Consider the following 72,089-nt stretch of genomic DNA (forward strand, 5'->3'; position numbering starts at 1 on the left):
ACAATTTCCTTGACAGATACCAAATACCAAAATTAAATCAGGACCAACTAGACCATCTAAACAGTCCCATAATGCCTAAAGAAATAGAAGGAGTCATAGAAAGTCTTCCAACCAAAAAAAGCACGGGACCAGATGGCTTCAGTGCAGAATTCTACCAGACCTTCAAAGAAGAGTTAACACCAATACTCTTCAAACTATTCCACAAAATAGAAACAGAAGGAACACTTTTATTTTTTCAAAATTGTTTTTTGGTTTTTTCAAATTTTTTCAAAATTATTTTATGGTTGTGTACTTGATCTACATTTGATTGTAGTGGGTTGTATTGCATATTTGAAGAGGTCTGAACAGTAATCCAGAAGTAAAATCAAGTTGAGTTTGGATACAGTACAAGGACTACCACAGAGCCTGAGATTTTCAGTTGTAATTGTGCTGTTATGAGCTCAGGACAACATTAATGGATAGAAATTATGAAGGAAGACAATTTCTGGATGGTTACCTGTTAGCAAGGCTCTTTCAACATCATTCCAAGGGAACAAAATTGTCAAATCATGGAAGTTTTGATAATTTTAAATTATTTATAATAGGTAACAGCTGTTATAGTTATTGGGATATTTGTATATTTTCTAACCCCTGGTGTTTAAATGGTTTAAAATAAAACAATAATTTATGGTTTCCCGAGTCACAGTTTCTTTCTCTCTCTAATCTAAGATAATATTTATTACAATGACAAAAACATTATTTCATAGCATTTCATAGGAAACTTGTCTGTTTTCTCATACTCTTCAATTTTTCCACAAATATTTTTCTTTATTATCTCTGTATTTAGTCTGCTTCTCTTGAATCCAAAAACCTGAGATTTCTTCTAAAATAAAGCCACATTAGTTAGGCCACCATGCCCAACTTGAATGGTCTGGTGCTGTCCTTGAGCCCACACTAGCTTGGAAAATTACCTCTCTTTAGTATTTCTTGAATTTTACTTCTGGTTCCACTCTGTAAGCTTCTCTCCTGCTTCACAATACAGGAATGCTCATAATTCTCATTAGACCCATTCTGCAATCCAAGTACATTTTTTCCTAGTGACTTGGCTATTTATTTATTTTGTATATAATAATGAAGTCTAATAAGTTCACATATCCCTCGAGCTATTTACCTTTCCCACATGAGTATACAATAATTGATTTTCAAGAAACAAAAGAAAGCTTTGAATACTGTCAAAGGAAAATATATACACTTTGGAATTAATTTGACAATGATTTTTATGTCAACTGCCCTCTGTAATACTCAAAGAACTAAAAGGATCACCCCTATGAATGAAAAAAAAATCCACAGAATGTCAACAAAAGGGTCAAAATGTATAAGCACGTCAAGTTGAAACATTTTTTCAAAAAAATAGTTTTAAAATTATTTTACATTTTCAACAGTTGACTAAAACAGTTTGGAAGGTCCCCATGGATCCCACATATTTCACTTCCACAAATATTGAAAAAAAACAACAAATGAACACATATTGGTAGTACCACAACTTACAATAGCCAAGTGCTAATTGATCACCTGAGAATCACATGATAATACAGTCATATTACCAAATATTATTAAGTATTTTAAAATGACAAAGTGGGGACTTGAGAGATGGCTCAATGTTTAAGACCACTGATGGGTCTTCCAGAGGACATAGGTTTGATTCCCCAAACCCACATGTTGGCTCATGACAATCTATAATTCCAGTTTCATGGGATCCTATCTTCTGATTCTGGGTTTTATGGATGTCAGGAATGTTCAGAGTGTACAGAAATATACATTTATTTAATGTATATTAAATAATTTAAAAATAGCAGAATAATACATCCTGTAGCATGGGTTAAGATCGCCATTATTATTATGTATGAACAGAGTTCAAAGGTCACCTATATTATTGTAGAGTGAAACAATTGTAATAAATGAACCAAAAGAGACAAAAATGTAGGTAACTAGTTGTTAGAGCATAAGACATTAAGGCCACCCATGCAGGAAACTCTGTTCCTATCAAGGGTGAAAACAGAGCAGACAGAAGTTCTGTTTCTCAGAGACTCTGAATTGATCCATCCCTTTTCATGACTTATGTTCTGCTTTCCAGCTCTCTTCAATAAAACAATAATACAGTCCACTAGTATTTTTAGCATAATAATCTCATAGCTTTATCTTCCCCAGGGCTTAGCACCCTCCCAATGACTCTGTAGCTGTCTCTCATCTAATGAGAGTGTGTGCCCTGCTTAGCTCCTGCAGAAGCTCATATATGATTGGACATCCCAACAGCCACACAATGACTCCTGATCAATAAAAAGCAACACAGAAGACATAACCATTGACCTCTATAGCCAGTTATTACCTCGCATCTATTTCACTTTTCTGACCAACGTTTGTGGAGTGCCTGGCTCTTTCTGAAGATTTCTGACGATATCTCAAGGAGCATGGCCTCAGAACCTGCCTCTTGAAAGTCCTTTTATCCATTGCCTCTTAAATGCCCCTTCACATTCACTGTACACGTGACCTCTTCCCAGAACATCTTTATACCTCACATCCATTGTAACCTCTTGTGGTTCTGTCTTTAGATGGGGATTTTCATTTGCCCGCTGTCTCCCACCTTTTAACCATCCCTATTGTCCTTTTCATGATGCATGTTTTGCATCAACTGATTTCTCAGTTCATTCACTTATTTTCAATCTCCTTGAGATTTTAAAGATCTTAAGTATGGAAGGTTGTTTTGTTGTTGTTTTGGTTTGTTAGTTTGTTTTAAGTCATAGGTTTAAGGATCCTGTTCGGTTTCCCTTTACACTTTGTCCTCATTACAGACCACATGATATTTATTAATTATTTAATAAAAATTACAAATTAATAACCATGTGATATCTATACATTAAAATATCTAAAGACTATAGCTAGCTGTATGAGGAGTTCTGAATGAAATCCCAGTGATGGATGCCCATGTTTTGGCTATTAGTGTTTCTGAATTTCAAATTCTTTTTTTTAAATTTTTCTATATTCTTTGTTTACATTCCAAATGATTTCCCCTTTCCTGGTTTACCCCTCCCCATAAGTCCCATAAGTTCTCTTCCCTCTGCCCATTCCCCAATCAATCCCCTCCCACTTCCCTGTCCTGGTACTCCCCTACAACTCTGAGAAAATTCTTCAGGTCTTGCTGTGATTCGTTTCATTGATTTGCTTATTTTTAGGTATTATATTTACATGAAACATTTCTGCAACTTTAATACTGTTATATTCCCAGATTTGTCTTTAAGAGCGCGAGGAAAAATTTCATACAAACCATGCACGTGTGTGCACGCGTACACACACACATACACACACACACATGTACACATGCATTCATGCACACAAACATGCACATTCAAAATTACATGTATGATAAACTATAATCATATGTAATATATTTAAAACAGAAAAAGAAAATAAAACATGACAGACAAAAAGAAATATCAGTGTAATTCATTTCCCACAAGTCTTGATACATAATCGAATGCTCAGAATTTAGGTCCAGGTAGCATGCCAAGGGAGATGCTGAGTCAAATTCACAGTAGTTCATGTAGGGGAGAGAAATAATGAAGGAGGTTGTCAGGGCCACAAAAATCCTCTCATCCACCTGTTCTCCTGATCCTCCGAGACCCATTCCGTTCCCCAGCTCCTCAACACTGCAAAGAACAAAGAACTCATCCGAGGGTCTCACAGACAGAGAACCCTTTGTGGGGCTGTCTGCTAGTCCTTGTTTCATGCCAGGCCATGGTGAATGGAGCGGCTGGACTGTATAATAAAGCGCCTAGCTCTCTGTTAGAAACTTTCCTAAAGCAGAGAAGATGCCGATGAAAGCCATTGGGTTGTGCATGCCTGCTCCAGTGAGCAGTGGAGGTTTCCCAGAGTCTTCAGTGACTATGGGATGAAGGACAACAGGGGAGTGGGCCACAAACCCAAAGTCCCTTTGCTCCTTCCCTGAAAGTGGAAAAGCATCAAAGGAATGAAAGGGACTGAATATCTAACAGAAGACTATTGTATATTCTTCCTTTGGGTCACAGGCATGGTTTGCATTATAAAGCAAAAGACTTCTAATATAACTTTTATGAATGCCTTAGTCCTTGGCTATACATCCAGAAGTGGTTGGAAATGTGCACATATGTCGGATGGGATTATTTGCTAGGAATACGTTTGTAGTATCTTTTGTGATTAAGGATCAATGACCTAATCTTGATTGCTTTACATTCAATTTTTTTCTCCCACTTAATGTTTTAGGTCCCCCCCTTTGGAATTGTTTACAGTAAATATGTACCCACCCTGCCACTTGTATTGTAATAAACACTGCCCAGAAGATGTTTATTTGAAGAATGTAAGATCGCTATTTTAAGCCAGTTTCTCTGTTCTGTCGGAATTCATATTGAGTAAGCATTTTCCAAATAATGACCATTAATTAAATCACAGTAGTACTACTAGCTCTGTTGGGATTTTAACTTACTCTATTTTAAAAAGATTCTATGAGATATTTTCTTTCAAACCACTACACAGTCAGGTCTTTAGAAATTACTGGGATCGTGACAATAAAGCAAAGATGACTCTCCAGCTGTACAGCAAGGAAGAAAACAATCTTTAGAATTGTTTTGTAGCTTACTATACATGATACTGTACACTGCACATATGATACCTGTACACACTGCTCTATTATTTAAACACAGACGGACTCTGATTCTCATAGAAACTTAACTGCAGGAAACAACCCTCATGTCAATACTTCACATGTCAACTGTACTTTTAAAAAGCACACACACACACTCTCTCTCTCCCCTCCCCCCTCTCTCTCTGTCTCTCTCTCTGTCTCTCCCTCTCTCTCTCTCACCCTTCCGTGGTATATGTGTGTGTGTGTGTGTGTATGTGTGTTGTATGGGCATGTTCTTTGGTATTTGTATGAATATGGTCATACACTTGCTATGATATGTGCTTTGCTCTATTGCACATATGTGGAATCACAGGACAACCTCAGAGTTCGGTACTCACAAGTGACTTTAGTTGGGTTGTGAAGATCACTTGGCTGTCATTATTGCAAGGTAAACTCTTCTCCCACTCAGCCATCTCCCCAGCCCATACCTAAAATAATTCCCATATGTCTTCTAAGCATAGGCAGGTCAGATGTTTGGGGCTTCTCTTCCAAGTCCATGATTTGCTGATTTGCTTTTTTCTAGAGTGAGAGGATCTTTCCAGATAAGTTCTCCTGTGGCATCTGAGTGTTACAAAAAGAAAAAGTTTAATTTCTTGACTTTCACTAGTCAATGGTGAGGACATAGACTGTTGTAATTGATAAAAGTCAGTTCCATGCCTTTGTTTACATGTGTAAAGCTTTGAAGTTCTAATTAACAACACTTTAGTGTAGCTTCTCCCTTGGCACTGGCTTTTGCCAAAGTATCTAAAATGTATTTATATAGGATTTTGTAGCTAAGACAGTTCACCTAAAATATCCTACCACTTATGATAAAATTAAATTGGATAATCATTTCAGATTTTATTCAGATCATCCAGTAGACACAGAACAGAAGAATTCAGGAGTGGAAATGATGTCTCCATGCTGTTTGTGACTACCTAGTTGGAACTGGAATCATGTCGCCTAAAAACATCATCTTTCATGCCCTTCAAATTGCACCATGCACACAGATGTTTACCCCAGTTTTCCAGCTAAAGCATAGACCAGGAGGGGAGAGCAAATGAGCTTGCTTTGGTAATTGCGTTCTCTCCTGTGATCATTAAATGTGTTTTATCTTTAACATGCTAAAATGCTAAGATACCACAAGGGAGTACTAATTCTAGAATTAACCTGCTAAATCTGAGAAAGCCCACAGATTTGCACTTTAAGCCTTCCTGAAAGAGCTTTTTTTTTCACTGTTATTTTCCAAAGCGATGCTGTAAAGTTTTATCAGCAGAAATCCAGAGGCATCACTTAACCTTGCACAGAGGCCAGGAGCTAGCTTTCTCTACTTAGAAATGTTGACTGTCATTATCAAAAATATGGAAACAAGCTTTCCTCGTATCTAATTTTAAAATTCAAACTACTAATGAGGCATGGAGAACCTTGGAGATGTATAGGAAAAGAAAAACAGAGAGTTAATAAAATTGAGAATTGAAAATATGTCTCTTGATACATATTTCTGTGAGAAAAATTAAAGAATCTTCTGTTTCTAGAGAAGCAGGCCTGGATAATAACAAAGAGAATTAATTCAGTGATGGGTAATACAAGTCAGAGCTTAGGCAGAAAAGGATACTAACAATTTAAGGGATGAAGAAACTTAGCCTAGCTACTTATATCAACCAATAAAAATGCATATCTGTGTTCCCATTACCCTCTGTGTGTGTGTATGTGTGTGTGTGTGTGTGTGTGTATGTGTCTGTGTCTGTGTGTGTGTCTGTGTGTATGTGTGTATGTGTGGGGGGGTAAAGGCCAATTTTGTGTGTCTTCACTACGATGAGCTCAAATTCAAATTCTCATTTTTTGATGCAAAAAGCCCCTTAGTGACAATTGTGACCACAATATTATTAGTAGCTAAATAATGTTCATTGACTACAATCCACAAAGTAAACATTAAAATTGTCTACTTCTATGGCTTCCCAGATAGAAATTCTTCTCTGAAATGTATCTACTTACTTGGCTTACTCTGGAGGCAAAATGTGTTATAAATTCATTATTCTATAGACAATGAAATAACAACCTTTCTGCCTAGAGTTACAGCAAGCATTTGACTTCTTGGAATCCTAAAACCCATGTCTGGTTATTCACAGTCCTCCACTAGTAGTTTGAGATAATGAGGTGATAGAACAACTTTTGGTCAACTTTTGATACAGATGTGTCTGTCAGTCTTTTGGTCAGTCAGTGATTGGTCTCTTTCAGTGGGGTTAGACTTTGAGGGAATTGGTCTCATGGTAGATGGATCGATGAGTAAGCCTAGTGGACATAACCAAGCAAATGTCTACTTGATCAATGCCCACATTTGCAGATTAGATAAGCAAAACCAACTGAGTCATAAAGCTGTGTGTTGTCAACATTTTAAGAGGCTGTCAGAGTCATATGTGATGAAACCAAGGATTGTATGCAAGGAGAACTAGCTTTAAAACGTTTCTGTGATTAAGCATTTTTTTCTTATTACTACTGTTAGTTGGACCACTCAGATCACACTGTGAAGCGATGCTGCATTGGTTCTGAAGCTGGTTCCAAGTTATTCAGTGTCGGAAGTTGAGAATTTGCTAGGAAACCTAACATGCACTTGTAGATCCCAAAACTTGTCGTCTCCAGATGGGGCACTCTTAATACTCAGGATTTGTGGCACTGCACTATTTTGAAACAAATAGAGTGAAGTAGTAAAAAGTAACTTTGTCTGCCATATGGCTGTGTATTTCTGAGTGCAGAACCTCGCTGTGAGTTGCTCAGCTCGGCATGGTGGAACAGTTACAGATTCATAATGGTTCACCTGCTTTTATAGCAAGAAACATTTCCAATGACACTGAATTTGCTGTATCTTGATCTGAAGAATCCCCTATCATTTAGGAGAATATGAGTAGTAGTCTGATTAATAAGACATGGAAAATGAAATTCCCCATTAGAAGAGGTTACCCTTTAAATATATGCATTATTTAAATGTGTAGAAGAGCTAAGTTAGGTCAGTAAAAAAATGCAGTAGAAAGGAGTATGACCTGGGACAGAGAGCTCTGTGCCCCACCTCTACCCAGAGATAGAGGTAGCCCTGAGCAGGAAATGACATTTCTCTACCTAATCAAGTCTACCTTTATAATTGGAATTTAAATAATAGAATCACAGAGTTAGAGATTTTTTAAAAATTTTATCTAGGTTTGCCTCCAGGAGAGATACAATGAGGATGTCAATCAAGTTCTTTCTTCTGACACATAAAAAGTGAGTAAAACAAAGAAACTACACAAAACAAAAGCAAAAGCAACTGTTCTTCATCAGTAGAAAGTGGTTTTGAAGGCCAGAGGTAAAACTCTGGGGAGCATGTTTCTCCTGGAGCTGAAGAGTCAGGGAAAGAATGGTCTCTCCCATGCCTGTGTAGGACTTGGGAGTGCAGCTGCAGGTAGCCATGCTATTTTAATAGTGAATTTCATGTGCGTGTGTATCTATACACATTTTGGGGATACAGCTGATGAGATCTGTGGGAGACTTTCCACGCATGACTCAAGCTTGCCACCCATCCTTTGACACACACCACACTCCCTGCATAAACTGTGCAGCCTCTTTGCAAGCTTTCAATCTTGATGTCTCTCTCAACCTGTCAGTATTAAACAACCAATCAACAACAGTTACTTTTCTTAATTATATAAAATCTTGAGACATTGCAAAACCAAAACCATAAAGATCTGCGAAGTTAAGCACCAAGGATAAATCCAGTACTCTTTTTTTTTTTTTTTTTTTTTTTTTGTATAAGAAAAAAGCATGACCTCTCTTAGAAGTACTCATACTTTCAGCAGTAGGTTTGTCACCTCAGTAACATGCTTTGCCAGCACCACATTAATGTCGCCATCTCTTAATGGAATTTGTTCTTTCTCACCAGGTATATAGTACCTTACAGAATCATCTGCCCTTCTCCCCTCCTTCTCACCAGTTTTGATGAGAATGACAGACATCCTATGTTCACTCAACACAAATCTCTGTGTGATGTTGGTGAGATTACCAAGGCCATCCTATGGAAAGCTCTGTAGACAGGAAGCAGTGAAAAGCCAGGGTTGACTCTTTCATGGGTGATTCCAGACGTCAGAAGTCAATTTGTCTACACGGCAAGCTCTTTGTGACATACTCAGGATTATTTTGATCCTCTCCTGTCTTTTAGATTCAGGCATTACTCCAGATGGAATACAGGTGATACTCCAGGATGATATGGAAAGAGTGAATGTCAACTGTGTGAATTCCTCCATTTGACTGGCTTAAAGAAAATTCTGTGGGGCATTTTCTAGATTAATGGGAAGGCTCACCCCATTGTGGTGGTATGATCCCCAGGTAGATTATCCTGGGTTGCTTAAGACATAAAACTGACTAACCTATTGAAAACAAGCCAGGAAGTAGTGTCTTTATATGCCCTCTTCAGTTCCTATTCCAACTTATGGCTGTGAGTTCCAGCCCTGATTCCCTCATTGATGGACTACACTCTTTAAGTCAAATAAACCTATAGCTGTCCCACAGGCTTCCCATAATTCTCCTGCCTTTGCTTCCTGCTTAATGATAGGAAAGCTGTAATATCAGCACCCAGGAAGCAGATACAGGATGATCAAAAGTTGAGAGTTACCCTTGACTATACAGTAAGTTAAAGGAAGCTGAAGTTATACAAGACCACATCTCAAATCAATAACTGAATTTACACATACATACTGTAGATACATATTAAAATCTATGAAAAGCAGTTTTGTAAATATGTATAACACAAATATGCAGGAAGAATCAGAATGGAGAATGAGGTATTTATATTATAGTCTTAAAAATGAAATAAGAGCATTGTGAGGTTCGAGGATGTCTCAGCAGCCAAGAGCATGTATTACTCTTTCAGTTGACCTGAGTTAGGTTACCACCATCCACATCTGAGGACTTTCAATCATTTGTAACTCCATGCCCAGGTTATAGCACTCTCTTCCAGCATCTCCTAGCACCTGTTCCTCTTTTACACACGTGTACACGTACGTGTACACACACACACACACACACACACACACACACATACAAATAAATGTTAAAATAGATGGCTTACCACAAGGAAGGTCTTTTACATCTTCCTCTGTGTGCTTATACCTCTTACCAATAGGAATAAATAATGAACATCATTCTAGCATTGGTTATTGTCTTGAAGATTTAGAACATATGTCCATCGCCAATAGCAGTTTACTAGGGCAGTTGACAAAAATTCTTTGCAAGGATAAATTTGCATATATTTTAATCATGCAACATTTAAAATAGGGTTTGCTGCATTACTGAACCTGTACCAAACCTTAGAGGATGTAGAGAAAAATGAGTGTCTGTGCTCCACTCAAATGATTGACAAAGCAGGTTGCAGGCCAGGTTTGACCCTCCAAGCTGAACATCCTGTCATTTTGCTGTTTCTATTTTTTTGATTATTTAAACAAACCAAACCACAGCTTACTATCCCTCATGTTTTATGTCCCTCCCCCTTTACCTTGTGTTTGTAAAACCTGTGCTAAAACTCAGGTTTTTCATATTAGTTATTTAATATCCTATCTCATTCAGACTCCATTATTCATTTTCCATTCTAATGTTGATGGATGTCTGAGTTGTTCGGATTTCTGGTACAGTGCTGCTGGAACTCTTGCACATGACCCCAAACCTGAATGCAATGAGTTCTAGCATTGTATATACTTACGATGTAATTGCTGGGCCAGGGGGCATTCATAACTGCAAATGTACTTAATAATGCCAATCTATTTCCCAAAATGGATGGAAAAACATGACTGTCAGAAATGTGAGCCTCAGCTTTTATCAGGCGTGTTGATGTAGCTTTCATGTTTATTATTAAAACACAATTTAGTGATATGTTTGTTAGCTCCATATTTAGCCATCTGAAATATTTTATTCTCTGAGAATTTCAATGCATATAGTGTGCTTTGACATAATCCAGCCTCATCCCTCCCCTATACTCCACCACTTCTCCTTCAAAACTTCATTGTTATATTTAAAGACCATCCGAGTCCCTTGAACTGTCGATGTGTCCTTGTCTGCAGATCCATGTGCAGTGACACAGGTTCGCCATCAAGGACTACACACCAGGAGGAAGCTGAGTCTTGTCATGTTCATCCACCTTAGATTATATGTTTTCAATTTGTATGTGCAGACAGAAGTGAGTATGGCCATTTTTAGTATGACTGTGTTTGTCAAGAATATAGAACATTTAGTCCATTGATGCCTATCACAAACACTCCTAAAATTCCAAGCTTAAAAATGTTCTCTTAAGGAGTCTTTTTGCTCCTCTACTTTTCCATTCTTTCTCTTCTGTTTCAATAAGTTTTATTAATCACGTCCCACTTTTATCCACTCCCTGTTTGGGAAGGATTTATACCTTTTCTCCCTTGAGTGTCAGATGATTTTGTCCTATTCTCCCCCAGTAACACTTGACTGGTAGAAATTCCTTAATATCTGTGAAAACGATATTTCTTACTGGAGTGGATGATGAACATCTTAAACCAAATCTGTCAGTTTATCTGACATGTTCAAGTTGTGCTCTCACTATACACAAACCAATGTAACAATTTACTGATCTCACTGTTTTCAACTCTTTTACTTTATCTGCAGTGTTCAACTTCTAGATCAAAAAGGCTATAAAACTGGAAGAAAAATGAGGATATTCATTACTTATTCTGAATCCTTCTTTACCAGTTTCTTGTAAAGAGTTTCCTTGGATGATAGGCTTCATTTCAGTTTAAAATTTCCTATCACATAAGCAGACATGAGGTAAAGTCTGTCTCAGATATTGTCTTATCATCTGTGAATAGTTAGCACACTTTATTCAGTATTGCTTAGGGTAGTTCTCAGTACCACTCAGCAATGAACATTTTCTCTAGATTGTTTCTTTAGTTTTGCTATTTGTAGTTTTGACTTAATAATCCAGTCAAATAACAAGTGGAGGGGAAAGAAAGACATAAAATGGAGAGATGAGGCAGACAGTAAAGTGCCCAACTAAGTAAGAGGATGTGAGTTTGAATCCTAGAAATCATGTAAAAACCAGGTATTGTGTGGTCTTGCATCTGCAGTCTCGCACATGCAAGAGAGGATGGGCAGATACTGAAAGATGTTGGAGGCTTGCTGATCCATCAGTCAAGACAAAATGCCAAGCTGCTGCTTCGACGAAGAGAAGCTTTGCAAAAAGAACAAGAGTGGTAAGCAATAGAGGAAGACACCCAACACTGATGTCTGGACTCCACACATACATGCATAGATAACAATATACATTTGTACATGAATACTCACACATACACACATACACTAACACTAACACACACATGCATACACATATCCACACATGCAAGCATGCACGCATCCATACACTAACACACACACACACACACACACACACACACACAACATCTCCAAATAGTTGAATCTAAATCCTATCGATTTAGGGAAATAATGAAACAACTGAAATGAAAATCTCCTACACGCCAATGCAGATGCTGAAGGTAAGAGAACATAAGAGATTATGTATTTATCCTGTAAGAACAGAGCAAAGAGGCGTAACAGACTAAAGATCACACATTGGGAACATGTTTGTAAATTGAGAAATGATGTCTTTCTTTTAAAGGAAAAATAATCTCAAAGATAAGATCAACAGTGAGGTCCTAACCACATAAGTTAAGCAATGAGGTGCTAACCAAATGGGCTTATGGACCGTAGAGTCATATTTAGTCTGATTTTTTTTCAGAAATTATCTATGTTGGAATGAAAAATACTAAAACATAAACATGTTTTATAGAATGTAGAAATGTCTTTATACTTTGGCAAGTAGATGAAGTAAAATATAAAGGAAGGGACAGAGGAAAGAGATGTAGAGCCTTAGGACACAGCAAGGAAGGTTGTCAAGGACAACACTTACAATCTGAAAACATGAAACATGTTTGTCATGCATACATACCACCACCTTTGAAAAACAGATTTGTAACTCTATACAAGTCCAGCGTGATGGACAGAGGTACATACATAGGCTATGCTCACCACTCTATTTTAGTTGTGAAGTTTTAACTAAGAAAGAGCTTCGTACATATAGTACAGCTGATTTAACCAAATGGCACAGGCCCCTCAGCAGGGCCAAAAGCCAGCAGCATTGTGAGATTGTGGAGATGAAACTTTCTTAAGGTTCTGATGATTTTTTTTAAAGTATTAAACAAGTTTATTCGATATAATTTATTTACGTTTCAAATGATTTCCCCTTTTCTAGCCCCCCACTCCCTGAAAGTCCCGTAAGCCCCCTTCTCTTCCCCTGTCCTCCCACCCACCCCTTCCCACTTCCCCGTTCTGGTTTTGTCGATTACTGCTTCACTGAGTCTTTCCAGAACCAGGGGCCACTCCTCCTTTCTTCTTGTACCTCATTTGATGTGTGGATTATGTTTTGGGTATTCCAGTTTTCTAGGTTAATATCCACTTATTAGTGAGTGCATACCATGATTCACCTTTTGAGTCTGGGTTACCTCACTTAGTATGGATTTTTGTGGTAAAATCACACTTATGTCAGTTCTAATTCCACAGTGTATTCTTTGTTGTGTGTCATAATTTCCTCTGAAATTGTAAGAAAAAAATGACACAAAAGAAGTAAATAAAATATGGGAAAAGTAAGTTGTATTGAGTGACTAGTTTTCTATTAGGTCTCAGCTGTACATCTGATACTTCAAAGAAAAATAATAGATGTCTCAACTTATTAGTAATTGAAAAGTGACTATATCCTTGAAGAATCCAGTATTCATCAGCATGCATTTTGATAACTAGTCAAGTAATTAATATCCAGTAATGCTTAAAAGTGTATTTGGGAGCACAGCACGGTCCTTGATAAGGACTGACTGTCTTTGTCCATGCTCTTTCTTTGAGTGTGTGTTCTGTGGTGAAACTTTCTGCCATGAACACAAGTTTCTTGGGAGCCAGGAAGTACTAAAGAGAGGCTCATTCAGACTCCAGAAAGTTTTAAAGAAGTTTTTCAAATCTTGGTTAATAACAATTCCTTAAACCTAGAAAGTCTCTGGAACTGACCAGATGAACCCCATCCCTCCCTTTCTGATGTCACATAAGCAGTAAGGAAAGCTGGGGAGACTCAGACCAGCCAAAATGACTAAATAAGACTCCTCAACATTTCAGCTTCCTGTAATTCAGGGGAGAGCTCTTGGGTCCTGGTTTCATGAGTCTTCATCCATGACGAGATGGTCTCTCAGTACCAAGGCTGTGTCATGTGTCTTCCCTCTTCCTGTTTGTGACTCTGCTCCTTTGGTTTGTGGTCCTTCCCTATATGGAATGAGTACTTTTGTCCACATCTACCCAGGGACAGTGCCACATGAAGGTCCCTCACTAAGTCTGTGTGGAAACATGATGCTACTGAGGATAGTAATTGAGGTTGGGGACTGAGAAGATCATGGAGGCAGAACTTACCTGAAATGGCCTAATGTACCACAAAAAGGGACCTGTGGACCTTATTCATCCCTTCTACTTAATAAATTTAAAACAGAACAATCTGTGTATGAAAGTTGATTAGGATGTCCACAGAGAGCTAATCACTTAATGGACTGAACATGGATATTAGATGATCTATAACTATGAAATAATAAACTCCAGTGGCTTAAAAATCTAACATCTGCCATTTACTATAGCAACCCAATGAGCCAGGACATCCCAACATCAACTATTTTAGGAAGATTTTTAGTCTTTCAATACAGTGATATTTTATTTTCCCATGGTTTACATCAAGATCTACAAAGTAAGGAATAATCAAACTTACTTGAAATGAGAGAAATTAAACAAGAAAGAACTGCTCATGTAGGACAGAAAAATGCCCAAAGTAATTCTTAAGAAAAACATTTTAGCTGGAGAAGTCTGGTGTTTAACAGAATGTAAGAGTGTTTTGGACCAAAAGATAATGTTTACAAAAGGAAAAGACTACTGTAGGATGCAGAACCCTGGGACCCCAAGGCAACTTAACAGGTATGCTACACCAGGCAGGGGGTAAGAGTGGTACTCAAGGGCCTGCTCAAATACAAAGAATGCTGCAGAAAGAGTCCAAGTGACCAAAACAAATATGTTTAGTACTTTTGTGATTTTCCATATTTAACATCAAGCTGTGGTGTACAAATAAGAAACTAATAAAATTTGAATGTTACTTCATGTAGGAAGAAGTCTGCAGGACTGGAGGGTTTTGTTTGTTTTTCCTCTTTAATTATTTTTCTCTCTTATGTTTGCTAGATCCTGGCTGCAGTTTCCTCTCTTTCCCAGATCCCCAATATCTCCCCTGTACCCTCCCCGCAACGAACCTTTTCTACCTCACCTCAGAAAAGTACAGGCCGTCCAGGGACAACAACCAAAGATGGCATAATAAGCTCCAATGAGACCAGGTACATATTCTCACATTAAGGCTGGACAAGGCAACCCTGTAGGAGGAAAGGGGTCCCACAGGCAAAAGTTAGAGACAGCCCCACCCACACTGTTAGGAATGCAACAAGAGCACTCAGCTGCACAACTGTAGTGGCTGTTCTTGTTTGTCAACTTGAATACATCTGGAATGAACTGCAATAAATGTCCTAAAATAAAGAACATGCCTGTGATCCAGATCTTGAGGCTGGAAGATACAGGCTTCTGACCAGGATCTTGATGAGATTTTGATCCAGATCTTGAGGCATAGGGACCATGAAAAATTTAGGATCAAGCAAGGTAGTACATACTTTAATCCCGGGAGATTGAGGAAAGCAGATGTCTGAGTTCAAGACCAGCCTGGAACAGAGCAAGTTCCAAATCCAGAAGTGGTGGTACATATCTGTAATCTGGGACACACCTTCTGCTCGAGGCCTACTTAAGGACACTGGAAGAAGGAAGATTCATTTTTATTCTCCTGCTTGCACTTATTTGACAGTACATCTGTTGGAACCTACCTCTTGAGGATTCCAGCTTATACAGAAGACCAGCTAGTCTCGTGGGACTAAGCAACTACCAGCTTCTTGAACCTGGCATTCACAGCTGCCCATTGTTGGATTAGTAGGACTACAGACTGCAAGCCATTACAGTAAAGCCTCTCAAATATATAAAGTCATTCCATATGTTCTGTGACTATAGATAACTCTGACTAATACAGCAATCAAAATGTATATGCAGAGGGATTAGGTCAGACCCATACAGTCTCCCTGATCTCTGTGAAGCCACTGGAGTCCCATTTTCATGAAAAGCAGTAAAATGTTGGGACTGCTGTTACAGAGAATTAATGTCAATTATATTGGGTGAAACTGAAGGAATTTGTTTCTGCAGGAAGCAGATGATATCAAATTTAATTCACTCAAATATCAAAAAAGAATGTAGAGGTGGGAATAAAGTTAGGATATTGACCTCTGTGCTTAAAATCAGCTAGAGGATAAATGAAACTGTGTCTATCCTCAGCCAGGACAGCACTGACTCCTGAAGCAATCATGTGGGACTTCAGCCTGGGGCATCAATGAGCTCATTAGAATTCATTCCAGGTGTAGCAGTGAAGAGTTACTTATGGGAAAATTGATAACTCCAAAATATGGTCTTATGGGGTGCAAGGGTAATTAGGTGAAAGGTTGGCTGGAGTTGTGCTTTGCTTGTGCAGATTGTGAGCAGTTGTCACCCACGCTGATGCTGAGTATTTGGTGAGGGACATGTTTTAGGACAGTACATTTTCTCCCCCTTCATCTTTCGGCTCTTTCTGCAAGCCTCTGAATCTCGGGAGAGCTATTAGGAACAGACACAATTTTTAATTACCAAGAAGTCTCTGGATTCCAGAGAAAAGTGTCGTGTTTTGAAGAATGTTCAGCAGATCCAATGCAGCATGAAAAGATCTCATAGTTCCTATCAGTTGTTTCCTGACACGACCCCATTTATCCATGAGAAATACTGAGCTAGTGCCATGATCCCAGCCTCTCCTGTATCCATTAAACATAAGTCAGAAACAAATATAGAATATGCTACTAAATGTTTATCCCCTATTGTAAAGGCTCCATTATGTGACCTAGTTATTACAGGGCCGATGGCTGAGCCTAGATGCGTGTCCTGTCACCCATAGCAGGGGTGAATAAAACTGCCACCACAGCCTCAGCACAATTAAATTCCATACTTACACTCTCAGGTATTTCAATATATTCTACAGCCCACCGGCTACTGTCATGGTACCCTGTACTCCTGCCTGAACTACACTGATTGAGGAGGCACATCACCTCATAGGACTTATAGGAAGATAGCCATCTAAAATCTACATCAGTGAGTCCCCCTCCAGTTAACCTTCTGAAATAAGTTTAATAAGCTCAATTTACCGAGTAGGAAATTAAAAATTCCATTACCACCAAATGAAGAATAATTTCTTAAATTAAATCTTGATTGAAGATATCCATTTAGTCCTTAGTATTTTTCCCATTGTTCTCCTTTGAATAAAAAAAAAAGATGACCACTCAAATGTGACAAAAATTAGACATTTACAAGCATAGCACACTTGCATCCATCTTGGAGGTCAGCAGAATGAGGTACTGAGAATTTTTAATCAAGCTGGACATCAGAGCAAACAGGTGATCTCCGTGTTCAGGAGGCTGTGGAAGGAACTGAAGACTGGCCTGGGTTACCTCATAAATTACATAGTAGGATACATGGATATCTCTTATTTAAAAGCACACAAAGAAAACTGAATAACTGAAAAGAATATTTGACCAATGCAGCCCAACTAGATCAGCAGGACATACGGACAGGTGCACACAATCCCTCCTCGCAGGAAAGATTTAAACATATGTAAATCTCATTAATTTCTTGAGTATAAAAAAATGGTGGCTGCCAGAGAAGTATATCAGGGACAAATATTAAGTGTGGGTTTGAAAGAATAAAATATGCAAAATTATAAAATATGAATTATGAGTAATCAAATAAATATATTAAAACATTTAAAACAAAAAATAAAATCTGGATCAATATATTTTTACGATTGAATTCCTTTACGTGGAGACTGAATTAGAAGCTGGATGTACATTTCATAGTTTGCTTGAAAATCTCCCAAAATCTCTGCTCTTTTCCATAGGTGAGCAACATTAGAAAAGAGAACATGTTACTTAGCAGAGGGCATGCATGAAAATATGGACACGGGTAAGCATCCTTCTCATTTGCTAGGGACAAAACCAAAATATTGCCACCACATTTGTTAAGAAATTATTTTCTTCAAAAAAGAGCAAGCTTCAGAGAGGAAGTGAATTGGGGGGAGGGGTGGTGGGGAGGAGGAGTGGTGGGGACAGAGCTGGGAGAAGTGGAGAGAGGGGAACTGTGGTCTGGACATATTGCATGAGAGAAGAGTCTCCTGTCAATAATAATAGCAAAAAAGATTGGGAGCTCCAGAACTAAAAAGCTTAAAAGAAAAAGCAATAAACTATTCTCAATAGATATTTATACACTTCAAGGGAAAAACACATAAAGACCATAGGAAACATATCTTTAAGCTGAACTAATATGTCATGAAATTTAAAGATATAAAGCTAAACAATCCTTGGAAGAAAAAAACCTAATCAGTAAATTAGACAAAAATCTAAAACTTTACATTTATCCTTCGTAGAAAGTAAATAGCACGGCCTTTATAACTTGGAATTTATAGTGCATAGAAACAGAATAAAATAATCTTAAAAAGTAAAATGTTTTTATTTACAATGTTTTACTAATCAATACAAGTAGAACATCTTGTAAACGTTACTGTCACCATTTCTGGTCTCTTAGACACATCAATTAAATATAGGCAAGGCTTTTCTTTTCCCTTTAGCCTTACATTTCTTCCCAATACATCTTTTTAGGATCATTTTTATCTGCAAGCCAGGGAGGGATTTCAAGATCAGCCCTCATATTACCTATCCCATTAATATCTTAAGACTGTACATTTTCCTTTTAATAACACATAAGGTGAATTTTAATTATGCCTTGGTATCTTTATTCTCTTTGAAGCATGTCCTTATCTATTCAAACCCCTTTTGACCTCAGCCATTGCCCAATTTATCTCTTTCATTTTATAATTGGGTTTCTGTAGCAAAAACTTGAAGGATATCAAATATCTTAGTGGAAATTTTGTCCTGATTCTGCATGTGATGTATTCTAAAGGGATATCCCCCACTTCTCAATTGGCCTGTTTGATCATAAGGATGGTTAAGCTATGCATTTTGGTGCGTTGATTGTCGAGTTCCTTTCTAGTTCAGCACCAGTCTGCATTCAGAACATGCAAGATGCAGTTTTCCCTGCTGCCTTCCACTAATATCATCCAATTCTCAGTATCCTGTAAAAGCAGGTGGGTATTGCAGATCCCAGATGCCGTCTGTAGGAGACTTTTAGTTAGAACAACTCTGCTGCAATGTATGCATGTCTTTCCTGTGATGATTTAAGTTTCTAAATGATTTGATTCACTCTAGAAATTTGAACCTCTCAGAACCACCGGTCTTTTCATCTGGATCACTGCTTTTACTATTATAACTGTATTTTGTTTGGAAACACTAACTCCCAAATAATGGTGGGAATTATTTTGTATTTATTATAAGCTTTGACACTACAGTTGGGCCATTGCCCCTCTGACTCTGGCCCAGGCACCTACTTCTTCTGGCATCTGCTTCTTCCTCCAGGATAGGCTGGTGAATCCTCACAGCTCATTCTTTCCCAGTGTTCTTATCTTTGCCCAGAAGTTCCACCTATCCTCTCCTGGCTAGCTATTGGCCATTTAGTTCTTTATTAAACCAAACAGAAGGTGCCTTAGGCAAGTGAGGAAGGACAGAGACGCATCTTCACACAACGTACAAAAAAGATTATTCCAACTGGACACCAGCAGAAAACACTACATTTAGAAATTTACTGCATTAGTTATTTTGCTCAAGGTTGTGACTAAAATACCTAGCCAAACAAGACAACTAAAGGAAATGAAGCAAAACCAAACCAAACCAAAACAAAACAAAAAAATATTTAAGAAAACCATTTTGTCTCCTGGTTTGAAGGCTACTGTCAATCCTGGTGGGAGGCACAGTAATAACAGAAAATTAAGGATGGTTTTTGGACATCTCTGCAAAACAGGAACAAAGACAGAAATTGTCTCACATGACTTTCTCCGTTTTGTCACATTTGACCCCATCTTGGATCCTAGCCCATGGGGTAGTATGCCCCACCATCAAGGAGTGTATTCCATTCTTAGTTAATCATCTCTACAACTAACTTGACAATAGATCCAGAAGTTTGACTAATTAGCTCCCTATAAACTTGCTAATCCATTGATGCTTACATTCCAAATTCCCCATCACTGCTTTTTACAAAGGTAATTTTCCCATTTCTATTACAGTAACCCAGGTATTAACATGGAACAGCATTCAAACCATTTCTATTTAGTATTTTGAAGTAAGAATTACAAACATTAATGAAATTGAAAATATCCTTTAATTTCTATCACTTGAAAGTGATGAAGAAATGTTATATTTGAGAAACAAAATTACAGTGAAAAATAATTGACTTTATAATTGCAAGTGAAGGTATCATAGCCACTAAGGTTGTGTTTAAACCAGAACAGCCTGGGAGCTAACATGGGTTTGATCTGTGACAGGCTTATTGGCATTAATAAGAGACTAGATACTCTTGGATGTAGTTGGCTGTAGGGGGCAGATAAGGAAAGTAATGGCTTTTTCTGGCAAACAAAATCCTGCTTTAGGAGGGTTCTGAGGAATGCTGAATTAAGATTTTGCTTATCTGCCAAGTGATCTTTATGTTTAAAGAATCCAACCTGAGCTCAGACTGTCATGCATTACAGTGTCAACAGCACTGTCATTTTGGGAACCTGCTTTGGTTCTCCTAAACAGAGAAGAGGAGGAAGATGAAAAGAAGAAGAAGAAGAAGAAGAAGAAGAAGAAGAAGAAGAAGAAGAAGAAGAGAAGGAGGAGGAAGATGAGGAGGGGGAAGGGGGAAGGGGAGGAGGAGGGCAGGAGGAGGAGGAGGGGGAGGTGTAGGGGGAAGAGGAGGAAGGGGAGTTGTAGGAGGAGGAGGGGGGAGGAAGAGAGGAAGGGGGAAGTGGAGAAGGGGGAATGGGGAGGGGGAGGGGGAGAAGGAGGGAGAGGAGGGGGAGAAGTGTAGGGGGGAGGTGTAGGAGGAAGAGGAGGAGGAGGCGGAGGTGTAGGAGGAGGTATAGGAGGGGGAGGGGGAGGGATAGGAGTAGGGGGAGGAGGAGGGGGAGGTATAGGAGGAGGGGGAGGAGGAGGGGGAGGTATAGGAGGAGGGGGAGGAGGAGGAGGGGGAGGAGGAGGGAGGTGTAGGAGGAAGAGGAGGAGGAAGAGGGGGAGGTGGAGGAGGAGGAGGAAGAGGAGGAAGAGAAAAAGCAAAAACACAAAACCAAAATCCAAGATAGTATACAAAGAACTCTGTCTAGAACATGTTGTTTGTATTGTATGTTCTCAGGACTGACGATTTGTTACTGGATAACCAACTGATGCTCTCTTCCCTGTTGAAGACTATTGGTGCTGCTCTCTCAGGTTATCTGTCTTCTCTGGGTAGGGCTGAGTCTTCATGTTCTTCATTCTTGCAAGCGTGTCTGTCTTTATTGTCCTTGTCCCTCTCCTGTGTAGGCTCCTGCCAGGAGACTTTATGGGGTTAGATTCTGATATCCCTAGAAGGAACAATCTCATGGAAACCCACTCTCTTTCTCTCGTATAATCTGTCTTTCGTTCTTTCCACAATGATTGCTGAGCTTAAGGTGCAGGATTTATGTAGAAGATATGTAAATGCAATGAGATTCTACAACTCTGAATTTTATTAGTTGTGGTCTAGGTCTAGGTCTGTGGTAAAGAAAAATTTCTCTTTTGAGGGATGAGAACTACACTTATCTGTGGGTGTAAGGACAAGTGTATGAATTGTGGATTACAGCGGTTCAATAAAGTTAGGGGTATAGGTTCTCCTCTAAGGCCCATGACTTCACTAGCTCTGGGTAATTGGCTAGGTTTCCAGCACACCTCCTGATTTCCCTTTTGCTGACTAGTTTTTAAGTCCAATAAGAGAGCTGTTGGTTACATCCAAGATATGTGTGACAATATGGCACCCTCAGAATTATTGTGTCGTGCCGCTCATTGTTGTGGTTCATAAACATCATAGCCAGGTAGGACTATTGGTGGCTTCCCTCCCTTGGAAGCTTGCATGATACCATGTAGTATCACAAATGACTGTCCACAGTGAGTAAACTTTCAGGTCCAATCCATCTTGGTATCCTCGGAGTTCTGAGTTAAAGTATGTGGTGTCTGCAGCTAATAGGGATCTGCATTATCTTGCTTGTATCTTTAACACATAGAACATGCAATGGTATGATTTCAGGTTTGTGAGCATGCTGTCAGGCATCATACTCTGGCACACACCTGGGGATACTCCACGTCACATATTGACACAGAATATGCACACACAGACACACACACACACACACACACACACCACAAATCCTGACAAGAAGACAGAATCCCTTTAATTTCCTGCCAAAGCTTAGATAATAGTTTTGCCATAGTAAAGGAGAAGAGCATTATACCAGCTACGCATCTCTGGTTGCCGTTTCCCTGACAGTTTTCTTTTAGCACCATGGAGTTCTGACAACAGATGGACATCCCAAGTTAGTACTTGGAATCCAAAGGTGTTTAAGGGATTGTGGTGCTAAGTATAATTCCTCAATGAGAAACTACAAAGAAGCAGGGTGGGGATGCAGAAGATTAAGCCCTACAATTTTAGCAGCAAATGAAATGCTTTAGTAGTTTGGGATGGTAAGACAACCATGTGGCTATATTTTAATGCCAACAGTCACTTTTGAAACCTCATATGAATCAGCGTTACGCACATAAAATGACCTTCCTGGAATAAAGCCACAAACAGCAATGAACCTGGCACTCATAGAAGGATTACTTCCTGCCTGATAGTAGTTTCCTGTCACTCTGCGAAATGCTCTTACTACGGTACAAATTTTACCACGTTGCCAAACTCGACCTTCAGGCTTTGCCATCTCAGTGATTTAACCTCATGGCTTTAGCATTCAGCTCCTTGGTTTATGTTTAGCACTACTAGCTTGAATTCTGGCAATCTGTAAGGAAAGTGTACTTGGAAGCCTCTTCAGCATTTCACATGTAAGCACTCCAAAGTCTACATTCTATGAAAGTGTTTAGCTTGGTTCCCTTCTTGTGCCTTTTATTGGAAAGGTTGATAAACTTCAAATTCAAGATGGTTTAGTACTCATCCCTAAATAGTTTTGAATATGTTTTCAGCTTTGGTCCAAGAATCTTGAAATTTTAGGTTGTCTTTTTGGCAGTTACTCATAATGTGTGATTATTATGATTTTATGCAATGTATCTTCCTTGCTCTGTGAAACTTCAAAGGGCTTTCATATTAAAATGTGCATTAATGGGATGCTTTGCAGGATCATTTCTGACAGGTAGAGATTGGAAACCCATATTCTCGTGCTCATAACAAGAGAAAAAGAGAGAAAAAAGGCAAATAAAATAAAAATTAACACCTCCTCTCAGAAACATCACATAATTGAGGTCAAGAGGCCAGAGACAGAACAATAAAGAGAGTGACAAGTTACTGAGAATACAAACTGCTTGAGCAAATAGCTAGTAGGGAAACTATTAGGAACACTTAAAAGGCAATTAAGGAACTGCTGGAGGCTGGGGGCTAAGGCTCTTGGGACTGAAACCCTCCAGGAGCCCTCCATCTTCGCAAGTGTTTTTTTTTTTTCCCAAGGCTCTCCTAGGTTTTTGTAATGAAGGAGAAAAAGAAATCAAAGCTCAGTGGGGTCCTGGCAGGCAGAGTGGGGGAAAAACACCTACTAAATATGGCCAAAATATGGCATTGTACAAATCAAAGTTCTGCTCCCAAGGAAAACCACTTCAACGGAGGTTAATCTAACTTGCAGGAAGAAAGTGTAGAAGACACCAGTACACCTGATGATTCTGGTTGCTTATGGTGGCAGGGGAAGCAAAAGAATGGTAAGAAATCCTCAGACACAACCAAGACAAAACCAAGACAACCTCACCGAGAGGAAGAAGGATGTGGTCTGCATTTTGATAGATTATGTGATTCAGGGGTCGCTTTGCAGTACAAAATTAATTCATTTTTATTCCTTAAATCCAAGATCCTGAGTATTTCTCATCTATTGCTTATCCTCAAATTCCTTTGTAAATGTTTCTCGAGAGATTTTGTTTTGCCTTTAGTCATCAGTGTATTTAAAATTTAGCCAAATTCATATTCTTTACTATTGAAGTGATTTCCTGCCTTTTTACTCCTCTTGGGTATATGTGCTTCTTTTTGTTCTAGAGCTCTCAGAGGTGCTGTTAAGTTGCTATTGTAGGATCTCAAAAAAAGTGTAGCCCTGGCTGGGCTTGAATTCGTGGTCCTCCTACTCTGCCTCTTTCAACAAATTCTACTTGCATGAGTCTGGGAAAATCACCATCCCTGACCTCAAGGTATATTACAGAGCAATAGTGATAAACCTGCATGGTATCGGTACAGAGACAGACAGGTTGATCAATGGAATAGAATTGAAGATCCAGAAATAAAATCACACACTTATGGATATTTGATCTTTGACAAAGAAGCAAACAATACACAATGGAGAAAGAAGAAAGCATCTTCAATAAATAGTGCTGGTTTAAATGGAAGTCTGTATGTTGAAAAATGAAAATAGACCCATATTTGTTACTGTGCACAAAGCTCAAGTCCAAGCGGATCAAGGATCTCAACAAAAAATCAGATATATTGAATCTAATAGAAGAAAACTTGGGAAAGAGACTCAGACTCATTGACACTCAGGGTGCGGGAGTCAGGTGAATTTCCTAAATAGAACTCCAATGGCTCAGGGTCAACGATCAAGAATTGATAAATGGGACCTCATTGAGCTGAACAGCTTCTGTACAGCAAGGGGCATAGTCAATAAAACAAACTGGCAACTTACAAATTGGAAAAAATCTTCACTAATCCCACATCTAATAGAGGGTTAATATCCAAAATATATCAAGAACACAAAAGATAATCACCAAAAATCCAAACAATCCAATCAAAAAATGGGGTATAGAACTAAACAGAGAATTCTCAAGTTAGGAATCTAAAATGGCTGAAAAGCATTTAAATGTTCAAAGTCCTTAGCAATCAAGGAAAGGCAAATCAAAACAACCCTGAGATTCCACCTTATACCAATCAGAATGGCTAAGATAAAAAACTCAGGTGACAGCATATGTTGTTGAGGATGTGGAGAAAGAGGAACACTCCTCCACTGCTAGTGGAATCGCAAACTGGTACAACCACTCTGGAAATCAATCTGGAAGTTCCTCAGAAAATGGGAAACAATATCTATCAGAAGACCCAGCTATAACTCTCAGGCATACACCCAAAAGATGCCCCATGATGCCACATGGACATGTGTATCATTGTGTTCAAAGCAAATTTATTTGTGATAGTTAGAAGCTGGAAACAACCCAGATGTCCCACAACAGAAGAAAGGATACAGAAAATGTGGTTCACAGGTATTAAGAATGAGGGACATCCTGAGTTTTGCAGTCAAATGGGTGGAACTAGAAAATATCACCCTGACTGAGGTAACTCAGACACAAAGGACATGCATGGTATATAGTCACTAATAAGTGTGTATTAGCCAAAAAAGTACAGAATACCCAAGATACAATCCACAGAACTGAAGAAAGTTAACAAGCTGAAGGGCCCAAGTGAGGATGACTCAATCCCACTTGGGGGGGAGAGGAAAGCAATCAAGAGGCAGAGGGGTTACAGAGGGAGGAAGGGTCCTGGGTGACAGAGGGGACAGAAAAGGGAAAGGGGGAACATTATCAGGTATTGGGGGGTGAACAGGACTGATTCCCTTAGGGCCTGCAGAAAGAAAGGAAACAGGCAGAGAGGTCACAGAAGAGACCTGGGAGATGAGAGACTCTCAGGACTCAAAGGGAGGGACCTTAGATGAAATGCCCTACAGTGGGGAGAGGGAACTTGTAGAGTCCACCTCCATTAGGAAGACAGTGAGAGCATCAAGTGGAGGGATGAGGTTTCCATCCCACAGTAAAAATAAACAAAACAAAAACAAAAAACAACTCCAACTCAGAATTGTTCCTGTCTAAAAGAACTGCAGGGAGAAAAATGGAGAAGAGACTGAGGGAAAGGAGGATCCGGCTCCAGGACTAACACTATTACTGATGCTATGGTGTGCTTACAGACAGGAGCCAAGCATGGCTGGTCTCCAAGAGGCCCAACAAGCAGCTGAAAGAGTCAGATCAGATATAGATACTTACAGCCAACCAATAGACAAAAGCCAGGGGACCCCTGTGGTTGATTTAGGATAAAGATGAACGAAGCTGAGGAGGAAGACAATACCATAGAAAGACCGGAAGTCTTAACTCACCTGCACCCCCAGGGTGCTCAGACACTGAGCTGCCAACCAGGCAGCCTAGACAAGCAGATATGAAGCCCACAACATATATACAGCAGAGGTCTTCCTGGTCTGTCCTCAGTAAGAGAAGATGCACCAAACCCTTGAGAGACTTGAGGCCCTAAGGAATGTGGAGGTCTGATGGGGTGGAGGTAAGAGGTGGGGACATCCTCTTGGAGATGGAGGGCAGAGCAGGGAGGAGTACTGGATGAGGAACAGCAAGAGGGCAGAACAGGAAGGGGATAAAAACTGAATTGAAAAAAGGATAAATAATAATAATGATGATGATAATGATGATGATGATGATGATGAAGAAGAAGAAGAAGAAGAAGAAGAAGAAGAAGAAGAAGAAGAAGAAGAAGAAGAAGAAGAAGAAGAAATTGCACATATTTTGCCCCAGAGTTCCTTTATCATGGAATAAATATGGAATGATTAGTGTCTAGTGAGTCAATATTGTATCCAATGGCTTTTGGTGTAATATTTTCTAATGTCTAAGGTTCCCACTCTAATGGCAGAGGGATCTAAGAAAATTGAACTGGTAAAGAAGACTGAATAAACTCTTAGCAATCAGCATCTTTAGTCTGAACCCCGAAATCATTTATACTCTGAAGGTTAAGAAAGCTTACCCAGATGAAGTTCGCATGTGTTTTAAGCTGTACAACATCACAAGGACAAGCTAGCCACGGCAAAAATATGTCTTTCCGAAAAGGTACATGAAAGATATTTTAAACATTTAATTGAATAACTACAGCAACAATAATGAGTCACCTGATTAAACTCACTCCTCTCTACTACACAAGGAAGGAAAACAAAAACATTTTCCAAGAATAATTGTATTTTGAAGAAACTGAGGTCATAAGACTCTTGTTTTGCTTTCTTGGAACACTCAAGCACTCAGAATTCTCACAGGACTTCATTCCTAGACAGGGTTCTTAAAAGTCTAATACATTTAGTTTGTTAGTGCCTTCCATATCCATGGAAATTTACCTGATATGTCATTATCTATCTGAGGTGTCAGGTTATCACACTCTTTTAAAATTAATTTTTTTCATTAATTTTGGGATGCAAAATTTGTCATTTATTTTTTGAAGATACTAATTTAAATTTTTCAGTTTGGTAAAATTCACCCCACAGAGAGTCCTTAGTGGCTTTGAACTTTCTTGTGGAGAGATTTAAAAAGAAATCCCTCCTTTTAAATATTCTGTTCAGATTTTCAATTTCTTCCTCATGAGCCATAGCTTGTAATATTTTACTTGAAATTCTCCATTTCTTCTAGGATAATCAATTTATTAGTAAGTGTCATTCATAAAAGTCTCTGTACTGTCAATTTCTTTTGGTGTTTCAGAATATTTTATTTAATTTTAAATATTTATTTATTCTTCATTATAAATATATATATAACTTTATAAATACATTTAATTATGAATTCATATATGAATTATGAATTCATATATGAATTATGAATTCATATATATGTGTATATATATGAATATTTTGTCTGCTTACATGTCTTCATACCAGAAGGGGACATCAGATACCTTGGGACTACAGTAATAGATGGTTGTGAGCCTCCACTTGCATTCTGGGTATTGAACTTTGGACTCCTGGAAAAGCACCCAGTGTTCTTAACCACAAAGCCACATCCCTAGCTAAATGTCTAACTTTTGTCAGTTAGACATTTATGTTGGTGCACGGGATTTTTTCCATTTAAACCTGACTAGTGAATTTTGATATCTGTGTATCTGGATACATCTTGTGTGGAGGCAAATCTGTTGCTCTCTATGAGGACAAGCCCTCCATCCTCTGGGCCTTCTCAAGCTTTCTTCAACCCTTCTCACGAATATAGACACAAAGACTTGTACCGTCTCACAGTCTCACTTAGGACCATATTGCAACTGGGAATAATACAGGCTTAGAGGCATACATACATTCTAAAATATGTATTTACTTTTCTTGTTCTGCACAATTGCTGCATGGCCTTAGTTTGATGGGTGGGTGACAAATACAGTCTGTATACCATCAAGATGATGCTAAGTTGTGTTTCATTTTATACACTAGCTGTAGAAAACTGCGATAGAAGCACTCCTCTCAAGATTCAAGCTTCACTTAAAGATTGACGTTGATTGTAGATGTGACCCGTGACTGCCCCACTTGAAATTGAGTTACAACCTAATGTCAGAGCTAGTTTAGAGTCTCCAATTGCAAGCTCTAGTACATATATACATTCCTGTCCCGCTTGTCTGTGGGTCTCACCTCTGTATTCTTTAACAATGAGCTCCAAGCCAAAATCCTGTGAGAGCAGATGGAGCCGCTACTGGCTCAACAGGTGGAGAGACTGATTCTGTGATTAATGACCAGAAGTAGTGATCAGTTGGCTGCCTTATGTTTCACTCTCTTATGACAGCCCTGAACTAGGTTTCAAATCTGAAAGCCCAACTGACTTCCCTGTTCTAACTGAAAACACACACATCTCAAGCTGCTTCGAGTGGGGACTGGTGGATACCTCACAGCTCATTTTGTCTTTTCAGACATGTTTTGTTGTTGTTGTTGTTGTTGTTATATGGTAAGATATTATGACATCTTCCTTTAATTTGAGATTGCTTTCGATGTCGAGACCATTGCTTAAGCTTCTCTCTTTGTCCTGTCTGTTCTGTCCACCATGTTTTGCTTGCTGCATATTTTGCTTGCTCTCATTATTTTATGGAAACATTTCATTCCCATTGATTTTTTTCATTTGGCCAGTTGGTTAATTTAAAAATAATATTTGTTTCCACATGTTCATGGATCTCCATGCTGTTATCAGTCTGATATTGTTCCACTTTGGCCAGTAAACACTTCAAATTCTTTCAGTAATTTCACATTTGATATTTGCTTGGTGCTTAAACATGTTATCTATTCCAGAGAATTCTCTGTGTATGCTAGAGAAGACATTACTTTCTGAGGATGAATTCAGAGATCACAGTATATCTGTTCAGTCCATATAGCCCAATATGATATTGGAGTACAGAAAGTCTTCCCTGATGCTACCTTCAATTTTAATCTTTCTCGCATGTTCTTGAAAATTTACATACACTCTTAAGCATTAAAACCATGCAGTAAAGAAATTGCCTAATTATTTGTATTGCCATTGGTATGATAAAATATAATTTTGTATTGAAATGCACTATTATTTATTTCATATGCTTTATGAAATTATCCATCATGCTTGAATCTCATTCATCTTAAAAGGCCCCTTTTTATCTTTCCTTTAACATTAAAAAGTATACTTCATACTTTATTTCTATTTTTATGTATTTGCCAACAATTTACATTTATATTTCAATGTACTTTTTATCATTTCATGATTTGCTTTCTCTTTTGTTTTATTTACAATTTCATACCTGAATATAATGAACTCTGATAATTTCCCTTTCTATATACCTATTGTCCCCACCATTCAAATTCTTCTTAAAACAATGCCTCTGCTTTAAAAATGGTATCATTATTAATTTAGAATTTTGTACACTGTATTTTAAATATAGTTACCTACAATAGGTGAACAAAACTTAAGTAGACACCTTATACATAAACCCTAGGTATTAAAGGCTACTTTTAGGAACATCGGCCACTTTCTGCCAAAAATACTGTACACTTGAGTCACAGAGCATGGTTAAGTCAAGTTGGTAATAACCTGAAAGCTTCAGTACTACTGACTAGCTTTTATGATGATTGAATTTGCTATGCACATTATGGGATAAAATTAATTGACAAGTTTATCACCAGTGAATCTATCAGGCTATAAACAAACTAGCCTGACGAAGTATGTCCCTTATACAATAGTGACATAACTACTATGGAAGTAATCAACCACTTCCTGATTGGGTCTCAGTGCCACTCCAAGTGAAGGAACCCAAATATACCCATAACCTGAAACTGAGTAGGTCATGGATCCTAAGGAAGAAACAAAGACTGATAATCTACTTGTGTATTTGAAGGCTGAATTTTACTTACATTTTCTGGAAACCCATTTACAAATGTTTGAAGTTCTAAATATGGTAATTAGCTTTGTTTGATCAATATACAATAAATGTATATCAAAACATCACATGGTACTTCATATTTATATTATATATATAACATAAAATATAGAAACAGTATACAAATTAGGTAATCCCATTCCTCTTCTTCTGTAAACTTCTTTTGACAATTATTTTCTTCTTATTATTAAACTTAAATTATTATTTTAAGATTACTACTAAGCTCATTCTTATGGGACATTATATTTTAGTTCTAAAGATATTTCAAATCATTTCTCTGGTCAAATTATAAAGATATAAAGGTTTTCATGTTGAAATCTATGCATGTTTTCATTTCATTTTTTTTTATTTTTACTTGCTTTCCCAGTTTTCTTTTCTTTTTTTTTTAAATTTTTCTTTATTGATATATTTTTATTTACATTTCAAATGATTTCCCCTTTTCTGGGTCCCCACTCCCCGCAAGTCCCATAAACCCTCTTCCCTTCCTCTGTTCCTCCATCTACCCCTTCCCACGTCCCTGTTCTGGTAAGACAAAAGATGTCTTGACAGAATTCTCTGCAGTCTCCCATTCTTTTACTCACCAAAATGTGATGGATTTTCAGTTAGCTAAGATTATGGATGGGGGATGCAAGGATTTTCTGAAAAAAAGACATTTATAATATTCCTCAATGTAATTTTTGTGCTATTATTTTTATGAATTTTTGATAGAACTATAGACATAACAAGTTTCTTTGGGCTTTACTTTTTCCTTTCTTTCTCTAATATTTCCATCTTAAAATCGAGGATCATCAACTGTCTAACATAGTTTAATATTTTCAGTATTAGTCTTAAGAAATAAGTAAAAGCTTCTGCTCATAAATATAATCCTTCATCTCTATTCAAATTGCATCCTTTCTTCAATAGCTCTTTGTCAGTCACCTTCTTTAGGGATACCTATCAGGGAATTATGTTGAAAACATCTGTCTTCAAGCCTATGGGCCTATGGTTGTCCATTCATTTTAGTACTAATTCAAGCCAAATTCCACTCAAGTTAAATTTTGTTTCCCATAGCAAGCATCCAGACCTAAACACTAATACAATTAAAACCTAACTATAGCCAGGCGATAATGTCACACGCTTTTAATCCCAGCACTTGGGAGGCAGAGGTGGGAGGATTTCTGAGTTTGAGGCCAGCCTGGTCTACAGAGTGAGCAATAGGACAGCCAGAGCGACACAGAGAAACCCTGTCTCGAAAAACCAAAACCAAAAAAAAAAAAAAAAACAAAACAAAAAAACAAAAAACAAAAAACTATAATGTCGAAGGCATAAGAACATTCTCTGTATAGGTCATACGGAAAATGGACCTTAGAACTGGAGAATATCATCCTAACCCAATCTCAAAAGAACACTCATGGTATGCACTCACTAATAAGCGGATGTTAGTCTAGAAGCTTGGAATACCCAAGACACAATTCACATATCAAATGATGCCCAAGAAGAAAGAAGGAGAGGCCCCTGGTCCTGGAAAGGCTCAGTGTAGCAGTGTAGGGGAATACCAGGACAGGGAGGTGGGAAGGGGTAGATTGTGGAACAGGGAGAGGGAAGAGGGCTTATGGGACTTTTGGGGAGGGGGGATCCAGGAAAGGGGAAATTATTTGAAATGTAAATAAAGAATATATTGAATTAAAAAAAGAATTATCAGCTGGATTTCAACTTTTAATTAAAAATTTAAAAATTTAATTTCACCACTTTCTTCTCTGGAAATGTGAGGCAAATTCTGAATACTGCTTAATGTGTCCATAGTTTTAGGTATGCTATTGAAATACTAGGCAACAATTACAGTAGGACTAATTCAAAAGAGGACTTGAAAAGGAAATATTCACCAAGGTATATAAATTCAAAAGTAGTATTATAGTTGCTTATAAGAAATGGAAATAACTACCAAATCCATATATTTATAGAGAAACTCTAGACTGTATTTTAAAATAGGATTTGGGGGATTTTGAAATGTATATGTATTTGCATGTGTATATGTGGATATATATAAACACTAGATGTCATGTATTCGCAGAGGCCAGAGGAGGCCATCAGGTCCACTGGGGCTGTAAGCTACAGACAGGTACAAACTCCCTGACCTCTCCTCAAAACCGGGAAGCACGCCACCTCCGAGCCATTTCACCTGACCCAATATGCTTTTTCTTAACCATTTACTCATATATTAACAGTCAAATTTGTTACATTTTTCCATGATGCAATACAAAAAAAAACATTCAATTATCAGGCTATTTCTATGGAGATAGACAAGGTTTAGTATCTAAATAAAGTCATTAATTAGAGTATTTTCAATACAACTGTTCATGCACACATGAATCGCATTGGAACTTAGGCTTATTAACAAAATCTTCAATGCTTATAGTGACTCATATTTTCAAACATGTCTTCAAATGAAACCTGCCTTTGTGTTATTAAATTTTAACTATCACTCGTGGCATGCTAGGAAAAAGGACAGACACTTCTTCCCAAGTAATTAATGAAAAAAAGGAAAAAATTAAAACCAAGATATATAACACTAATAATAAATTCTTCCTTTTGGTAACTATAAATGATACATGTATTAACTTATATAAAATGATTTAATGTTCAGAATCTTATATATCTCAATACTATTTTACCAATACACATTGTAGACTAAAGATTGGGTTTAAAATTGTAGAATAGAAATTTAGTATAAGAAAGCACCTGCCTTTTTTTCTTTTTGTATCTGTTGAATCATACTTTCACTAAAGTATCATAAGCTAATGAATAGTTGCCAAATTTCTGGGAGTAATTTTATTTACCTTAGAATAGAACAGAGTTATGTCTTTTAATGATTTCAGCTACTGTGCAATTAGATAACCAAATAAGTTTTACTCCTTTTCTGCTTTAATTATTTTCACTTTTTCTCAACTATTATGGGATGAGATGGTACACATAGTAATTAAAATAACATCTACTAGTTTAGTCAACTTGACTTAAAATACATCACATACTACATAAAGCTATTTCCCTGCAAGCTTTTTTTTTAATTCCTTCTTATTTAATCTTTTTTTTTTACACTGCAGATTTTCTTCCCCTCCTGGTCCACCCTCCAACTGTTCCACATCCCATACCTCCTCTCCCCCACCCCAGTCTCCCCAAGGATGTCCCCATCCCCCCCACTCCCGACAAGTTTTAAATTGAGATTTCACTTCTACAGAATAAACAGATTGTAGACCTAGTCAGTCCTGCAAGCAAGCAGTCAATTATGTTACCATGTCTCTAATCCCAGCTGTTGGGAGTCAGAATTAGAAGGATTTGGAGTTTGAGGACAGCCTGAGCTACATAGTCTGACCATGCCAAGGAGGGAATTGGAAAATAAAAAAATATCGCACAAAGTAGGGGCTGCATCACGAGCTTCAGAGTAGTGAAAGGCTTTGCATCAATCGTTACTTATGAATGCGGTAAAGCTCCAGAGCTCATTACTGAACTGCTTGTGGCTTGGTAAAATTATACTAGAAAAAACACACTATAATAACAAGGGAACACATACCTTACTCATGATTTTGTTAAAATAATATGAGCTGTAGAGGAAGGTCAGTGCTTCAGATTACTTGCCTCATATAGGTGGTCAGAACTCAGTCCACGGCACCCAAACGGTGGCTCACAACCATGTATACTCCAGTGTCAGGGGATCTGATGTACCCTTCTGACCACCACAGCTCAGCCATGCATAGAAATGAACTCTATAGGTATATATGTGTATGTGTATATATTTATATGTGTATATGTATATGTATACACACTAAAACGATCAGATACATAAAATAAAGATAAGTAATTGGTGCATTTGAAGAAAATAAATATTGAGATTTTTTTTTCTGAAAATACTCTTAACTCATAAAATAGGGTGTTTTAGACCCTATTTAAATCATGGGGATGCTCTCCGAAAACAATCATATTTTTTGCCCATTTTAAAATTAATGATAATGCCAATTGTGTTGTATTATTTTCATCTCATCATTATTAAAGTAAAAGGGACTAACCTACTCAAATCAGGTTAACATTTTAATAGATCACACAAGCTGATATTGTAAGAGGAAAATACAGTTGATTTGCAGAGTTGTCATAATGTTAAAAATCATTTATTATTTTTATAAAAATTTGGATTTAATTGAACAATACAATATAAATATAAGCAAATGTATCTGCCTTCTATATCTATCCATCTATATAGAGATATAAATAGATGATAGATGATAAATATTTGATAGAACATATATCTATATATGATAGATGATAGTTGTGTGAATGAGTGTGTGTGTATGTAGAAAATTAATCTGACTTTAAGGAAAATATGTAGTGTAAGGTATAAGGAGAATGCAGAGTGAATAGGACACTTTTATCACAAGTGTAGGGAACAGAATTAGATTCCATTATATACATAAACACCAGGCAAGTGTGACAGACTTCCTCCCATCCAGTAAGCAAACAAAGGGATTTCTGGTTCAAGTGGACCAGCTCACCTAGCTAGCTGTATCTCACACAGCTCTGGAGTCAACTGATGTACATTACCTCACCGTGTCATGTAAAGAGTAACTAAGGAGGTCACCAGATGTCAACCTCTGGTTTCATGTTCTGTTGGAATAAGCTTGCACACAGGAGAAAATACCAGCACATATATATGTTTTTAAAAGAAATAAAAAATACATTATTGCCTTGCAATTTATGTTTTTATTCACTGAAAAAGGCATAGTCCCTTAGGAAGGCATGACTATGTATTTTTTTTTCAGACATGAAACTTGACTGTCAATGGCTGTGCCAGGAGCCGGCTAAGCCCATAGGTGAATCATTCCGAGATTTGTGATCCCACCGAAGCTGCAAGGGATACTCTGAAATGAAATCCCAAGCAGGTTCTGGCAAAAAGAATTTTAAATAGTGCCTCTCTGAGTTGACTGCTGGGGAGTTTTTACATTTTCTAAAATTCCCTGAGATCTTCTGCCCCACTTCTGCCAAGAGCAATGCTGGAACAAACAGGGAATAGTGAGTTTTCATTGCTTAACTCATGGAGAGAATGTTTTTCTGTGTCCTCAAGGACAAGTCTGTGGAAATCAGACATGATGCTACCTGGTACGAGTTCTATTTTCAGAACAGAATCCCAAGGAGCATGTCGGTGTCAGCAACAGGGTCAGACCGTGATAATTCTACTTCGAGGTAAAGCTATCTTTCAAGGACACTAAGCAAACCAAAGCGTAAATAAATTTAAATAACTCTTCCTCTCTATGTATAATTATTAACTGATACAATTATTAACTTATATGAGAATGTTTGTTTTCATACAGAAAGCCATGATTTTTAAAAGTCTCTGTATAAATTTACTGTTGTTCCTGTCAAGACCGTGAGAGTTTTTAATATAAATCAGCTAGAAGCATCATACATTTAAATTAAATAGAAATTTATTTAAAAGGAAATCGGGTACTCCTGAAAAAATACAAATGTATGGATAATGACCTTGTAAATATAAACTTAATTACGGCAATGTACTATACAGAGTATCAAAAATAAGCCAGGGAACAGAAAAAAATCTATGCACAAAAGCATAAACATACAGAAATGAATGAATACCAGTACTCGGAGTGGGAACAACTATTGTCAAGTAGATAAGTGATTTTTCCTACTTTTGTATAAACTACTAACTATAATCAACATAGTTAAATCAAACTAAGTTAGTTCTGCAGTGCAAACATACAATTCCCCTCAGTATACAGTATAAAACAATATTCTCTTATTAATAAAAGTTATTCTAAATTTTAAAACTTGCAAATGTGAAATTATTGATAAGATTTACATCTTAATTCTGGATCATACAAAGAATTCACCTTTGTCAGTAATTATAAATATAACAGGAAAATAGAGTAAGATAGAGTTTCTTATAAGGGATGAAAATGTACTATCCATTATTTTCCCAGGTAATTAAAAATATCAAATCTCAAATTTTGTAGTGCATCAGTTGCTGTAGTGAATTTTGATAGCTGCAATGTTAGCCACAGGAGATAAAATAGCTGAAGTCTATGTTTGGGATATGACTGAATTACAGAGATTGTGAGGAAAATGCCCACCATAGAAAAATCAATAAATAAATTGTAAGTTGTCATATTTTGAACATACATATAACAGTAAAACTGGACATATTATTTACAGGTTTTAAAATATCAGAGTCATCAGAAAAAAAATGTCACTGAATTTAAACCTTGAACATCAGTATAAAAATTACTAATTATGATAGGAACAGAGAGGAAACGGATAATAAATGAAGAATGTTAAAGAATGTGGGATTCCACATGACTCTACAAATTGAAAACTACTTCTGTAGAAGCCTCTTATATATATTTAAGAATGGGCGAGACAATGCCCCAGCTCGACATCTTGCTACCAAAGGAAAGATCCAGTGTCAGGAAGAGACTAAACCAAGTTGAGACATTAGCCATGGAGACACTGGAAATTCTGAAACAGTTCAAGCTACTTCTAAGGCAAAGTTGTCCACAAACTTATGGACTGAATTCATTGATGAATACAAATCTTAAATATCTCATTAAACAAGCAGTAGTTAAGCTGTTGAATTACAGCCTAACCAGAGCCTTTATATGTACTTTATACGTGCATATACGTACTTTATATGTATACGTTCATGATTCTGAAAGGTACTCTGTGTGCTAACAGGAAAGAAAGGTAGACACTAACCCATCTATACACACTGTAATCTACAATGGTAGCTTATCTGTGTGATACAGTACTGCAATAGTGGTGCAAATGTTGTAAAAATAACCAGCCCCTCAGACTAGAATGAAAGCTGACTCCACAAAATGGAACTTAAGCTTCATATGATTAAGGTGGTCAAATATTTGACATAAGATTGGCCCTGGATCTAGGGGGAAAACAAAATACTACTCCTCTTACTAAAGGAACAAAGCAATAAAATGACTCCCGTTAATATTCTGTTATACTCAGATGTAAGTATTCTTCTTCACCCAGGATTAGAGGAGCATCCCTTTGCAATGGAAGATTCAGAGACAAAACCCCGGACAGTGTACTCAAACAGAAAGGACTTTAGAGCAGTCAGTCCTAAATGAGATATGTTCATCAAGACTCTTTCATGAGGGCTCAGTGATGTGTGCATGCCAGGAGGTAGAAAGAATCTAAGAGCCAAAAGAGGGTGGATGGCACCAAGGAAATAGCATCTTCCAGAAACAGCAAGACTGAATAGTCTGTGAGCTCACAGATACTGTGGCAGTGTGTGCCTGGCCTGTACAGGACCAAACCAGATGGAGGTCAAATTCTAAGAGGATGAATCAGGTCTGTGCACTCGATCCTAACCAAGAAGCTACAGACAATGGCTTGTAAAGAAAAGTTACTTTTCTACAATGGAGTCTTGTTAGGGACATAAACTGCATTTAAGGACCCAATGCCCAGCAGTAGATGTCCAAACACAAAATGAAAGGCAATGTGTAGTCTTTTTGTCTTATACTGCTTTACTTGTTTGGCTTTTTGTTGTTGTAGTAGTTGTTGTTTGTTTTTGTTTTTGTCTTCCTGGTCTTTTGTTTGTATACTACAGTTTTCAATTTTGTATCTTTATGGGTAGTGTGTGTGGGTGTGCTGTGCGTGTGTGCGTGCGTGTGTGTGTGTGTGTGTGTGTGTGTGTGTGTGTTTGATATTATTCTCTTGTATTCTGGCTTGCTTGGCTTTTTTTCTTTTTTTTCTCCTTTCTTTTTTGTTTGTTTTATAAATAGAGAAAGAAAGATGTGTACTCGTAGATAGATTCGGAAAAGCTGAGGAAAGCTGTGTGTAGGCAGAAACATGAACACATATAATATGAAATTTTTCAATAAAATAGGTGAGGCCACTTTTCTCCAAACGGTGGGGAGCTTAGAAATAGTTCTGTGTAGTGGAACTCCCATAAACTTCCTAAGATGTCTGGAAATGTCGGTTACTGAGCATGAGTATCTTTATAGCTGCTCTGCTAGAACATTTGGATCTGAGCAGTTCCGAGCGAATGGCTCTGGCTAATGTGGTCTATGTCAACCATGAGAAATGTGAACCAGAAAAGTTGCCCAGTGGGAGCTTGCCTAGCAGAATTAAGACAAAAATTAAACAAAAAAACTTTAACTGTTCATTAAAGTTCCAACTTTTACAGGACGTTTACCATGGAAAAATCACACTAGGCTTAGGAAAAAGCATTTAAACCAGACACCCAAGCTTTCCATGTCCTTTCGCTAAGAGAAAGCCGTAGCAATGGAGACACACATAGTGGCTTGTCATTGTGCCTGTTATCCCTCTAGCTAAGTAGATCCTTAGCCAGCTTTATGTAGGAAGACTTTACAATCCAGACTCAGTCTCTTGGAAGTCTGCACAGATTTTCCATGCTTGTTTTCTTTTTTTTTTTTTTTTCAGCTTGAAAAAGTAAAGTTGTGGGTTTTTTGTCGTCATTATCATTTTTCTGCGTAGATATTCGTTGACAAAAGATAAACTCTTTCCATTTTGATTCACAAATATAACAGGGGTTGTCACTTCCCTGCATGGTGCATCTCTGAACTCTGTGAGTTTCTGGGTATTATCTTCCATGAAATCTTGGCTTCCATAACTTTTTCTTTTGCACAGTTGACCTGGAAATTACCTGTCCTATTAACCACGTCACGAAATCCCATTATCATTTATTTTTCTCAATTATTCTAATTGCACTTGAACACTCGTCTAATCAGGCTCTTCTTAAATCCAGCTTTGTGTTTGTTTTCATTCCTCTTTTCCAGAAAATTTATGTAAAACTGTAGGTGTTTGATTTAGATTATTCTTTTCTAAATTTTATTTTTATTTATTAGTATTATCATGACTCTCTCTCTCTCTCTTTCCTTTCCTCTCTGTGTGTGTTTCTATAAAATCAGCATGAGGTCACATGTAACTCAGCATATATGTGGATAAGAAGATATTTTCACTATTTTATTTTCCGTCTTCACCGTGGGATATGAGGATCAGGCTCGGATTTTCCACACTGTGGCATGTGCTTTTACTCACTGTGCTAAATCACAGACTTGCGATTTTGTTTTAATAACCATTTACAACTTTTTTCTTAATGCCATTTTATCTTTGTCTTATTTTTTAAATTATTATGCTTATTTTTAATAATCTCAAACTATTTTCTAATTTCACGATAATTTACATTTTTACTCATCATCTGCTTAAGCTTCTCTACAAATAGGTAAACTATTGAAATTTTTGTTACTTATTTCTACAATTTCATGGTGAATGAGCAACAAAGTTCTTTGTTTTCAAACCTTTTATACACATTTAGAACTCTCCTAGAATCTAGTTTATAGTCTAGCCTTGAGTCCCTTAAGTTTACTTGGGTATCATGGGCATCCTGCTGTTGGGCAGCAAACAGTTAACAGGTTCCTTTTAGGAATAGCTAACTTACAATATGGTTTGACTTTTCCACTTAATTATTGATCAGCCAAATCTATGCATTGTTGATAAAGGTATATTTTAATCTCTAGTACTAATTCTGCAGCTTTATTTTTCATCACATTCTTTTCTTCATGAAGTTTGACATTTTATTCTCAGTTTTGTTTGTTATTGTTAAATCTCTCTAATGAGTCTGAGTCACATAATATTCACCATGTGATTGTGTTAAAATCGACTGAGACTGATGCTAATAACACAAATGTAGCTGGATAGTTTAGTTTATATCAAATCAATATTAGTTGTAAATATCTACTGGTATATCTTTGTTTGCAGATTTAACTTGCTGCTTACCTTGATTTTATTTCCAGTTGACTTTGGTAGGGGGCATAGAATTGTCCTGGCATTGGACTCTGAGCTCTCTGCCCAAGATTCCTGAGTACTTGAATTCTAGACACAAACTGTCATATCTTTTGCAATTGACTGATTTATCCTCCCCCCTTCATTGACCAAATATATACTTCTCTGAATATACAGAATTTTTTAATGTACAGAATGATTTATTGCTCACATTTTCTGACATGTGTTTTGTTTGACTTATTTATTTCTAGAGATCAGGTGTCTGGTTTGAGGGACTAGTTAAAGTACTGAAGGTTATCATGATTCTTTTTAATTTAATTTTATATTATATTAGATAAATATTATTTGGTGCTAGATAATGGCTTTTCATAAATAAGTAATCTGTATATTTTGCATAATCATTATCAATATGTATTATAGTTATCTTATTTTTATTGTTAGTTATCATTAATTTATTACAAAAGAGGAAAAAACATAAGAAGGGGTTGGTATTGGACACAGTTTTAGGCATTAGGCATCTGCGGTGGGTCTTAGAGCACACAGCCATATACAAGGAAAAATTAGGGATTTGAACTTAAGATGTTCCCCAACTTACACTGTCAAGCATAAAAAAATAAATTAACAAAAATAATAATAAAACAATCTCCTTTAAGATGTTTCGCATCAGGTTTTCAGTCTGAGAAATAGAAAAAAAAGCTAAAACACAGTGCTACAGCACATTAGAGATAAACACAATCATATGTGTTTATTTTGATCCAGAAACCCGTAAATAATGGAATCACATTTTCTTTTAAAAAAGGGCATTTGAATATCTTTCTTTAAATGATCTCAGTGTAGTAAGGATTACACAGCATTTACTTGTAAGTAATTTTGAGGTTGAAATGTTGTACAGTCATATTCATCATAGCATAACCACAAAACTCTATCAATGGTGGTGGGATTCTGCAAGCCTCACTAATGGTAGGCGAGTAAGTGGAGATGTTTGTTAGTTTTGTTATTGGTGAGTGTCAGCTGATAAGATTCTCCCTTATTATATCTGAGATGGTTTGTAGTTACTATAATTCTTTGTATTGTATGCCAAAACTGTGTGGTTTCTTATGTTGCCCAAATTTAAAAGAAAAACATTTCCCCAAAAATATCTCGCTCTGTGTACTTGGCCCCGCTCCCCACAACAATTGCTTCCAACATTATACGATGTGTTGTGAGGGCTTTTCCTCTCTGCCAGCATTTCAGTATCTATACGTTTCACATTTTCATAATTCTCTTTCATTTCGTTCCAAGTGGCATTGTGTTTGCACATAAATTCCTTTTTCCCCTTGTCATGTCTGCTAATCTCTCAGTTGTTGTGTGCTTGGCAGCGCAAGTTCAGTTTAACTCGTGAAAAGCGGGCTGTCTATTCTGTTCCATTCATCATCATCAACCAAGATCATCCTAGAATCAAAACCTGGTTTCTATTATCTTGTTAGTTTTGGTGGTGATATATGGAAGGGGAGGTAGACGGTGGCAGGGTACAGGGTAGAACTGTAGTTTATAACACACATCTGCCTCCATCTAGTAAGCCCAGGGGATTTCTGCTTCCCTCATCTACAAACATAAAAATTCACAGTAAAGCTTTTTTTTCTTTTTTTTTTTTCTCAGCCACTGTTGTTTCGATGAAGCACTCGGTGCATGGGCCTTCAGAGAAAAATTCAACCGCGCAGTACACTTAGACCACTCAGATTATCTGTAACTACAGAAAAACCACACATGATGTACGTCCTGAGTAATTGGGGATTTGAAATGGAAGTTGGAAATAATTATTTTTAAATTTTGAGCTAATAGGAATATAAGTGTAACCAAATACATTTTTCAGAAATGATTCCAGGAATAATTGAGGAGAATAAATTGGGAGAACTACAAATTCATTCTGCCCTTCTCAAACACAAGCAGGATGGGATTTGTAATGAAAGACAGATAATACATTTTATCTGAGATAATAACTGAAAATACATAACTGAAGCCCTCCTTAAGTAAATTTAGGGTGTTGAAAATGTCAATCACTCATTAAACGTTCATCACATGGTTTTAAATATAATAAATAACAAGTTAAAATATAATCACTAAACAGTATACAGTCTATATGAATGTTCAATTTTAAAACAAACATATGAAGTGATGTTATTTCAAAGCACTCATCACAGGGTAAGTTTAGAAAATTCTCTTAATTTGCCTATTCATTTAGCCTTTCAGATTCCATACTTCTTTAAAATTATGGGATAAAATTGAAACCATTTTCTCTAAACTTTAAAGTAATTTGTCATTTAAATAATGACTATTGTGAGGAAGAAAATACATTAAAAATAATGATAAATAAAATATTATTTTTAAATTTTAATTTCCTTTTTAATTTTTTTCTTTTGATCTCAGTGCAGAGGTGACATGGCTATCTTTGTCCATGTGAAACAAGCCTTTAACACCGTGCTATATTGCAAGCAGTTGAGGTTTTATCCTTATTGTGACCATTGAAATATAGGGCTTATCCGCAATTCCTCTAACACGTGATTCATCACTTTTGTTATTTGATTGATGCTCCGGGTCATCTGAATCCCTCTATTCCATTGTGAAAACAAAGCTCTCTGTAAGATGGAGTACTTGGAGGTCTGATCTTGTTACTTTTGGCTATGTGCAGAATATTCCCTACAACCTCCAATACACATCATCAATCAACTTAGGACATCACATAAAAGAGAAAAGCATTTTACCATGAGCACCGTGTTCCATATGGGGTATATTTATTGATATGAAAATAAATTACACTATCAATTTGTCTAGATTTTTCTTATGGAGAGAAACATTTTAATACTGTAGCAGCATTATTCACATGCTTGTTCATTGCTTTCAGTTCTGAATTTAATATGTCAAGGACAATATTCATAAATATGCAACCACTATTTTCACACTATTTTTAACCACCTGTATTTAATGGGAATCTTTTATATAAGTTTACTTGTTTTTTTTTTATGTGTCTATGTACATTTATGTGTACAAGTGCTCAGTGGCCAAAAGAAGGTTTTAGATCCCAGTGGTTATGAACCACCAAAGATGGGTGCTGTAAACCAAACTCGGGTCCTGTGAAAGATCAACAGGAACTTTAAATGTTGAATCATCCCTTCATTCCCAGGGGCCTTCTTTCCTGATGTTCCAAAACTGTGTTTCTTGAAAACTCTGTTAAAATTTTATTTTTATGTGTGCTATTTTCTAAATCTTATAGTCCTATACTAAACTTACAAAAATTAATTTTTGTATAAGCTATTATACACATATATAATTGCATATATTATATATAATTATATATAGTTGTATATATTATGTATATATATAATTTATATATAATAGCATCTATGAATACGAATCTATACAATATATAATATGAATATATCCATTATATTTCCAAGAATTTACATTTAATTGAAACAATATTTGGAGCTGTGAGTGGTGCAACTCTGGTAAGGAAACTTATCAGTTTAATAAGACAATTTTCTTAAGATTTTTTTTCAGAAAATGTAATATACATACAAATTTTCCTAAGACGACAAGAAAATTAGGTAAAAATATTATAAATCTTAATGTATAATATTTGCTCATTTTAATACTCTATTTATCTGCTTTTTATAAACATTTAAAAGTGCAACTCCCTGGCAATGGACAATGAGACACCTCGCTGGTGCTGTTCCTGTATCAGTCAGGGGCAGGGCAAACGACAGGCCTTTCTTCATCATAACTTCATTCCTTTCTTGGTAGCCAAAGCAGTCTTATGTCCAGAACTCATAAAAATAAAATAAAATCCTGGTGGGGAAGAGCTGGAAGAGGAAGACAAACACAGGCCTGCAGACTGCCGAGTCTCACAGACCTGCCCTGGAACTTACAGCACAAATGAGCCATAGACATTCACATGCAAACCCGCTATGCAGCATGCACGAAGGATGTCACCCAGGGGCCTGCCAGCTACATGGCCAGCCTGCAGCGGGGAGCCGCCACGGGGTGTGAGCATGTGGTGGTCAGATGCAAAAGAGAAGTGGAGCACCTTGAGCATCCTGAAGAGATGGAACTGTAGAGTTGAGGGTGTAGACAGGCTGTCTGATGCCCAACCCTGCCATCTGAGGCCACAGTGAAGTCCCAGTCTGGTCTGTGGCTACACAAAGGTAGGTAGGGGCTAGTGTTGAAGCCCGTGCCTCATATTACCTCTAGCGAACGTGTCAATGCCCCCTGCTCAGGGCAGCTGCTAGGATATTCAGGGCATGTGCATACCTTGGCCACCCCTCACTGATGCAGGATTTTGGAGAGCTGACCCCATCTTTCATCGGTAGTGCTTGGAAGGGCAGGTCCTGCATCTTGCCGAGGCAACAGAGTATAGCTGGTCCTGATGGCAAGGGTGTGGGAGAACCTGCTCCAAGAGCTGTTTCAAAAGCATTTCAGAGAGCTGATGCCACCACCCACCAGCCTTGGGGTGGTAAGGACACAGAGGTGATGAATTACCCTTACTCCTCGCCACCTCGGGCAGTTGAAAGAGCTCCCGACAGAATCATGAGCACATGAGAGTTGTACCCTACCCCTCACCACTCTCGAGAGTAGACCCTGCTCCTTACCTTGACAGCACAGCAGAGAGCACAGCAGAGCTGAACTTGGTGGCGGGGGTCGGAGTCGGGTACAGGCTAGCCCTTCTGAAGTTTAGATAGAAGGACAGTTGACCCTGGCACTCCTCTGCTGTAAGGTAGCGTGGGTGCCTGGTGATACGCCCCTCACCACCTGCAGTTGGGCAAACTGGCTTCAGGGTCATGGGAGCATGGGAGCTGGCCCTGCCTCTCAGTGATTGCAGCACTCAGGAGAGTGGACCATGCACCTTGCTTGGGCAGCATAGTAGGGCTGACCCTGCTACAGCGACACAGTTGTTCATGGTTCCATTTTAGGCGTCTTCCCTTGGAGTGTCCAGGTGCTGCGGCACAACAGGCACGGAAGAATGGAGCGGAAAGGAGTGTCAGTGTCAGTGTCATGGTCTGCTTCTCCCCTTGGTGTGTCCAGACCCTGATGCGCACTAGGTGAGAGAGGATGAAACATAATCCAAAACAGGTATGTCAGCAGGTCCCAGTCTGGCCGTGAATGCACGCGGAGGAGGTCTCCGAAGCTTTTAGTGTTTCAGCTCTGTCTGAAAACAGCTGTCTTAGACACTACTCAACGAAGCAGCTTGTGTGCATACACTTTATCGGGGTGAATTGTGGTCTCTATATGTGATCCTGGGAGAGGGGAAAGGGCTTCTTCTTGGGGTGAAATTTCATTGACAGAGGTTTAAGGTTCTGCGGATACCTCATTTGCACAGAGAGGCAATTTGGCCGATGATTACGTGATATTCCTCAGGTAGAAGACTAGGGGTTAGGCTCCTCAGGTCAGGCAGAGGAGAATGCCTACTAAGAAAAGGGAGTCCTCCGTTTTGCACTGAGCTCAGGAAAGTGTCTGGGACACAGCAGACTACGACCTTAGTAGCGAGATGCAACACAGATGAGGCAGTTCCGAGGGTTTGAGAGCAGGAGAGTTGAACCCGCCGCTTCTCTGCCAGGAGGTGGTTTGGGTATAGGGGTGATGCTCTCCCCCCTCACAACCTGAGGCAGTTGGGACAACAGTCCTGAGGTCATGAGAGTGGGTGAGCTGGCACTGTCCCTTGCTGGCTGCAGGACTCAGGAGAGCTGGCTCTGCACCTTACCGGGATAACACCGTGGAGTTGGTCCTAATGGCAAAGGCACAAATGAGGCAGCCCTCATTGACTGGACAGCATGGTAAAGCTGGCTCTGGAGGCAAGGGTGCAGGTGAGCTGGCCCTAAAGATATGAAAGCAGGCGAGCTGATCCCGCCTCCAGCTGAAGGTGACACTGGGTGACTGCCCTTCCAAAAATCTTTGGCTGAGGTGTGGGAAAGGGCTAGTCCTACTGCTCCAAAACTTCCCCGATGAGCTGTGTTCTTCTATGATTTTGCCCTGGTCCGTTTGTGTGTATGTTATATTTTGGTGGGGTGGGGGAGGTTGCAAGGGTAAAGGGCAGATATGATGGAACTGGGAGATGAGTAAGATTGGGATCGATGATGTGAAACTCACAACTGATCAATAAAAAGTTTAAAAAAAAGTACACATATATCTACTATGGTTAAACATTATTTCAAATGTTAGGAAGATGGACAAATAAGTAGTTAATCATAATTGCTTAAAGGATGAATCAACCCTAAGGTTGATTAACCCAATGAAATACAGTACCCAAGGCAAAAAAGTGCTTTGGACAAAAGGTGAGTCAGAAAATGTGTACCTTCAGAGATCTATGCATGTTACACCATACAGTTATACCATGAGGCATAAGAATTAAAATATGAAATGGAAAAAATAGTGAGATATGAAGTAATATGATGAGTCTTTGTGAAACTGAAAGGGTTTATAGAAATATGTGTTAGGGCACAAAGCAAACTAAAATTAAAGACTACAAGAATGATAGGTTTTTCAAGGTTCCTGACATTTTCTTTTTATATTTATTTCTTCTGCAAAACCATAATTCTTTCCATCCCAGGGATCAATGAATGACAATTATAAAAGGCACTGCCAAGATTAGCTATAATGAAAATGCCAATAAATACAGATAACAGAATTGAAATCTAATTGTCAAAGTGGAAAGACGAAGAAAGATTTACAGGGTAACACACAGGAGATTCCAGTGTGAGTGAAAACCATGGAGGAGCCTTGGCATCACAGCGCTTAGGAACAGAGGAACTCCAGACTACCCTGGGCAGCACTCCAGTCTAGTTCTTAGGATATAGTAAGACCATATCTCAAAATAGAATAGATAAACAATAGTTGAAATTGCTAGGCAGAGAAGCCATATTTGTAAAGTAGATTGAAAAAAAGAAAGAAAGAAGGATCTGCAAATGTGTGTGCTGGCTAAGGGAGCTTTCTGCTCTTACTGAAAATCTGAGTTTGATTCCCAGCACTTGATTGTAAAGCTTGAAATACTCTGGAAATCTAGCCAAAAGGGATCAAACACCCTCAGCTGGACTCTGCAGGCACACACACACACACACACACACACACACACACACACTCATTTACACACACACACAAATGCAGAGAAAGGAAGAGAGATGGAGACAGGGAGAGACAGAGAGACACAGAGACACAGAGACACACAGAAAATTTTAAGAACCTGCCTTCCTTCCAGAAAGCTATGACTGTAATCCCCATAGTATATCATATATACAAAGCACCAACACTCATTGTTTCCTAGAGAATTGTTGACACTTAAGAAAACTCTCCACAGTGCTGGAGTAGAAAGATCACTGACAAACAAACAGAAAATGCACCACTACAGGATGAAGAATCTTCCCAAGCTACTAAGTGGAAGGTGGTGGGTTCCTTTGGGTGTCCAGGCAGGGTTGACACATCCAAAGATAATTCAAGTAGTTCTTGAAATTTGACTCTGATTAAAGTTTTGAAAGTGAAATAAATATTAGAGAAGATATTAAGTAAAAGAGGAAGACTAATCTCTTAGAAATTAAATTTTTAAATACACTAAAATATAAAGAAAATGATCAGAATGTTAATTCATTGCAAACATAAGATTCCTATTAAAACTGGACAATTTGATGGTAAGTCAGCTACCAATCAAACAATTAGAGGGACCAGAACCACAGAACGGGCTTTCCTTGGATAGAACTACAGAACACAAGACCTTTGGGGAGAAAAATCACAAGGGCAAAGTGGTACAAATTAATACAATCAGATATTAGTATGGTGCTATAGTATAACACAAGACAGTAAACAAACAAATAAATAAAACAGAGAAATAAGGCTTACTAAAGCAACAAATCTAAAACCTCAAATGATACTTCCTATGAACAAGCTGATAGAAAATGTATCCAATTTAGATTAAGAGAACATTCACTATTTAGAGGGATAGTCTTATAAAGAAAGCAACAATTACAATCTGTCAAAGTTAGGAACACTGAATAGTAGGATATTACATAATTAACCTAGGGGAAGTAGACAATTTTGGAGTCAACACAAGCTAAAACTCAGAGCCATAAAGGGGTCTTTTGACTCTAGAGATAATATAGGCTAGATCATCATCAAACCAGCAGATTATAAACACCAAATAAAAATAAATACACTTCGCACTTTCATTTAAAAAGTAATGTGTGATGTGGATTACTGTAAATAGCAATGTAAAATATGCAGAACCTCTGGACACACACATAGATAGACAGATGATGAAAACTCATGCCTGCCTGTATGGGAGCTGCTGCAATGCATCTTGGGGGAAAGTGGTCATGGTCAGACACTGTTTACTGAGGTTTCTTTCACTTCTCTCTCAGTCAAGTCTCAGCTCTGCCTTCTCCATCTGTATGGTTTCAGCTGAACATCCACTCTCCTCTGCTGTTCTGGTGTAGTCCTGAAAAGGCAGCAGATACAAAGGCAAGAGTACAGGATGAGACAGAAGTGAACAGGAAGGTCCTGGGACTTATCATCAAAATGAAAGCTCCTAACCTGTTCTGTTCTGACATACGTGTTCTGGTGGTTAAACTGGACTTGCATTCAGCTATGAGTTTACTTTGTGTGTTCACTCTTCCAAGCTTGTAGTATCATATTAATTATGACACAACAAAGACACATTTTCTATCCAGTCAGAAGAAATGGCTTATGTCTTCTCCATTACTCTTGAAATTAAAACATTATACCACAGGCTCACATAAAAAAAATCTAACTTATCATATTTGTTCTGATGATATTTTGCCATCATTAATTCGTTTATGTCTCAGAGTTTCCTGTCGCGCAGAAAGTAATTACCACAGACTCGGTCGGCCACATATTTTGTTTTCCGTTGGCCATACCTCAGATCACTTAAAACCTGCACCACACCCCACTGTCACAATGGTTTCTATTGACTTCTGCAGGTGGCACATTCTACTGACGCCCTCTGTGAGACAGAAAACAAAGATGCTTGTTCACAGATTCCCTGGAGCACATCGCTACCATTGATCCATGGTTTTAAGGGCTTTAGTCACTAATTTCTGCCCACCAATGGAGAGACCCATTGCTCAGTGTGTTTAGACTCTTAAGGCTGCCCACTGTGACTTCAGTTCTTAATCTGCCTGGAAGTGTCAAAAGTCACGCTGTTGCTTGGAAAAGAGTGATTTCTTTTTAAAACCTGCTACTGAGTGAGACGCTTTTCTTAGTACTAAGATGTCCTGAAGTATAGAGAATGGTGCAAAAAATGCATTTATTTTCTTCACTCTTGAATGAATAACCACCACAGCTCATCTACATATGTCAGAAAGTATTTTAATAATGCAATTTCATTGAAGGAATGTCAGTATAAGTACTGTGCTTAGGAAGTTACATGGTAATTTGCTATCAGTGGTGCTCAAATAGAGGTTGAGACCATTAGCAGTATTAACGGAATGAATAAATTTAATATTTTTCACATTTATTACTTAATGGTCCAGATGACTTTCTATTTGCTGAAGTTACAGGTACTACTTCTTAATAGGATTCAGTTTTACTTTCTACGAATAGGTCAAATGTATCAAACAGTGTAACATGTTTAAATGTGTTTAGCCTCACTGCATTAGATCATGCACAAATCGAAACATCAATGAATTTTTATTTTTCACTTTCTAAATGAGAGATGTTGAAAAACACTAGTGCTCAACATGGAAATATTTTTTTAAGAAATAAACTTTTATCAATTTTAGAATGCAACTTATTAATAAGGATTTACATTAAAATGTTTATTCTCTTGCTATTTAACTGCATCTTTATGCTCTATTATAAATATTAATTCCAGCTGTGAAAAGAGCTTTTTAAACTAGTATTTATTATAGTATCATTTCTAATTTGTAGAAATATAATGATTGAAATATGATGAAATTACATAATATAATATCATTAATTTATTTTAATGAGAAGAAAAAACACTTCTGTTTCTTACAGCCAAGCCTAACTTCAAAAGCAGGTATGGGTGAAGTTAGTTAAATTTAGAAGCCAAGAAAGATCAGTACTTTAGTACCAGCGGTGAGGGTTGGGGGGACAACATCAGAATATATATTTTCATGTAGAGTATAATTACTGACCAGATCTTTTCTTTTCCTTTTTTTAATACAAGTAAGACATACTTGGACAAAATCAGGCCAGGGGTGTGGGTTATTGAGTAAATGTTTATATAGCATAAAAACCAAAACAACAATCTAGAGTCTATCCACAGCATGACATTACCCAACCGTCCTGGGTACATGCCTGTAATTTGTAATTCATCACCTGGGTACATGGGAAGAGAAGATTCATAAACTGAATATTATCATTGGCTATGAAGAAAGTTCAAAGTTAGCATGGGCTATAGAAGACCTTGTTTTAAAAAATTAAAAAGCAAAGAAGAAGAAGAAAGAGGAGGAAGAGGAAGAAGAAGAAAAAAAGAAGAAAAAGAAGAGGAGGAGGAGGGGGAGCAGGAGGAGGAAGAGGAAGAAGAAAAAGAAAATAGTAGAAAAAATTATAATCCAGACCTCTAATCACATGATCTTTTTTCTTTCCTTCTCTCTGATCCAAGTTTGCTTCTTTGTTGCTGTAATAAAGCACTGACCAAAGCAACTTGGGGGAGAAAATGGTTAATTAAGCAAGTACTATATAGCACATCATCAAAGGAAGCCATCACCAGATCTTAAAGGCAAGAACTGAAGTATTAGAACATAGTGGAATGCCCCTAACTGGCTTTGTCTTCATTGAATCACCAGCTGTCTTTCTTCTACCACCAAGACCCTTTGCCTGAGTATTATACTCCCCAGAATGGTCTAGGACCAATCAATTAGCAATTCAGAGAATGTTCCACAGGCATGGCCACAGGCAGTTCTTTTAGGAGCATTTTTCCATCTGAGATAGCCTCTAGGTTTATGTCAAGTTGACAAAGACTAATCAGGACACCTTCGCGTTCCTTGAATATTGGCTTTAATTTCTCCTTCTACAAAAGTAATGTGACTGTACAACTCTACATCTTAGTGTTAGCATATGAAACGGCCTGCATCCACACAGAAAAATGCGCCCCTTAGGGAAAGCTTCTGGATGCCTTGTAGATCACAGATCAAACAGAAGAGAAGATACATGTCCCTATCACTTCAGCATGTACTTCCTGGCATAAGCAAAGAGAATCTATATCTATATCTATATCTATATCTATATCTATATCTATATCTATACCTATACCTATACCTATACCTATACCTATACCTATACCTATACCTATACATATACATATATATATATATATATATATATAGAGAGAGAGAGAGAGAGAGAGGGAGAGAGCACAAAGAGATAAAACAATATAAATAAAGCCTTATGACTAGCTATCATTTATGTTTTCTATACTCCATGGACATTTTATATTGTTCTTTATGTATTTTTTATGTGGCATTTCATAATTACTTAGGAAGAAGAACCATAGTAAATATATAATATATAAAAGATTGTTGTGTGTTTCATTCAGAATTGACACAATCGTGAAGAGTGTTACATTCTTTAGGCCTGGAGGTTTGATGGTGAAGAGGTGATTTTTGTTCTTGCAGAGAACCAGAGTACTGTTCCCAATTACCAATTCTGGCAGCTTAAAACTGCCTGCAATTCCCAAGGACTGAATGTCTCTATTCTGGACTCAACAAAGAAAAGACTCCTGTGTGCAGACCCTCAGACAGATACACATGCACACACACACACACACACACACACACACACACACACACGGCATATAAAATAAACTCTTCAATTAAAAAAGTTGTTTTATGGAATGTGACCATGGGTGTGTTCATTCTGCATAGTAGTTCTCTATCCAAGGTAGGTATTGTTACCAACTAAACAATGATCACGTCTAAAGGAAGCGTTAGAATACCTGCATGATATAATAGGAACACTTCTCAATACATATATAGTGTAAAATCAAATAATAATCTCAGTATTGGAGGTTCAAGAGTCCACACAATTTAGTAAATTAATATCAACTTCCTTTTCTGACCTAAGAGGTTACCAGAGGGTGTCTATTGTCATGAGACATAACCATATAACTTATCAAAGGTTAAAACTCTAATGAGTTGCCTTTTGTGATGGATTCATGCAATTTATGATTATAGAGCCACAGTTTAGGTGAGTTATCTCCTCATAGAAGGATATTAAGACCTTTTACCTAAATGTCAGAAACATTGATGGCAAAGATAAATTAGCAATCCTCGATAGATGTCCTCGATCTGTTTGAAAGTTTCATTTAATTCCCCTTAAATAACACCAAAACATATTTGTCTAATTAGTGTATTTCTGGTGCTAGAGATTAAGTTCTTATAAAACACCAATATTGGGGGATCACAACGTGGCTCAGAAAATAAACACAGCACCAAACCTGATAAACACTCTGTGGTTCCCAGGACTCATATAATGGGAGGCAAACAGACTTCTGCCAGCTGTACTCTTATTTCTTTGAGTACACAATATAGATAATAGATGGGTAGATAGATAGATAGATAGATAGATAGATAGATAGATAGATAGATAGATAGATAGATGGATAGATAGATAGGAAGGAAGGAAGAACAAGGATGCTCTTTGTGTGTGGGTTGCTTCCTAACCAATATCTCTGCTCTTTACTAAAACACAAGGACAGTCTTGGATACTATTACTGTTTTAAAACATATCAATGGATTTATTATATAGGGAGGCAGGACAGATCTTTCTTGATAACTGAAAATGTCAGAGTCACCATATTATATGGGATGTCGAGGTATCCATATGAAAATTAGATTAGGATAACCTTACTGTGTTAAAATGTAAAATATGGAAACTTTTGTTAGTGGATCTGCCTACATCTATACCCTTTTATTAGAAGATATGTGATGGGTTATAGGTAAATAAAGACTATCTGGAACCAGAAGCAACTTTTGGAGCAACAGTGTCTGAATCATCATGCTAACATATGCCACACCAGCACCTTAAAAGCTACTTTCTATAAAGATGAAAGTCCTAAAAAGAAGAGTTTCAGAATTAAGGCCTCTGATATCAAAGGCACAGCAATCCATTAATTGTCTTAATTTTCTCTTTTAGAGTAGAGGCTAGAGCACAGTGACCTGGTGGTCTTCCTCTCTTCACTGAGATCTCACTCACTGGCTTCAACTACTTCTTGCTTCTACTTCTCAGACTCTACCTTACCCAGAGGTCGTCATCACCTTGCTCTCTCAGAAACGCAACATAAATGTTTTCCTGGTGGTTGCTCCTGCATACTCTTTGTGTGCCCATTGTCAGAAGCTGTAGTGAGCCACCCGTTGTTCATCTCATTTACAAGATGGCGCTGGCCACATGCAGCTCCCTGGTAGTAAATCACTTGAGTACATGCACGGTATGCTGTATTCCTTATCACACTTACATGCTAATGAAGTACTCACTTAGTTGACCTATGAGGAAACGGCTGGCTATCTCCCTTGGCAGACGAGGCTGAGTAGGCTATACAAGGTCAGGCTGGGAGAGAGCCCAGGGCCGCCAAAAGAAGAAATAAGCTTAATTCAAGGTGTCCGAATAAACCATTAAAAGGAAGAAACTCCCTGGTGTTGCATCCTCTTTGCTGGCGAGGGTGGACGGGACAAGAAGGTCTCCCCACAGATCTTTGTTTTAATGGTTGTTTCTTCTTCAAGCTATCACACTGATAATTATTTCAAATATTCCTCAATGTTTTTGATTATCCTTTAATCCTACCTTTGTAATTTTTGTGTATCTACTTTTCCATAGGTCTTGGGTATTTTCCTCATGTCAGACAAAAGTGTGAGGACAAGTAATTTATGAGTGCAGCTATTGCAGAGAGGGCTGAAAGGAAGTTACATGAAGCAAGGAATGATACCAGTGTAGTCTAGCTCAGGATACTGATGTGGTTGATGTAAGAAATGGGCAAGGGCAGACAAAGCACTCATGGTGTTCCACATCTTACTAGTGTAGTATAGTGCATTTAGTTACAAATTTATTTATAGTCATGACCCTTGACAAAGATCTGCAGAATATATTCAGATATCACAGATATGCTTCAAAGACTCTCCTAAAGGTGTTCATCATTAGGAAACAACCTGTCTGAGCATGGAGGAAATGTGTTGTTGGCTTATGTTTTCTACTATGATGCTATTTTAAAAACATGACTAACATGTATTCACTACATATACTGACTTCACTTCATCACTGGGTCTTTGAGGTGATAGCATTTCTAATATCTAAGTAAACAATGCTAAAACAGGTTTATTGCTAGGGAAAGATACAGATTTTTATAACTCACGGTGTTACCTTGATAGTAATTGGGTGACTTGATGCATAAGGCAGACAGTAGTATCTGAGATTGTTAAGTTCTGCTCACCACGTTCTGCTGAGCTATGGCTTCTTAAGTTGCCTATGATAAGAACACCAGAAGTCTACCCCCCAAAAGCATTACATTTCTTAAATACTTACACACATACACACACACAAACACACACAGAGGAACACAAACATACACATAGAAACACATACATACATACATACATACATACATATGCATATAAGTAATTTCTATCTGTAAGCCTAGCTCTCTTCTTTTTAGCTAGGTTGCCTATAATGAGAACACAAGGAAGCTACCCATAAAAAGTATTATATTTCTTAGATACACAAACATAAACACATAGAAACACACACACATTTTATATGTGTGTATATATATATATATATATATATGCATACATAAGCACATAAGTGATCAGTAATTTCTAACTGCAAGCCTACCTTTCTTCTTATTAGCTACTCATCTATGAGGAGACAACCAAATAGCAGCCATGGCTCTTGGTGGCTTTGCACCAGTACAGTAGTGTTCCCCATGTTCAAGGATTGCCATGTCTACCACACATAGTGCATGCAGAGACTTTTAGTTGCTAGCTATTAAAGACAAAATATATGATTATCTTTAAAAAATGGCTGGTGTAATATTGCATATCCAGAATACCAGCACTGGGGAAGCAGAAGCTGAAGGATCAGAAAGTCAAGGACATTCTTATAAGCAAGTTCAAGACCAACCTGGTAACATAAGACACTGTTTCATGTTAAAAGAAAAAGAAAAGAAAAGAAAATCCAGAGGTTAATTGGTTTGAGATGCTCAATTTGTGACGTTTACAATCAGCCACAAAAAAGCATCTTAAGGCTTATTTTATGCTTAATTTTATCTCGTTTTAGTAATGTTAACATGATAGACATTTGCTTTCAGAAGAATAAATTTTTTTTATCTAGAGGTACCACTTTTAAGAATTTTGTTTCTTTTCTCACTCATGTGCTGTCTCCACTATCTAAGCAGGAGCTGTTTCCATGTAATTTGGTTCTTGTTCCATAGAGGAAATCCATATTCATGGAGCCATGTCTCTGGTGCCCACTGTGCCTTAACAATGGGGACCCACAAGGGATTTTCATGTCTTGAATTAGCTCCTTAATTCCAATCTGTTTAAAAGGAGTGGTTGTGCATGCACTTAAAGAGAAAACTTGAAAATAACAACAACAAGTCTAGCATAGTAGTACACACCTGTAACCAAAGCATTTAATAGTTTTGGCCAGGTGTACTGTAATTGAATTTCAGCCTGGACCAAGTGTTAGAACATAGTCTCCAATATACACGTATCTAAGAAAATTACACCCTAGAATTAAAGTGTTAAAACTAATGAAATTCAACAAAGTATTGATGGTGAATTAAATCTGTAAATGGGTCAATTTCCAAAAACTAGTACCTGCCACATTTTTTTTCCTAAATCTTCTCTAAATAATTTTGACAGCAGAAAAACCCAAGTTGTATAATTCAACCACAATAAATATTGAATCATTATAAACTTCTGTGAAAGCTAAGATAATATGATGTGATTGTGTCATTTGTACCTTGATTGAAAAGCTGGAAAAGATATTTTCTAGTTGAAATCTGCCATTCTATTCTAAGGTGCCTGATCACATCTCTAAAGTAGTATATTGCAAGGCGAGGCACACTCCATCAATTGTAGAAAAATGCAGAAACTCAAATGAATAGCTGATCATTAAAGTAGTAACCGTTCTAAATTATCTCAATCAGTAGGTCCAGCCTCTTAGAACTAATTACTAATTTGTGTGTGATTTAAACTATAATAATCTTATCAGTCTCAGAATTCCATGATAGTTATGAAAGCGTCAACAGATTTTCAATTGGTAGAGTATGAAATTAAGTTGAAGATACTGGATTCAGAAGAAAATCATGATGGGTAAAAATTGAATATGAGGGCCAGGAGGTTTCAAGTTCTTTCAGCAGTGGATGACACTTGCCAACAAGTCTGAAGATCTGAGTTTAGTTACTAGCACATGGTAAAAGGGGAAAATCAACTCCACAAGGTTGTTTTCTGACCCTTGTTTGTGATTCATGTTGCATGTGTGTGCACACAAAGAAATTAAACAATTAAAACTAATGTCATCCTGAATGAGGTAACACAATCACAAAAGAACATGTATGATATGCAGTCTCTGATAAGTGGATATTAGCCCAAAAGCTCAGAACACTCAAGATACAACTCATAGACCACATGAAGCTCAAGAAGAAGGAAGAAAAAAGTGTGGATACTTTGATCCTTATTGGAAAGTAGATTAAAATACCCATGACTCACAGCCAACTAATAGAATGAGCATAGGGTCCCCAATGGAGCAGCTAGAGAAAGGACCCAAGGAGCAGTAGAGATTTGCAGACCTACAAGCAGAACAATAATATGTACCAGCAGTGCCCCCAGAGCTCCCAGGGGCCAAACCACCAACCAAAGAGTACACATGGAAGGACCCATGGCTCCAACTACGTATGTACCAGAAAATGACCATTTCAGGCATCAATAAGAGGAGAGGCCATTGGTCCTGTGAAGGCTTTATTCCCCAGAATAGGGGAATGCAAGTCAGGAAATTGTTGGGGGAGGCACGAGGAGGGGGAGGAGGATGGGATAGGGGATTTTTGGAGGGGTAATGAGGAAAGGCTTTACCATTTGAAATGTAAATAAAGCAAATATCTAATAAAAATTTGTAAAAATCTAGAATATTGCATGCTGTATGTTAGTATACATACACACACACATACATACATACATACATACATGCATACATACATAAAACATTCTTGTGGCAGATACTCCATATTACTTTGTTCTATCATCAAATATGCATTGGTTTTGTGATACACATCAAGAATCTTTCCTGACATGAGAGATAAGTGAGCAACCCAAACAAAAATTCCTGTTCTCATTGATCTCCTAGCTTGAAGGTATATTACAGTAAGAAACACATGGCTTTGAAGCTCGTTGTCACAATTAGGGTGTGGAAGTTAATGTGGCAAAGATCAAGCAAAATAAATGTAAGGCAGGAAGATAAGGAAACCATGGGGCTTGCTTGACACTTTCTAAAAGCATTGTTCTCTGAGAAGGGGAGGAGGAATGGGAGAAATGGGTTCTAAGAGTGAGACTAGGAGGAAAGGAGGGAAGGTGGCTATGGTCAGACTGTAAAGTGATCAAAGAGAATAAACAAACTAATGGGAAAAATATGTAGTTGTTGTCCCTGGAAGGATGAAATATGGAGTAATAAAGTGTGGAACTGTGTTGATTTCAGAGGAGGAGGGACACTGATTATTGAAGAGGGAATGTGATTTTACCCCCAAGCCCAGGCAAAAGAAATAATCAGAAGGTAAAGTCTACAAGATGAGTCAGAGGCTCCAGGGACAGTAGAAGACTAGACAGCAGCAGCAGCAGCAGAAAGTCAGACTAGGCAGATAGCAAATCTCTTATCTACACAGTCTGAGCAGGGGACCCACTGAACTGTTCTCAGCACCACCGTCTAATGCAAATTTATATCATACCCATGGCTGTGCTGAATAGACAAACTTTTGTGTGATTGTAGACAGACTGAAAAAGACACCAGGACAAGATACCAACACTGTGTGCCGGCAGCATAAGCAGTGTGTGTGTATGTGTGTGTGTGTGGGGGGGTAGTTTTAGTGCATAAACATTTAAAAACTAAGATGTACATTTTTGGAAGAAAAAAAACCAGAATGGAATTGTCACTAATGATACTAGAAAATTATGTTTTAGAGATAATGTAAGAGCTCTATTATATTATTTGTGTGAGGAATCCCCCTTTAAATCAGATGAAAACAGAATTGTCTACATTAATGTCTGGAGTCCATAAACTCTTAGAGACAAAACCTAAGGAGTACAATAGTGAAATATCCAAAGGCGCGGCAAGACGGGGCAGGCAGGGCTGTAGGAACCTTAAAGTGTGCAAGGAGTCATCAGCTCTTTCCTTTAAATTAGCCTTTGCATTAATTGTGCCACTTGAGCTCCCACATAATGAGCGAGCCAATAAAGGACCTATCCATCTGCTTACCATTAGTTAATAATTCAGCCATGCTCAACTACCGCAATAATTCAAGTATCAATGAATAATTCAGTGGAATTTCAAAATATTGTTTTTCACATTCTCTATTTGGCCTTAGGGTAAATAATCTATAGGATATGCCTAATCTAATAGGAAAAAGTAAGTGCAATTTGAACATCTGGTGAAATACACAAAAGACATATATGCCCTAAGAAGCATCCGTGGCCTCACGAGTGATACCTGCAATATGGAAGAAGAGCACGGAGACTTACAATTCCTAAACTCTGCCTTTCCTAGATCTAAGACATGGGGATAGGGAGAAAAATTGATATTGTTTCTTAACATAAGAATATTAAGCGTTTCAGGTCTTTCAAAAGTATGTTGTAGTCACAGATTTAAAAAATAAGAAAAGTCAGGCTACTAACTTCCTTTTAAAAAATGGCAGTTTTATTTTTTATTTTTTATTAGATATTTTCTTTATTTACATTTCAAATGTTATCTCCTTTCCAGGTTTTCCCTCTGAAACATCCCCCTAACATGTCCCTCCTCCCCCTGCTCACCAACCCACCCACTCCCACTTCCCTGCCCTGGCATTCACCTACACTGGGGCAGCTAGCCTTCACAGGACAAAGCTCCTCCCCTCCCTCTGATGTCCAACAAGGCCATCCTCTGCTACATATGCAGCTGGAGCCATGGGTCCCTCCATGTGAACTCTTTGGTTGGTGGTTTAGTCCCTGGGAGCTATGGGGGTAATGGGTGGTTCAAATTGTTGTTCCTCATATGGTGTTGCAAACCCCTTCAGCTCCTTGGGTCCTTGCTCTAGCTCCTCCATTGGGGAGCCTGTGCTCAGTTCAGTGGTTGGCTGAGAGTGTCCCCCTCTATATTTGTCATGCACTGGCAGAGCCTCCCAGGTGACAGCTATATCAGGCTCCTGTCAGCAACCACTTGTTAGCATCCACATAGTGTGTTTTTAGTTCTAATACTTTGTGTAGTATTTCACATTAACCCCCATATTCCTGATGAACTCCTCAAAATACTTCTACCAAATAGAGGTTGATTCTAGGATGATGCCTATTTCTTCATATAGTCCTTTTAATTCATACTTAGTATTTTCCGATTCTTCCAAGTGTTGAGTTCCCCAATATCAACTTGTGACTCTCCTCCATAGTCTTCCCAAGTTCTGCTACCCAGAAACATTCAGTAATCAATTGACCCCAACAAAAATGTATTTCTAGCCTCCTCTAGCAGATGCTAGTCCTGTACACTAGAAAGAGGACTTCCATTTGTTCTCTTACTGAAAAGTGCTGAAGACCTCAGTCTAATGCTTGGCTGTGAGTATCTGCATATGTCTTAGTCAGCCTCTGGTAGAGCCTCTTAGGGGACAGCTATACTAGGCTCCTGTCTGCAAGCACAACATAGCATCAGTAATAATGTCAGGGCGTGGTGCCCACCCATGGGATGGATTCCAAGTTGGCCAGCCATTCCTTCAGTCTCTGTTCCATTTTTGTCCCTGCCTGAACTGAGGTAGGGGATCCGGATGGAAGAGTTAGAGGAAAGATTGAAGGAACTTTAGGGGATGGCAACCCCATAGAAAAACCAAAAGTGTCAACTCACCTAGACCCCTGGCAGCTCCAAGAATCAAAGCTACCAACCAAAGGGCATACATGGGCTGATTTGAGTCCCCCACGCCCCCACACATATGTAGCAGATGACTACCTTGTCTGGACCCACTGGGAAAGGATGACCCTAGTCCATAAACATTTGATGTCCCAGAGTAGGGGAATGCCTGGCATGAGGGGGAGGGGGGACTCTCTCAGAGGCAAATGTGAGGAGGACTGAGGTGGGGAACTCTGGAAGAGGGAACAGGAGAAGGGGCAACATTAGAAATGCAATAAATAAAATAATTAATTTTAAAAAATGACAAAAAAGAAAACGTGCTGAAGACTACTTTAAAGAAGCTAAAAAATAGATGTTAAAAAAGCAATGGCTCAAATTAGAAGCTCAACTGAAATACATTTGTAATGAAGTAACCGTCAGTCTCCTGGTGGATATCAGACACAGATGGCCCTGTAAGACCATTTCCGACCAGCGTCACTCGCATGTCCTATACATCTTTAATTTATGTGTACCAGGCCAGCAGGTGTTATGGTCCCTGCGTATCAACCATCTTCATCACAGTGTGCCAGACTCACATTCCTACTTGTTGAAAAGTTTTATAGTCACTTGTTTACATGTACTTATTTCAATTCTTCTGTGTTAAAGACCATTAATGTATTTATGGAATTTAAATGTCCCCAGTGATATTTCAATCAATAAATGTTGCAAAATTATTACTGTCAATATTTGCTTTTTATACAAATTTCATAAAAATTAATTCAAAGTAACAAAAACAACAACAAAAATAATCATTTCAAACATCAACTGTGTTCATACTCATGTATCTGTAAGGAACAAACATTCTATTTGAAATTTTGTATTTATGGCTTTGCTCAGCCACAAATGTTATTTTATGATAAAAGATGTACTTTTAACTATATGTATTTATTCAGTTTGGGGTTCTCCATGCAAGGGGCAAGGGATCTTGTTCTTACTCAAAAGGTATCTTTGGAATCAAGAGCTTCCCGCCTCAGCATTTCAAGGACTGAGATCACAGAATGTGCTATAGCATCCAGACCCTTGAGTTCATCCTTGACTGCCACACACATGCACAGTGATAACAAACACAATTTTAAATTCATTTGGACAAATACAGGCCCATTTTAGACAGATGACACTCTCCCTGACGCTGTCCCCAGATCTACAATAACAGTGTCTAAATGTAATTTTTTTACACTAATTAAGGTTGAGTTTAGTGGAAAGGATGTAAAACGAAAAAGAAATGATGAACAGCCACTTTTTCTTTAAAAAAAAAAAACAGGAAAATCATATTTTTTATTTAATCTTTTTTTTTTTTTTTGCAGTCCAGATTTTATCCCCCTCCAGGTCCACCGACTGACTGTTCCACATCCCATACCTTCTTCCCCCATCTCTAAGAGGATGTCCCCACTCCTCCACCCTTGCCCCCCAGCCCCCACCCAACCAGACCTCCCCACTCCCTGGGCCCTCCAGTCTCTTGAGGGTTAGGCGCATCTATCTGAATGAGTCCAGACCTAGCAGTCCTCTGCTGTATATGTGTTGGGAGCCTCTTATTATCGGTATATGCTGCCCGGTTGCTGTTCCAGTGTCTGAGGGGGTCCAGGTTAATTGAGACTGTTGGTCCTCCTATTGGGTCGCCCTCCTCCTCAGCTTCTTTCAGGTTTCCCTAATTCAACCACAGGGGCCAACAACTTCTGTCCATGGGTTGGGTGCAAATATCTGCATCTGACACTTTCAGCTGCTTGTTGTGTCAAGTATCTAAATTATTAAGAAGCTAAAATCATCAAACAATTATTTTCTTGAAAAATTCCTAAGCTGCAGTTAAAACCCAAAATAAAATAGAAATAATAATAATAATAATAATAATAGAATTTCTTGATCTTAGAGCATAAGATATTGGTGTTCTATTCAGGAACTTTTCCCCTGTGCCCATGTCCTCAAGGGTCATCCTTCCCCAGTTTCTTTTCGGTTAGGTTCAGTGTGTCAGGTTTTATGTGGAGGTCCTTGATCCATTTGGAGTTGAGCTTGGTACAAGGAGATAAGAATGGATCGATTCACATTCTTCTGCATGCTGGCCTCCAATTGAACCAGCACTATTTGTTGAAAAGACTATCTTTTTTTTCCACTGGAGGCTTTCAACTCCTTTGTCAAAGATCAAGTGACCATAGGTGTGTGGGTTCATTTCTGGGTCTTCAATTCTATTCCATTGATCCGCTTGCCTGACATTGTACCAATACCATGCAGTTTTTATCACTATTGCTCTGTAGTAAAGTTTGAGGTCTGGAATACTGAATAACCCTGAAGTTCTTTTACTGTTGAGAATAGTTTTAGCTATCCTGGGTTTTTTGTTATTCCAGATGAATTTGAGAATTGCTCTTTCTAGCTCTATGAAGAACTGGGTTGGGATTTTTATGGGGATAGCATTGAATCTGTAGATTGCCTTTGGCAACATGGCCATTTTAACTATATTAATCCTGCCAATCCACTAGCATGGAAGATTTTTCTATTTTCTGAGATCTTCTTCGACTTCCTTCTTTAAAGACCTGAAGTTCTTGTCATATAGGTCTTTCACTTGTTTGGTTAGAGTCACCCCAAGATACTATATGCTGTTTGTGGCTATTGTGAAGGGTGTCATTTCCCTAATTTCTTTCTCAGTCTGCTTATCCTTTGAGTATATAAAGGCTACTGATTTGCTTGCATTGATTTTGTAGCCAGCCACTTTGCTGAAGTTGTTTATCAGCTGTAAGAGTTCTCTAGTAGAGTTTTTGGGGTCACTTAAGTATACTATCATATCATCTGCAAATAGTGATACTTTGACTTCTTCCTTTCCAATTTGTATCCCTTTGACCTCCTTATGTTGTCTAATTGACAAATGCGACCTCATAAAACTACAAAGTTTCTGTAAGGCAAAGGACACTGTCAAAAGGACAAAACATCAACCAACAGATTGCGAAAGGATCTTCACCAACCCAAAATCCGACAGAGGGCTAATATCTGATATATACAAAGAACTCAAGAAGGTAGAACCCAGAGAACCAAATAACCCCATTAAAAAGTGGGGTATGGAGCTAAACAAAGATTTTTCATATGAAGAAATTCGGAGGGATGAGAAACACCTTAAGAAATGTTCAACATCATTAATCATTAGGGAAATGCAAATCAAAACAACCCTGAGATTTCACCTCACACCAGTCAGAATGGCTAAGGTCAAAAACTCAGGAGATAGCAGGTGTTGGCGAAGATGTGGAGAAAGAGGAACACTCCTCCACTGCTGGTGGGATTGCAAGATAGTGCAACCCTTTGGAAATCAGTCTGGCGGTTCCTCAGAAAACTGGGCATGACACTTCCGGAGGACCCTGCTATACCACTCCTGGGCATATACCCAGAGGATTCTTCAGCATGCAATAAGGACACATGTTCCACTATGTTCATAGCAGTTATTTGTAGTAGCCAGAAGCTGGAAAGAACCCAGGTGTCCTTCAACGGAGGAATGGATACAAAAAAAATGTGCTTTATTTACACAATGGAGTACTATTCGGCCATTAGAAACAATGAATTCATGAAATTCTTAGACAAATGGATGGAGCTGGAGAACATCATACTAAGTGAGGTAACCCAGTCTCAAAAGATCAATCATGGTATGCACTCACTGATAAGTGGATATTAGCCTAGAAACTTTGAATACCCAAGACATAATCCACATATTTAATGATGTCCAAAAAGAATAGAGGAGTGGCCCCTGGTTCTGGAAAGACTCAATGCAACAGTATAGGGGAAATACCAGAACAGGGAAGTGGGAAGGGGTAGATGAAGGAACAGAGGGAGGGAAGAGGGCTTATGGAACTTGCAGGGAGTGGGGACCCAGAAAAGGGGAAATCATTTGAAATGTAAATAAAAAATATCAATAAAGAAAAATGTAAAAAAATAAAATAAATTCCATTTTTCAAAGTTTAAATCAAGAGAAATAAAAACTAAAAAGAAAACAGAGTAAATTGGATTTAGTTTTTTTGTTCATTTTTAGCAAAAGAAAAGAGGAACAATTTCAAAGTCAGATGTTTTAAATAACAAACAAATCAGAACAGCTTAAACAGAAGCAATAACATCATAAAAACAATTCAGAAAACTACCTTACCTTTAAAAAACAGTTTCTTCTGAACTTTAATGGCACAGCACAGAAAAAGAAAATGAAAAATAATCCCATTTAATTATGAAACCAAAAATCAGAACATTCATAAAATAGTTTAATATTTTGCAGGGGCAATATTCAAAAGTAAGACTGTTTTCAATATTAATAATGCAGGTTAACAATGGAAAAAGAAAATTGCTCTATTCATAAAGTTGTGTTAATTACCCAGAAAAAATTATGAAGATTTAAATGTAGCTAAATTACTCAGATATAAGTATAACAAGAAAGACATAATTAAGAATTGTATAAAAGCAATTAATGAAATATATGTATAGGAGATTAAAAATATAAAAGGCATGTTATTCACAGTCAGAAATATGAAACATTAAAGGCCAAAGTATGCTTATTAATTTAAAAGTAACTACATTTTTAAGCAATGGTAATCAAAAGTGTGATAATCTTGAGTTTGCAAAATGATGAAAGAAGAAATACAAAGTAAAAACAACAGATGCATCAGAGTAAAACAGGGGTACTTGCCCAGTCTCCTTCATGGATGAAAAAAGTCCACACAAGTTAAAATGTAGCCAGAAGAAGATATTTTAAAAAATGATCAGTCCAGACTCCATTTTACTACAAAGAAATCTCACATAAGTAAAAATACTATTTAGATGTACATATATACAGATATATTTAACATACTTAGCAGTGATATATACAAATCATTATTTGTATAGATTTAGGGTCCAATATGCCTCTCTAATCCCATTTCTTCAATAATAATTGGTTTCTTCCTGACTTTCAACCTTGCGAATGGGGGAAGAAATAAAGCTAAAGGAACCAAGCCCTGCCAGTAGAAAATTCACAAATATCACCAAATAGAGTTTATCTTAAGATATTCATGACCATCCCCCTGCATCCCCATCAAAGTGAAGCCTACCACAATCTCCAATTCAGAAGATGAACCGCCATCCTAAGAGCTATAACACATCTTAACATATGTTTTCCTAGCTCAATTTCCCTCATTCACGTGATGGTGGGCACATAACTTCTTCACATCTCGCTACTTGACTAAGGTTGTTCTGATCACCTCTCCTTCCAGAAACAATTAATTTGGCTTGGAAACAAAGAGCTTTTCAATGTTTTGCAACTGAGGAGCAAATGTATACACACTGAAGACCTTTGACAAGCTCACTCCATCATGTGCACTCGTGTAATTTGACTCGTGTATTTTCTAATTCACGTGCTCACGACACCTTTCACCTAAATCGCTCACAGAGGAACATATCCCCACCAATTTAGATAACTGCTCTAAATCAGTCACCCATTCTATGATATTGCTGCATTCACTGTGTAATGTTGACTATCATTATCACAAACACTGTGAACATCACATATCTATCTTTCTTCCTATTTCAGAATAAAGTCCTTGAGAACAGAGTCCATGGAAGGTATGTATGCATGTGTATGTGGAAGCATGTGTTTTGCAATGACATTGACAGAAAGCACATATGGAACACCAACCCGATTTTTCAAAAAATTCTTAATTTTTCAATTCTCTTATTCAATATAAAAAAAGAATAGTTTTGACCTGTTCTTGATTATTCTATTTAAATGACATATTGCACTCAGAAAGAAACAAAAAAAAACTATTTTGCTGAATATTTTTCATAGCCTTTTCATTCTCAGATTCTTCTATTCTTCTATTCTTTGTTTCTCAAATATGGTTTTGGGTCTAAGAATATCCTTAACTAGCACAGAAAAGATAAAATAACTTTTCTCTCACATTTTCTAAAATCCCTTTTCTAATACAAGACCATCTGTGCCAAAAATTTGGCTCATGAAGTCTTACTTAGAATTGGTGTTTAAAAAAACCAGATATGTTAGAGGGACAAGATTGCTTATCAGGTAAAGGTACATGGTACCAAGCCTGAACAGGTGAGTTTCATCCAGGACACTACAAGCTGTCCTGTGGTCTCCACATGCACACCATGGTACACACACACACACACACACACACACACACACACAGAGAGAGAGAGAGAGAGAGAGAGAGAGAGAGAGAGAGAGAGAGGCACACACTAAAAAAATAAGATAAATTTTAAATTTTAATGTAACCTTGCAAAATAATTACATAAAATTTACCTGGCTATATCCTTGTAGTGAAGACAAATTCCTATGTGCTGTCATTAGCTGCTCTAATATTGGAATTTTACTTACATTTAACTTAATTGTATTGTTAGTATGCCATGTTATTATTGAATAAAAGTAACTGTATCTTGCTGCTGGAGTGTCTGCTCAGTGTTTAAGAACACTTGCTACTGTTGCAGAGAACTAGTGTTCAATTCCCATAATCTACATGGTGGTTCACGTACCCCCTGGATCTGACCCTCTCTTCTGACCTTCCTGGGAACAAAGGACACATGTAGTACACAGTGTTCCATGCGTGTAAAACATTCATGCACACACACACACACACACACATACACACACACAAAGGCACACACATATTTTATAAGAAACTGCTTTGTGGACACAATGCAGTTTATAGGAGAATGATGTTTTAACTATTCCTGAAAATTTGTTATTATTGTACAATTTCTGATGTTCGTTACTTCATTGCCTGGATTATTTTAAACCATGTTCACTCCATTAAGGACATTTTTTTCTGCATTTCCTGTACCTACAAATGTATAGCAAACTTCCGTAGATAGAACCCCTAAGATGATTCTAAATTCTAAGTTGCTTTCTGAACAGATTGCAACGGGCAGTTGATGAAAGTTGAGCTAATTACACTAATGTTGACAAATGCAATAGCATCAAAACAAATGTCTCATTTTTTTCAAACAAAAATTACACCTCTTCAAAAGCCGAAAGCAGGAAGAGATGCTAAATAGATTCAGTGATTTGTGGGTGTAACTAAGCTATTTGTGCAAACCCAGTTTTGAAAATTATTGTTAAAATATAAAAAAGTACCAGTGAATTGTGGAAACTTCTATGTGATTTTTAAATGTAGTTGTTGACATATTTGAAATCTTGGAACAAAAAAAATAACTGAAAATTATCCAAGTTGTTTATTTGAATTTTATATCAAATAAACAAGTACAGCCTTTGCATCTTAAATTAAGATGAAGGAATATGGACATATTAACTGGAAAAGCATATTCTTTTAATCAATATCTTCTAGAAACAATACTTATTGTATACTAAACCACAAATATCCTTATATTTTCTGTTACTTGAGAATATTTCTAAATTTCTTATATTTAGCATATGTGCTGGCTTTCTGGTTCTGTCTACTATGCTGAAAGTGTTTAGCAACTGCTTTAATTTGATTCTTCTGATTCTATTGTAAGGAGGACTTAATTCTATACTTTCTGTTTAACAATTTCCATATATAAAATATTTTATATATACATATATACATATATATAACAATTCCTACTCATTTTCAACTACAGATTCCACATTCTCCTCTCTCTGTCTCTCTCTCTCTGTCTCTGTCTTGCTCTCTCTGTCTCTCTGTTTCTCTGTCTCTCTATCTCTGTCTCTATGTCTCTCTATCTCTGTCTCTGTCTCTCTTTGTCCTCTCTTTGTCCTCTCTCTCTCTCTCTCTCTCTCTCTCTCTCTCTCTCTCTCTCTCTCTTTCTCCCAACAAGTCCTCCTACTTTCAAGCCTTCTTTTTGTGTGTAACCACTGAGTTTAGCTAGTATCTCTTGCTGTAGCACTAGTTTGGCTGGGTGGGGTGTTTTAAAGCCATTCTCTTACAATTTTAAAAATGTGGCATGTAGTCACTAATAAGCGGACATTGGCCAAAAATGTACAGAATACCCAGGACAAAACCCACAAGACTCAAGAAAGTTAACAAACCTAAGGACCCAAGTAAGGATGCCTCAGTCCCACTTTGGAAGGAGGATGGACCTGGGTTGGGGAGGGGTCAGGGGAACATGATCACTAAGTAGGTGTGGAGAACAGAGCTGAAGACACGAGGGCAGAAAGAATGGAAACAGGCAACTCGAGAGAGAGGAGGTCTGCAATGGTGAGATGGAACTTGTAGAATCCATCTCCAATAATAAGACAGGGCATCAAGTGGAGGGATGGGGCTGCCATTCCACAGTCAAAATCTTTGACCCAGAATTGTTCCTGTCTGAGGGAACTGCAAGAAAAAAAAATGGAGAAGAGCCTGAGGAAAAAGAGGTCCAGTGGCAGGCCCAGGTTGGGATCCCAGGGGAGGCCCCAAGGCCCGACACTGTTACTGATGCTATAGTGTGCTTACAAACAGGAGCCTACATGGCTGTTCTCCAAAGGGCCCAACAGGCAGCTGTCAGAGTCAGGCGCAGATAGTAACACCCAACCAATGGACAGAAGCTGGGGACCCCTGTAGTTGAATTGGGGAAAGGCTAGAAGAAACTGAGAAGGAGGGTAGCCCAACGGGAAAACCAGCAGTCTCAACTAACCTGCACCCCTGAGATCTCTCAGATACTGAGCCGCCATTCAGGCAGCATACACCAGCTGGTATGAGGCCCCTGAAACGTATACAGGAGAGGACTGCCTGGTCTGCCCTCAGTGAGAGAAGATGCACCTAACCCTTGACAGACATGAGGCCCCATGGAGTGGGGGGTGGGGGTGAGCATGGAGGTGTGGATGAGAACATCCTCTTGGACTTTGGAGGAGAAGGTATGGGATGAGGAAGAGTTGGGGGACAGACCAGGATGGGGAGGAAGTCTGGACTATAAAAAAGGATTAAAGAATAAATACAAATACATTTTTAAAAATTATTGAAAAGTGCAATTTTTTTAAAAAAAAGTGTCAAAACATTACCAAATAAATCACATTACTACTAAATATGATAAACTTCTGTGAGTTGTCATTTAAAGGTAACTGGGGATGTTCCATTTTCTCAAGAATGTACCTCAGAGCTGACTCAATTAACAGCTTGATATGCCTAATTATAGTTACAACTTCACGTGTCTACAAAAAGTGAAATGATATCAAATTGGCCCGTCCAGATGTTTTCAATATCTTGTTTCTGTTATGGAAAACATCTGGATAGGCAATGTTTTGCCCTGTTTCTAGCTATTATTGTTCACTTTTCTTTCAAATATTTGGCCATTTTATGAATAGTACATAACAATCATAGCAAACATAGAATTTAAAAAAAATCACAATTTAACTGAACTTCTAAAACTCTGGATTTTTATTCATTCATACATGGAAAAATCCAAAATAAACTTCTAGCATATACAGCACAAGTGATAGAAATATTACTAACTACTGATGTCAAACTTTATGTATTTCATGGCATGGGCTCTTTGAGGAAGAAAAAAAATCCATAAAATTTATTACTGGAACTTCAGCAGACTATGCCTGCGTCTGATGTGTCCTTGTAAAACTGTTAAGAATTAGTCAAGTGGATGATCTGAACTATGGGTAGGAAGAAACAACTGTAAACACATCTTGAAAAGACACCACTGTGTATGCCAACAAGTGCTTGCTGACAGGAGCCTGAGAGCTATAGCTGTCTCCTGAGAGGCTCTGCCAGTGCCTGACAAATGCAGAAGTGGATGCTCACAGCCAACCGTTGGACTGAACACAGGGTCCCTGATGGAGGAACTAAAGAAAGAACCAAGGGAGCTGAAGGGGTTTGCAGCCCCATAGGAAGAACATCAGTATCAACCAGCCAGTACTCCCAGAGATCCCAGGGACTAAAGCACCAATCAAAGAGTACACATGGAGGGACCCATGGCTTCAGCTGCATATGTAGCAGAGGATGGCCTTATTGGACATCAATGAGAAGAAAGGCCTTTTGTCCTGAGGAGGCTCGATGCCCCAGTGTAGGGGAATGCCAGGGGTTGGTGAGCAGCGGTGTGGGGAGGGGATAGGGGGTTTTGGGAGGGGAAAAGTGGAAAGGGGATAACATTTGAAATGTAAATAAAGAAAATATCAAATGAGAAAGAAACGACATCAGAATACCATCTCTTTTACAGGAGGTGCACAGTTTCTGAGCTGTGCACAGTGGCGGTTTCTTCCTCTACAGCAATTCCTCTTCCGGTCTCGCGCCCTTCAGCACGGTTATTCAGTTATCAAAGAAGAGCTGGGCTTGATTTGGGCTCTCCTTTCCGCATCGTTTTAAAACATATGTCCAGTAATTTTTCTCTCTAGTAGTTTAAAATCACAAGGACAGAAATTATACTGAAATATCTCTCAATGTTTCTCATATCCTTTAGCCCACCTAGTGTTACATATGCATATATAGTGTCTGATAGTGAAATATTATTTTTTACTCCAATAGATATTGTAATACTTTATCTTGTCACTTCCAGATCAGATATAGGTAAATATGCATCCCAAAAATTTGGAGGATCATTATTTACTCTTTTCAGAAATTTAAATTTAATTGACAGAGGTTAATTTGGGTGAAGTATATTATTTAAAATTTGCATCTTTAAAAATCTTTATTATAAACAAGACCTCACTGAGTAAACCCTCTCCAGCATTCTATCCACTGCTGGGGTAGGACTGCTGTGTGAACAGGGTTATAAACTAGATGTTGAGACAATTCAAATTTGGGCAATGCTTAGTCACAGCACAAATACCACTCATATTTCCTAGACTTTAATAATTTATATATTTAAAAATAATAAATACTGTGTGGCTCCTAATCTAATCAAAATGCTGACCAATTAGCAAATAACTCAACTTTCAAGGCATACTTATAGAAATAAAACCAGAATAAACTAAAGAAATCTTGCTGGGCTCAGTCTTTTTGCATTAAGATTTAAAGGAAAATACAGATTCAGAGAGAGTTCAGTTCTGACCCTGACCTTGCTTAGGGTAGTCAGATCGGTCTATGATTTTGAGACTTTCTGGCTTAATTAGCAAGGCTGTCCAAACTGTTTCTCTATAAACCTCCAGAGAACAGAATGTAAACTCTTGCCTCTATTGTTAACGCCTGCTTTATAGATGATGAAGTATGGAATGATTGATCATGCACTATAATGATGGATAAGGACAATTTCTAGAAAGGTCAACCCTATTAAATAAATCTTAGAATATGTTTAACAACATCTTGTGTGCCTCACTGGAGCATGGTGCCTCTTTTCAATGACAGGTGGCCTTCACATCAGAGAAGTACCCGCAATGGCAAACAATAGACATTCATACTTCACGAGAAGAATGGGAGCCGAAGGAGTGAGGATTGTAAAATTGCCAGCCCTGAAATAAGAGGTTATCCTGAATAGACCGGAATAAATGAAGACCTTGACTGAGGCTCCCTAATCCATAAACATTCTAATCAAAAGTAAAATGAAGCAAACAAACTGAACCAAAGGGAAAACCAAACAGCAACAAATAACCTTTTCAGACACCAGGCGTTTGCCTGAATGACAACATAAAAATGTTTGAAACACTTATTTTCAATGCTATGCACTAATAACTCCCTTAAAGGTATTTTTTAAAAATCAGCATCTCAAACAAACACATTTTCCCTCTGATGCATCTAAGGATGTTGTTTCTGCCTTCTTAGGAACTCAAACTAAAATTCAGTTAAGCTTAGCAGAATCTTATAAGCATAAAACCTGGGGGCTCAAACCCCAAAATCTGTCGATTTTTGTTTTTGTTGGGGGTGGGTTTGTATGTTTGTTTCTAATGTAGTTTGTATTCTGTCACACAAAATTGTTATTTATATCATTTTCTTTTATAGTTCAATAGATACAAGTCCTTTATCATTATTTTCAGGAGAGGTCATAGCTACATTGGAGACGACTATATGCATTTATTAATATTAATTGAATTATTACTTATTTGTTGTATTTTTTTTCTTTCCTGTATATTCTAAGATTTTTGTAGTTGATCAAACAACCCAATCAATTTCATTCTGTCAAGTTTTGCATGTAT

The sequence above is a fragment of the Apodemus sylvaticus genome, chromosome 2 (genome assembly GCF_947179515.1).
Source record: "Apodemus sylvaticus chromosome 2, mApoSyl1.1, whole genome shotgun sequence".
NCBI lineage: Eukaryota > Metazoa > Chordata > Mammalia > Rodentia > Muridae > Apodemus > Apodemus sylvaticus.